Below are 72089 nucleotides of genomic sequence, written 5' to 3' on the forward strand. Positions count from 1 at the left end.
TGTGTGTGTGTGGGGGGGGGCGCCGAATAAACGTGCGGCGGGGGTCGCTAAATAGTTAATTACGCCCCTGCTTGCCCCTCCTACCTCCTGGCGGTGGGGAGCGGGGTCGCATGCCATACATCGCACGTGTAAGGACCGCATGTGATGTATCGCAGGCAATCCTGCTTTAGTAAATACCCCTGTGTTAGTATGGTCAAATGACAATCTAATTTTTAGGTTATGTTTGCACCTTCTTTGTGACGGGACCACCTTTCACAGTTTGGCATTGCATTGGATAAATGAGAATATTTTGGTACCCACTTTGTGCATCCTCATGGATATGTTTTTAATGATGCATAAGGCTTTCGTTTGATAATATATCAAATTAAATATATATTTTTTTATTAGAAGTTCATCATATATGGTAAAACAGGCAAAAAAGCATGAAAATTATATTATTTTCTGATTCTTATCATAAAAATGTAAGATAGAAGCGTTGTTGGTTGTCCATCGCAATTACAGTACACAATTATCTTTCCTTTCTTAAGCACGGAGTTATCTTTTGGTGTTTATTTTGCTCTAGCAAAACCAACCCGATTGCTGTCTCGGTCAAAGACTGTGTAGTATCGGCCAATGAAGACATCCCCAAGAATCCACAAAGGTCCGGCAGGCGGAGGGATATCCAAACCCATGAATCCGCTAATGCATAAAGTCTTCCCCATGTTGGATATCTGTAGGAAAGAAAATAATAGTTTCCTGCTTTTAAAGAAACATAATTGAACTATGCTCGGGTGACTCAGAAGAGATGAAAACCATAAATCAAGAGCATTTTACAGATTAATTTCTACTACAATCACCCATTAACTCCAACAGGGGGTGTGCTTTCCGAAAATCCCATTGAAATGTATACGCTATGGAAATTAAAAGGTACAGATAGATCCTTAACATTATTAGCGAACAGGTAATCACCCCAACCCCCCCCCCATTTTCAGTAACAAAGACAATACTGCACATGCTCTGGTCCCGCTACAGTGGTGAGGATCAGTGGCAGTGGCAGCAGGGATCTGCAGCAGCGCAGGTTATGGGGGCGGGGGTGGCCTTGCGGGCACCGACAGCCCCCTCCAACCAATGTTCCCTCTAATTTTATGAAGGCTGTGTGCGGCTAAAGATTTTGGCTGTGCAACTTTGGAAGGAAATTTAAATTTTTGTGCGTCACATATATATATATATATAAAACTGGAAAATGCCGTTCAGCATTTGTGTTAACTTAACTTCAAAATTATATTAAACTGTTAAACATTCAAAACACAGCACACAATGTAGTTAATGGGTGAAACACACATTAATTGAGTCCACAACTGCAAAAAGGGACCACTGCTGCTTTGTGCGCTCTGTTGTAATGTCTGTGCGCATGCTCGTCGAGTTGTGTGCGCGTGCACACGCGCACAGCTTAGAGGGAACACTGCCTCCAACACATGGAGGTAGGAGCCGCCACTGCTGAAACCCATCATCTGTTGACCTTTTGTACCTGTTGGTGCGTCAACCAATACATTGCTGATCTATCATCTGGAGACCACCCATCCACCCTGTGGAATCCGGATGGGGTACTTGTGTATTATAGCGGCGCCCATCGCATCGTATACCATAAGGCATACAATGGTATGCGATGCGATATTGCGCGATGTTGTACAATGTCATACAATTTTAAAATTGTTTGACATTGTATATGGCATACAATGCCATACAATGCGATGGGATGTGATTATAAATTGTATAAGCACCCTAATGGGTGCTTACAATGTTATATGCACCCCCACGCCACCCCCACACTATAAACGTGAACCCGAAGCGTGGCGAGCCCGCGAGGGGCGGCGGTACGCGTCCTACAACCTTTTCATACCCCCACTATCCACGTCGGCATGGAGTTGAGAATAGAAAGTGTGGCGAGCGCAGCGAGCCACCGAGCCGGAAGCGTGGCGAGCGCACGGGCATAACTTCACAGGTATACGCGTCCCCTCGTGGGGCTTGCTGCGCTAGCAACGCTTCGGGCTTGGTGGCTCGCTGCGCTCGCCACAATATATAAAATCAACTCCACGCCGAGGTGGATAGTGGGGGTATGAAAAGGTCGTAAGACGCGTACCGCCGCCCCTCACGTACCGCCGCCGCTCGCCACACTTCGGGTTCACGTTTATAGTGGGGGGTGGCGTGGGGGTGCATTTTACATTGTAAGCACCCATTAGGGTGCTTGTACAATTTTTAATCGAATACTGGTGTAAAATCGCGTTGCATCGCATGCCATCGGTTGTATGGCATGCGATGCGATAAAAACATTGCACGACCAACATCGGGGGAGCCGCTATAATACAGAAGTACCCCGGATGGTAAGTCATTAATGTCTAGGTCAACAGTCAGGAGGTCGACACCATGTAGTTGAAATGTCAAAAGGTTTAGATGAAGTCAAAACATTAAAAGGTCAACATGAGTTTTGGGGGATTTTTTTCAATTTCATACTTTACCACCCATGTACCGTACAATTGGAAATGGCAAAGTGTGCGGAGCACGGCGGTAGTAGAGCGAGGTACCAGGCCTGAAGCATGGCAAAGGTACACTTATTAGGCATCCACAAGCTCAAGTGTCGACATTGACACCAAAAAAATTCAAAAACTCATGCTGACCCTTTCATGTGTCAACTTTCCCCTGAGTTGACCTTTTGCTTGTGTCGATCTTTTGTCACTGTTGACCTTGAGTATGTCAACCTTTTTAGCGTTGACCTAGACGTTGTTGAACTAGACATTGTTGACCAAATATACTACACCCCCTACCCTGGTGCTGGTTTCCACTTCAATAGGATATCCCCATGCACATTCTGTAAGTGTAAACCAGCATTGTTATTATTATTTTATTTTTTCCCAGGTAGCGATGTTGCCCTTTAAATGTATTTGTTTAGTCTTTTTTTTTTCAGACTTTTCTTAGTTCTCTCAATGGCGTTTGCAGTGACATCTGGTGGTAGAAACAGGGTACTGCATACACAATCAAAAACTAACAGTCAACATTTTTGGAAACCACGGGCGAAATGTAATGGGAGGCGTTTTTTTCCGCAAAATATGCAGTTTTCGGGCATTTCCCAAAAATCGCATATTTTATAGGGTGCGATTCGCGGCAAAAAAATTGCATTTTTTGCCGCGAAATCGCACATATTGGAGTGGTGGTTTTTAGTCACACTTCAATTCGCATCCAGATGTTTTCCCATTGGAAAGCATGTAACTCGCACATGTAATAGGGTGCGATTTTTGGTAAAGGTTACCAAAAATCGCAAAAAAATTAGACCAGGTTCTGGCTGGCGAGTTTGACAGAACAATGCACAGATCATTGTGATTTGTGCATTGTTCTGTCCAAAAAAAAGGGTTAAAATTAAAAAATGGGAAAAAAAATGCGTGGGGTCCCCCCTCCTGAGCATAACCAGCCCCGGGCTGAAAGAGTCGGTCCTGGTTTCATAAAATCACAAAAACAAGCAAGTCGGGGTTCTGTGTATTTTATAAAACCAGCACCAGGCTCAAGGGCCGGTCCTGGTTCCCAAAATACGGGGGACAAAATGAGTAGGGGTCCCCCGTATTTCAAGAACCAGCACCGGGCCCAACCAGCCAGCAGGGTAATGCCACAGCCGGGGGGAGACTTTTTATACAAGTCCCCCCGCCCAAAGCATTCACCCCCTGACCGGTCAGCATGGGCAGGGGTCCTGGGGAAGTGGGGACCCCCCCAAAGAAGGGGTCCCCCCCCTCCAGAACTTACCTGCCCATGCTGAAGCCCAGGGCTGTCCTCGATGCCCCTGGGCGGTGGGCATCGAGCTGATACTGGTGTAAAAAAAATAGATGAAAAACTATTATCTTATACCGTGGAACTATGAGTCCCAGCAAGCCTCCCCCGCATGCTGGGACTTGGAGAAATCCGAAGAAATCCATGGGGGACCTGTGGAAGGAAATCCTACTCACCCAGGTCGTCCATGGAAGGTCTGAAGTCTTGATCCAACGTAGTCCTGGACTTCTGTCACCTTCTGTGATACGCCGGCATCTCCATCGGCTCCCCGCATCGGACTGTTAGAGGCGCAGAGATGTTTCATCTTCCCCGCCTCTGCATAGAATGATTCTATTGGCCACTAGGCGGCCAATCAGGAGTCAGCTCCTGATTGGCCGCCTAGCGGCCAATAGAATCATTCTCTAGAATCATCTCTGCGCCTCTGACAGTCCGATGCGGGGAGCCGATGGAGATGCCGGCGTGTCACAGAAGGTGACAGAAGTCCAGGACTACGTCGGATCAAGACTTCAGACCTTCCATGGACGACCTGGGTGAGTAGGATTTCCTTCCACAGGTCCCCCATGGATTTCTTCGGACCCCGACATGGACATCGACATGGAGAAGAATGCCGACATAGATCCGGACCAGGACAAGGCACCGGATCAAGACCCTGGGACCTACCTACGGGCTCAAAATAGGTAATTATCAGTATGTATGGGCTTTGTATGTATTAAAGTTTTATTTTAAATGGGTGTCAGTGTGTTTATTTAACTATTTATTTTACTGTGGAACTACAAGTGCCAGCGGGCCCTTGAATGCCCCGTGGTTCTCCAAGTCCCAGCATGCGGGGGAGGCTTGCTGGGACTCATAGTTCCACGGTATAAGATAATAGTTTTTCATCTATTTTTTACACCAGTATCAGCTCGATGCCCACCGCCCAGGGGCATCGAGGACAGCCCTGGGCTTTAGCATGGGCAGGTAAGTTCTGGAGGGGGGGGGGACCCCTTCTTTGGGGGGGTCCCCACTCCCACAGGACCCCTGCCCATGCTGACCGGTCAGGGGGTGAATGCTTTGGCCGGGGGGACTTGTATAAAAAGTCTCCCCCCGGCTGTGGCATTACCCTGCTGGCTGGTTGGGCCCGGTGCTGGTTCTTGAAATACGGGGGACCCCTACTCATTTTTTCTCCCGTATTTTGGGAACCAGGACCGGCCCTTGAGCCTGGTGCTGGTTTTATAAAATACAAAGAACCCCGACTTGCTTGTTTCTGTGATTTTATGAAACCAGGACCGTCTCTTTCAGCCCGGGGCTGGTTATGCTCAGGAGGGGGGACCCCACGCCGTTTTTTCCCGATTTTTTTCTAAACACAAAATCGCATGTTTTAAAGTGCGCACATTTTCATGAGTTAAAATCGCCGTAAATCGCACCCTATCGCACTTTTTAGCCGCAAATTCGCATCTCATTACATATGCGAATTAGCGGCAAAAAATGCGATTTTTTAATGTGCGATTTTTTTCTGACGGAAAAAAACGCACCCTATTACATTTCGCCCCACATGTTTAGAGATGCAATGTGTTTCCATAGTGCTTCCTAGTGCATTATGTGACAGTCAATGTGATGCACCTGTGTCCTTTTAACTCTTGTGTAAAGCAGAATTGTTTTTCACAGTAAGGTTTAATTTTTACCTTATTGTAAGTTTTCTATAATAATAATAATAATAATAATAATAATAATAATAATAATAATAATTATGCAATCCAATAACATTTGTAGTGACAGAGTGAAAGAGAGGGGCACTCCCCTAGTGGTGATGCTTGGTATGTTTTGCCCCTATTTACCCTATGGAAAAAAAGGACTGGGAAAATATCAAATGTAACAAATCATAATTCATTGTATATCCCCACCCCCAATGGTGTCTGGTAAAAAAGTCCCTTGTCAGGGGGAAATTTACTAAGATGGGAGTTCTTTTTCACATGGGAGGTTGCTATGGGTAACCAATCAGATACTATCTATTATCTCCCAGAAGCTGCTAAATAAATAAGAAGTACATTCTGATTGGATGCCCGTAGCAACATCCCATGTGTAATAGAACTGCCATCTTAGTAAATTTCCTCCAAAGGCGGAACTACCATTGGTGCAGCAGGTGCTTTACACTGGGGCCCCTAAGACTGACTGCTGGCAGCCACTGCGGGGGGCATATCGTGAACTTGGGTTGGAGTGGAGGCGGGGGGCTCAAATGATATTTTGTCACCTGGGCCAACCACTCACAGGTTCTGCCACTGGTGAGAGTTATTAAAGGTCTCATTCTGTTTAACCCTTTGAGTGCCAACATCTGTGTGAGAGATGCGCAAAATATCTGCTAAAAATGCCAGCGTCGCTCACACTTGTTATATAAATTCAAATGAAAAATGGTGTGTAAAAAACAGATTATATTTCCTATATATGGTAACATTACAGGCCTTTATGATAAACAATAATGTTTGCTTTCCACACCTATTTTGACAAATTCCCCTGGCACTCAAAGGGTTAAAGAATATCAAAAGTCACAATATATTCTGGTACTAATCTGGTGCCTTGTTGCTAATATTCTTACAATTTATACAGGGTACCAAACACATATAGTATTTCTATAATAGATGACTGCTGTGATATGCGCGGAGTTCTTACCTTCAGCACGTAGTCAGCTCCTGTTAGGTTGTAGTGTACACCACCCAGGCTGAAGGAGATGTTGGGCAGTGATTCAATTTTGTTGCAGCTGATGATATACTAAAGGAAACACAAAGGACAAATTATAATATGTCATATTCATTTACATGGAATTAGTAGTGTACCCAGTCTGAACATCTCATTTGCAATTAAAGCGGCAGGTGTAGCTTTGAAACAGCAAGTTCTTTGGGTGACGGCATATGTGTATCACATAGCTCAGTGGTTCCGGTACTGTGGGGCAGATGTATTAACTCTTTGGTATGCCCGGAAGTTTTCCAGGCTCAGCTGCGCTGTAGGTGCGCGCCAGTGGTGCCTCCAGCTGTGCACCACTGGCGCACCACCTCAGGCCCCCGTCCCCCGGAATCTCCACTCTGGCGAAGCTCCCCTGCCACTTCCCCAGCCACCATTCACAGCAGTGACGAAGACTGCAGGCTCAGAGATGTTCGGGGCCCCTCGGGGAGACTCGGGAGTGCTCAGGAGTTCAGGCGTCCGAGTCCTCCCGAGCCGCCGCAAACATCCTCGGGCCTGCCGCCTGTTCTCATTGCTGTTACTGGTTGTTGGGGCAGCGGCAGGGGAGCTCCGGCGTACAAACACCGGAGCGGAGGGGGGGAAGGGGGCTTCATTATGTGGTGGGTTTTGCTGGGGCAGGACAACCCTGCCCTGAAGTTTGTCCTGCCCCAGCCAAAACCACCACTCAAGGGGTTAATGGGGTGTATGTGTACACACGGGGCGATTTGACCAGGCGATTTTGAATAGATAGTCAAAATCGCCTAGAACAGTGTTTTTCAACCACTGTGCCGTGGCACAGTAGTGTGCCTTGAGCTGTACTCAAGCGTGCCCCCAGATCTAGAGATGCCCAAACCAGTTTACAGCCACCCCCAGTTCAACTGTTATTTACTTGTCTCTTCTTTTCATGTAAAGGGCCAGTGTATTTTATTTTTGTTACCTGTGTGGAGCAGGGAGATTGCTTTTTATATGGGGGCCAATAGGTTTGTTTTTTTGTTCCCTGTAGGGGCCGATGTGTTTTGCCCTGTGGGGATCTCATGGTGTGCCTTGGCATTTTCAAAATCTTATTTAGTGTGCCTCAAGGTAAAAAGGTTGAAAATCACTGGCCTAGAAGGTTTGACAGAATTGCCCCATGTGTACACTGCGGGTGATAGCAATGCACAGGCCATAGCGATGCACAGGCCATAGCAGCAGTATTGGCTGTACATGTGGGCTGAAGCCAAATCGCATTGTCAAAATCGCCTATCCTGAGCCCGTGTGTACTATCCTTAAGCCTTAACAAGAGATAAAGTAGAGGGTGATAAATAGCCAGATGAATTAAGCTTCCAAAAGTGATAAAGTGGAGAGTGATAAACCACCAGCCAATCAGCTCCTACCTGTAACATGGCAGTTAGGAGCTGATTGGCTGATTGACTGTTTATCAGTCTCCATTTATCACTTTTTGAAACTTGATACTTGATACATCTGGCCAAAAGAGAGATAATGGACCAGCCAATCAGCTGTGTATGAGAAAGGAGAGTTGGGAGCCGATTGGCTGGTCCTTTATCACTCTTTACGACAATCCACTTTATCCATTGTTAACCCCTTCCCGACATATGACGTACATTTACGTCATATGTCGGTTGAGGGGGAATCAAGCCAGCTCACGGAGTGAGCTGGCTGGAAAGAGAGCAGGTAATGGCTGTATATTACAGCCAGGTCCCTGTTCTCACGGCCACGAGCGGCGAGTTCGCCGATCGTGGCCGTTTAACCCTTTAAGCACCGCGGGCAAAACGACCGCAGTGCTTAAATAGCTGATCGGAGGGGGGGCGCCCCCCTCCGGCGCCGATCGGGGCCCCCCGCAGCGAGATCGGAGGGTGCCGATCGGTTGCCATGGTAGCCAGGGGTCTAATGTAGACCCCTGTGCTGGCCGTGTCTGCATACCTATCATATCCTGCCTGAGGCAGGATGTAATAGGAAGTGCATAAAATCACTACGTTCAGCCATAGAGCTCTATGGCTGAACCTAGTACAGGCGATCGCGCCCCCTAGTGGCCAAGTACACTAGGGGGCCTTGTAGTAAAAGTAAAAAAAATAAAAAAATAAAGTTTAAAAATAAAAAAAAATAAAAAATATTAAAAGTTCAAATCACCCCCCTTTCCCCATTTCCCAAATAAAAATAAATAAAAAATAAAAAAAATAAACATATTTGGTATCGCCGCGTTCCTAAAAGTCCGATCTATTAAAATATAACATTAGTTATCCCACACGGTTAAAGGCGTAAACGGAAAATAATCCCCAACGCCAAAACTACGTTTTTTGGTCGCATCGCGTACCCAAAAAAAAATAACTAAAAGAGATCAGAAAGTCGCCCATATCCCATAATGGTATTAATTAAAAAGTACACTTCAGCCCGCAAAAAATGAGCCCTCACCCAGGTCCGTAGGTGGAAAAATAAAAAAGTTATAAGCCGCAGAACATGGCGACGCAACGCAAATTAGAAAAACCGTAAAAGTTGCGATTTTTTTTTTTAGTGGTAAAACATAACGAAAACTATATAAGTTTGGTATCACCAGAATCGTAACGACCCATAGAATAAAGATAACCCATCATTTTAAACGAACTATGAACTCCAAAAAAACCGTAACCAGCGCAAAATTGTGCAATGGCGTTTTTTTTTTTTTTTTACCCCACACTGAATTATTTCCTGATTCCCCAGAATATTATACGGTATAGTAAATGGTACCATTACAAAGTACAACTTGTCCCGCAAAAAAAAAGCCCTCATGTGTCTATATAGCCGGAAAATTAAAAAAGTTACGCTTATTTGAACGCAAGGAGGAAAAAAAAAAAAAATTGCCATAAAAGGCAATGTCGGGAAGGGGTTAAAGCTTGGAACATTTGGCCCTGTAAGCTGCCGGGCTGCTACAGGTTGCTGGTGCAGACTTTTTTTTAAGGGCAATGTGCTGGCGGCTATGTAGGTAAACAGAAGTACAACCCTGTCCACCAACACATAAGTAAACCTAAGGAATTTCTCAACTCTCAATTTCTCAAGAAACTTTTGGGACAGGGGGACTATGAAGAACGGTGCTGATACGTTAGAGCACCATGGGGTTTATATTCTAAGATGGGCGTTCTATTGAAAATGGCATGTTGCTATGGGCAACCAATCAGATTCTGTCTATTATCTTCTAGAAGGTGCTAAATAAATAAGTAGATTCTGATTGGTTGCCCATCTAATACCCCAGAACTCCCATGATTCCAGAGGAGAAGTTGCCCATAGCCACAAATCAGCTTCTAGATATCATTTTCTAGCCATCTCTCTTGAAGGTTGGCTACAGCTTGGTTTGAGGAATATGGTTGATGCATCCAAATGGGCCTTTGACAATCGATGTTGATAGAAGGCCATTGGGTCTCTATACCAATATGGGTCATACGTCAAGACTTTCTGGCTCCCCTCTCAGGGAGAGGGCAGCCAGCTCGGTGATGCAGGGGGGCGGGGCCATTGCCAGGAGCAAAAAGGGGTGGTGCATGGGCGGAGCCAAAGGAGGGCTGACTTGTTTGGGGGCATAACGAGAGGGATTGCATCATTTTAGCCACGCCCCTGCCATGCAATGCCGGTATTTCAGGCATGGCACTGTGGGGGGGTGGGACTAAAATGACGAGATTCACGTCATTTGACCCACGGACCCCCGACAAGGGGTGGTTTGCGGAAGACAGACGGCTCTGTAGGAGGTTTGACACCCTTTCTGATTTCCAGGACCCTCCCGGCCTTTCTGGGAGGGTAGGCCACCCTGATATGGGTCATTATAAAATGACTTACAACTTTCATATATTACCTCGCCATTGAACAGTGGAAACGCCCCAATAGCTTTGTGGAGGGCGCTAATTTCTGCACTCGGCCCGGTAATCAGAGAAGTCCCGGTGTCCACAATTGCTTGGCAGCCCCCTTTGCAGAGAGATAGTTGGCTACCAACTGTGACTCTATGGAGACAAAAATGGAAAGGTTCTCTTCAGTAACGGAACGCTAAAGTCATTATTCCATATAGCTTACAGTCTGTAAGTCTCTTACACAGAGAACGGATGCAGATTCACTATACAGACATTACTTAATAGATTCTAATACATTTTGCAATCAGTTTTGCAATTAAACAGAGTTTTTTTTTGCCTAATCTTGACCCAGGTTATAGACTTACCAACCTCATCATCAGTGGCGTAACTAGCAATTTTTCTCCCCCCAGCCAAAATATATTCTGGCGCCCCCCTCCCCCCCCCCCCCCCCCCTCATTTTTTTTTTTAAATTCCAGCAGATCGAGCGGAGTAGGTAACGCCGAGTGGGGATCAGGGGATGCTGGACACTGACGTGTCACACATTCCCCGGCTAATAGCCACTAGCCAGCGCCCAGCGGAGGTGAGCACGATCTCTCTCCCCTCCTTACCGCGTCCTGCCAGGTCCTTACCGAGTTTTCCACCTGCCACGCTGTTCCTGGCCACTGTGATCAGACAGCCTATCTGATCGCTGTGGCCAGGAGCGGCGAGGCAGGAGGAAAAACTGTACAGCATTGTACAATCGCCGTATCGCTGCACACAGCAGCGCTGCGCGCAAGCTGGAAGGGCAGCGGGCATGGTGGAAGGGGGAGCGCTCTCTGGCGAGTCTGGCTGTCTGTGTGAGGACGCTCAGTGAACCTGTCACTGCATCCTCACACAGACAGCCAGAGAGCGCTCCCCCTTCCACCATGCCCGCTGCTCTTCCAGCTTGCGCGCAGCGCTGCTGTGTATTCCGGGATCCCAGGCAGCAAATGTACAAGCTAACCTGCGCCCCAGTGGAGCCTGCTCCCCCCCGCCATCGCTGGGGCTGCGGACCCCAAGTTACGCCACTGCTCATCATCAGGTAAGTCCTTATTATCCTAATGGTTCAAGTCTATGGTGTGGGACATCCCACAGTTATCCTACCCAAACCGCCCAAGACAGAAATAGTAAGTGAGTAGAGAGTGTTATAAAAATGAAAGCAACTACAGGTTGAGTATCCTGTACCCAAAATGCTCGGGACCAGGAGAATTTTGGATAACGGATTTTTCCGTATTTCGGAATATTTTAATATTTCAATGATGTATCTTGAGGTATCTTGCATTTATGTTGTACATATACATCAAACACATGAAATACACACAAATATATTTTATTTGTGCATAAAACGAGGTTTCAAAACAGAAAACAAAGTTTGTGTACAATCTCAGGCACTGAAGCAATCATTTTCTTGTACATATATAGTGCCAGTTACATATCATTCCCTCAGTAGTGCTGTTACAGATGTCCCCAGTAAGTTTTTAGCAAAAAAAAAAAAATTGTTCACTTTCTGGAATGTCTGGTTTTCAGAATAATTCGAATAACGGATATTCGGATACGGGATACTCAACCTGTACTACTGTGTCAGAAGTGTTACAGGGGTGAAAGAGGGTATGGGTCATTGGGTCAACAGTGTCAGTTGGTCGACACTGGGAAGGTTGACAGTCAAACGGTCAGATAGAGTTTTTCATTTTTTTTGTCCCAAATATCGACATGGGCACCGTCTAAGTGTTCCACGTCCCCTCGCCCTGCTTCAGGTACAATGTCCCTCTGCGCTCGGCACACTTTTATACTCTCCCTCCACGCCCTAGGGTAGGGTAGGGTATGAAATACCGTCTGTCGGCACATGTCAGCTCCAATTTTTTTTATAAACTCATGTTTAGCTTTTGACCGTTGACCTTCTCATTGACCTAATGCTTGTGTTGACCTGCCAACCCTGTCAACCTTCGCCATGTCAACCTATTTCAGGTGTCGTCCTAAGCCCTGTTGACCTTCAGTGGTCGACCCAATGCATGTCAACCTAAATTGGGTCGACCCAATGGCACTAAAAGTCTCAGCAGAGTAGCACCTATCGCTACATGTAGTTATAGTGCACAGCCTAGCGCGCCCCCCCAATGAGATCGGTAGACATAGCGGTTAATTCCTTCAGTCGTCATGGATATCTTACGGAGATACATGAAGGGCTTTATTTACTAAGATGGGCAGTGTATTGAAGATGGGATGTTGCCCATAGCAACCAATCAAATCTATCTATTATCTTCTAGAAGGCGCTACATAAATAAGAAGTTGAATCTGATTGGTTGCTATGCGCAACATACCAATCCCATCTTAGTAAATGTACCACAAAGTGAGCTAAGAACAAATAACAGCTGCAGTGGATGAACCTAAAGGGGTTATAGCACCGCAAGTCTCTAATCCCAATACACAGAGAACGGGGGAAAAGGGTGATGGGAAATGTATCATCGTCATCATCATCAAGTACTCACTCATCAGCCTTGATCTGCCAATATGCCATACGGGTCACGTTCAGGTAATGAAAGTCCCCTGTGTAGTATTTGGGGTCTGAGCCTCCCAGGAGCAGTTCTCCTCCAATCGGTGCAGTGGGGTCTCTTCATCAACGACACAAAAACATTCCGTCACACGTATTGTAATATTGGAACAATAATCATTTCAAATATACTAGTAAAATGAATACGAAATCTCTGACGTATTCATCTGGATATCATCTATTTTTCTATCTATCTATCTATCTATCTATCTATCTATCTCTATAAATATATATTAATAAAAAAAAAAATTTCCGAAAAATGGCGAAAAATGTAATACATTTGAAACAATGGTATTCAAATTGTTGTATTCGTTTGTTACTTGGAGCGCCACCCATACACACCGGATCTATTTACAGGAGCAGTGGACAAAAGAGAGAGAGTAAGAGAGAGAGACAGCTTGTAGAGACAAGAGGCGGCACTCGTCGGACTTGTGTTAAAAAAAACTATTGTATATAATGTACATCATTAATACAGCAACATGTGACGACGTTTCAAGACCAAGTGCAGTCTTTTCATCAGGTCTGTATATTATAAATTACATAGTGCAAAAAAACAAAAACAACCGTGTAATGTAATATACAGTAGGTCTATAACAGTGGTTCCCAACCTTTCTTCTCTCCCGTACCCCTTGATTGGGCTTTTTATTTATGAGTACCCCCTGCTCTTAATTTGAAATATCCACAGTGCTTACAAGTGGAGTGGAAGTGAGCGGTATGTGTGTCCTTATATTAAGGAGTAATGGAGTAGTGTGCGGTCAGGAATCGGGTCCCTCTGTGACTGGCCACTGGCTGTGTACTGTCTCCGGGGTTCCAGCTAACATGTGTGTAGGATTAATGCCGCTGCTTCCTCCACCCGGGTCAGTGTGGGGCATATGATCGCTGATGCCTGAAAAAATAGCTCCCAGTGGACTGCTGGTCAGGCAAAAGGAGGAGACGCTGATAATGCTGCAGACAGAACTGGAAGTGTTCATTGGAAGACTTCTTCTTCCGCCATTATCAATATTATATTCAGGTACCCCCCACTGGCCTGCAGAGTAACCCCAGGGGTACAAGTACCCCAGGTTGGGAACCACTGGTCTATAATATACAGACCTGATGAAAAGACTGCACTTGGTCTTGAAACGTCGTCACATGTTGCTGTACTAATAATGTACATTTTATACAATATAATAGTTTTTAGAACACAAGTCCTGCGAGTATATGTCTAGTGTCTGTGTGTCTCTGAAACACTGCCATCTGTTGGCAGCAAGTAAAACGACATCTCCTTCTCTCTCACATATGCACAAACAGAAGATAAGGTACTTATGTAATATCTGGGCGCCTGATTTTTTAATTGCATCGAATCGCATGGCATCGCATGCAATATAGTGGCATACAATTCATGCAATGCGATTTTTCATTGTAAAGACCCGATTTTTTATTGTATAGCCACCCATGGGTGATTTATTACCCCCACTATCCAACTACGCATGGAGTTGATTTTATATAGTGTGGCGAGCGCACCGAGCCCGAAGCGTGGCGAGCGCAGCGAGCCCTGCGAGGGGACGCCGAATACATGTAAAGTAATCCACATCCCCTCGCGAGGCTCGCTGAACTCGCCACGCTTGGGGCTCGGTGGCTCGCTGCGCTCGCCACACTATATAAAATCAACTCCATGCGTAGTTGGATAGTGGGGGTATGAAATCACCCATGGGTGACTATACAATTAAAAATCGGGTCTTTACAATGAAAAATCGCATTGCATGCCTTAAGTAGTGGCATGCAATGAAAAAATCGGGCACCCAGATAATACATAAGTACCGAAGATAACAGATAGTATCTGATTGGTTGCTATGAGTAACATCCCATCTTCAAAAGGAGCTCCCATCTTAGTAAATTCGCCCAGCCAAGACATTAGCAGTGGCCAATACCGTACCATACTGTATGTTAACTGGATGAGACTTAATGGGAAGGGCAACAACAATATGGCTACCTCACCATCGCTCATGTTACCTCGGATCTTCATAGGGGTGCACTGTAACATTTACCAATGTTGGGCTATGAAAGCAAAGCAATGTGCATGGCCACACATCATGGTAGTGGTATGACTTGTCGAAGGTCATCAGATCGACATGAGACTATGTACATGCTCAGCAGGCGACCGTGACCATGTCACCATTGAGCATCCCTGGTGGCTGGTGGTCTAGTGGACTTGTACCTGTTCCTGATGGTAACATCAGCAGCAGCTCTTATTCTAAGTACTGGTGGTTACATGAGGTTCAGCATTATATCTGTCCTATATCTAATCCCTAACACATCCTAGTGCCTAACCTTAACCTTCCACCCCACAGCCTAAAGGCCCCATACACTGACCCATTTTGGGCCGATTCAGATGAATTGGGCAGTCAAATCAGCCCAAATCGGGTCAGTTTGATGTCCACTCAAGTCCGATGCGCGGTCCCGTGCGCATCGGACCTGTGTCGGGTGGTCGGACCTGCTGACTGTCCAACCTCCCGACCTTGGACTTCCCTCATGGTGGTGAGACGGGCGGAGACGGATTGTGACAGATCGCAAGCAGCCCTGCCACCTGGGAAGGTCCCAGGTGGCTCGCAGTGTACCGGGTTTCTATACACTGCTGCGAGACAGCAGAAGCAGTGTATGGGCACCTTAATGCTAAACTCCCATCATAGCCTAACCCTAGCCCTGCTGGTGGCACCCTAACTGTATTCTCAGAATGTCGATATTTCACATGGTGACATTTCAGATGCTAGCATTGTGAACCTCTCGATAGTTTGAGGGCGTTGACCTGTTGCCTGTTGACAGTTTGAATCCTGAGGTGTCAGATTTATGAACGTCAACATGGTTACTGACAACCATTTAAGTAGATCCTACATCACATTCCAGTATTGCTGAAAAAGGAATTGTCCTTAAGATCAACAGATACAATAACAGCAAACAAGGTAGTCCAGAATTCCATTGCTTAACATTAGACATTTATAATGATAAAACTGTATTAATAAATACAAATATGGAGGAAAATATAATTAGCTTTATTTACTTTATACAATTAAATGAGTATTGGAAAAAATTCCCAGTATATGAAATCCTCTTGTTTAAGCAAATACGAATTGGGGATTGAATCTGCAAGATGATTGGTTGGTTTTGCCCAGTCCAATCAGCGATCGGGCCACAAATCTGTTGTGAAAGCTATTACACAAGTCTTAAAATCAGTCCTTTACCATTTGAGTGCCAACCTCTCTGTGAGAAATGTGCAAAACATCCGTTAAAAATGCCGGCGTCGCTCACAATTGTTATATAAATTCAAATTAAAAATGTGGAGTAAAAAAAGATGATATTTCCTATGTAAGGTAACATTACAGGTCATTATGAGGAATACAAATGTTTGCTTGGCAATTTTCACACCTAGTTTGACAAATTCTCTTGGCACTCAGAGGGTTAATATTGCATAAAAAAAAATCTGCTAAAGTGGAAATGAAATATATAAAAATATCTTACCTGTTTAAGTAAAATGAAAACACATTCTTTTCCACCAGTTTCTGTTGCATCATGTTGTCAAACAATGGAAGAACGCCATCGACGGATATACTAGGATATCCCATTCCAAGAATGCCATCAAATCGGGCAGCAACAAATACAAACCCAGGCTGCTTCACGGCCTCTGCAAATGTCTGGTTTGGGATCAGTAGCCCGCCAATCTGTGTAAGAGACCGTCATAATAACACGAACATGAGAACTGACGTGTACAGTACTGTAAGAGACCGTCATAATAACACGAACATGAGAACTGACGTGTACAGTACTGTAAGAGAACCTCGTAATAACACGAACATGAGAACTGACGTGTACAGTACTGTAAGAGACTGTCATAATAACACGAACATGAGAACAGCCTTGTACAGTACTGTTAGAGAACCTCGTAATAACACGAACATGAGAACTGACGTGTACAGTACTGTAAGAGACCATCATAATAACACGAACATGAGAACTGACGTGTACAGTACTGTAAGAGACCGTCATAATAACACGAACATGAGAACTGACGTGTACAGTACTGTAAGAGACTGTCATAATAACACGAACATGAGAACAGCCGTGTACAGTACTGTAAGAGACCGTCATAATAACACGAACATGAGAACTGACGTGTACAGTACTGTAAGAGACCGTCATAATAACAACACGAACATGAGAACTGACGTGTACAGTACTGTAAGAGACCGTCATAATAACACGAACATGAGAACAGCCTTGTACAGTACTGTAAGAGACCGTCATAATAACACGAACATGAGAACAGCCGTGTACAGTACTGTAAGAGACCGTCATAATAACAGGAACATGAGAACAGCCTTGTACAGTACTGTAAGAGACCGTCATAATAACACAAACATAAGAACTGCTGTGTACAGTACTGTAAGAGACCATCATAATAACAGGAACATGAGAACTGACGTGTACAGTACTGTAAGAGACCGTCATAATAACACAAACATAAGAACTGCCGTGTACAGTACTGTAAGAGACCGTCATGATAACACGAACATGAGAACTGCCGTGTACAGTACTGTAAGAGACCGTCATAATAACACGAACATGAGAACTGACGTGTACAGTACTGTAAGAGAACGTCGTAATAACACGAACATGAGAACTGACGTGTACAGTACTGTAAGAGACCATCATAATAACACGAACATAAGAACTGACGTGTACAGTACTGTAAGAGGAGAGCTGTAAATCACACTGGCAAAGTAAATCTGCAGTGCGGGCTGTAATGTATAGCTAAATTCCTAAGTAGTAAAACGGGATACGGTCATTGGGTCACCACCAAGTAGGTCGACAAGCATTAGGTCGACACCACTAGGTCGACATGCAGATAGGTCGACATAAGTTTAGGTTGACATGCAGTAAGGTCAACAAAACTTTAGGTAGACATGGGTTAGGTCGACGGGGTCATTAGGTCGACTGGGTCATTAGGTCAACATGGGTTAGGTCGACAGGGTCATTAGCTCGACATGGGCTTCTTTTAATGTTTTCACTTGACCTGTCAGGTGGTATTTCATGCCCTACCATCCACTAGGGCGTGGTGGGAGAATAAAATAGTGTGCCGAACGTAGCGAGGCACCGTGCCCGAAGCATGCGAGGGGACGTGATGGTACGTTTCGGTGTCCATGTCGACACAACATGTGCCGACAGGCGGTATTTCATGCTCTACCATCCACTAGGACATAAGGGTAAAAAATAAATAAATAATAATAATAATAATAAAAAAAAATGTCGACTTTTTCACTGTCGACCTTACCCATATCAACCTAATGACCATGTCGACTTTACCCATGTCGACCTAATGATGCTTTCGACCTTACCCATGTCGACCTATTGACCCTGTCGACCTTATGACCCTGTAGACCTAACACATGTCGACCTAGACTCATGTCGACCTTCCTGCATGTCGACCTAGACATATGTTGACCTAAATGCATGTCGACCTAATGGTGTCGACCTAATGACTGTCTAACAACTTGCTGGTGACCAACTGATCCACACCCGTAAAAACTATACTGTAGCTCACATTCTGCCGAGTTAAAATCCATTCTACAAACAAAAACCCTCAGAGCATGTAATACATAGGGCCTGATTCAGGCCTGAGCGCACGGCTGCGAATTCACAGGACAGCGTTCAGTTAAGCCACCGTCCGCTAGAGTGAAATCCCACCTTGTGAATCAATATGATCGCTGTGCGTACGGATATGTACAGATACACGTCCATTCGCAGCCGTGCAAATATGTCAAACCCATTGTAACAGGATCTCTCCGGAATGGTTTTTATACTGGTCACCAGTCATCGTAGAAAGTGCGCAGCCCTGGAATTACTCAGCGGTGCAATAGAAAAATTGATATGTGGTCTGGAGCTGACGTCGCGCACCCTCCCATGAAAAGCTCAGGCGCGCCTAGCGTTTTCCCAGACACCCCCAGTGGTTTCCTAGGCACGTCTGCATTCTTCTTTGCACTCCCGCTAAATGTCTGGTTTAGACGCCTATTTCCTGTCAATCACCTTGCGGGTGAAAAAGTTGCGGGACTTCATCGCAGAATGGCCTTGCGCGTGCGTACGGCGAACCATACGCATGCGCAGTGTATATATAATCATCCGCTGTCAAAATTTGCAGCTGTTCGTTCAGATCTGAATCAGGCCCATAGCCATGGGGTGTGGTTAGACAGTGTCCAGATCAGAGGTGGAACTAGCATTGGTGCAGCAGGTGCAGTGCACTGGGTCTCCTGAGGTATAAAACTAATCATACATTTTGACACTCACCGTGACTGTATCCTGGCTCAGGAACCCTTCCAGGCTCCCAGTTCCATAGCGAATGGTAAAGTCTGTATCATTCTTTTTGTAAGTGCTGGATGCTCCGGAATTATATCTTTTGTGAAACCCTGCAATATATCAGGAGAAAGAGTAGGTACAGGTACGTGCAGGGCCGGTGTAAGGCTTCTTAGCACCCTAGGCAAAACTTTAACCTACTACCCCCCTATACTGCCACCAATACCCACTTTCCAACCCTTTAAGGCAGGGGTTCCCAATCTTTTTTGAACCATGGCACCCTAGAGTATCATAATTTTTTCACAGCACCCCTAGGCCAAAAAATAAAAATAAAAAAAATAATGTTTCATTAGATTGGGTTTATGTGCGATACTTATTGTCAGTTAAGTGGTAAAGAGCATTCTGTTTGCTTCTGTTTGTACACATTTTATGATTGGCAGCCACTAGCTCTGATTTTGCCCATAAATAATTAACCATAAATTATTTGAATTGGGCCTGGACCACCAACCCAGGGCACCCCTGCATGTGTCCTGAGGCACCCCAGGGAGCCACGGCACACAGTTTGGGAACCACTGCTTTAAGGCATACTTGCCTAATATTCCAGATTGGCAGGGAGGCTCCCACAAATCGGGTGGTCCTCACAGCCCCCCTGAAGGTAGGCAAGTTTCCATCTTTCCCTGGAGGTCTCCCTTTGCCAGCCACAACAGAGTAGGGGGCAGCAAAGTAGAGAAGTATGCCTCAAGGGAAAGTACATGGAGTGTATGGAGGTGAGGTCTTAGAGGTTCCACAGCAGCCACCTGCATTAGGTACGACAAGGATTCTCATAGACATCCTTGAATTTTTGATAGGCAGACTTGGTGGTGTTTCCCCCCAGCTGTACCCATGCTGGCTGGTTGGGCACGGTGCTGGTTCTCAAAATATGAGGGACCCCTAGTCATTTTGTGCCCCGTATTTTGTGAACCAGGACCGGCCCTTGAGCCTGGTGCTGGTTTTACAAATCATGGGGAACCCCTACTTCAATTGTTCCCTGAAATTTTAAAACCAGGTCCGGCTGTTTAAGCCCGAGGCTGGTTATAGCCACACCGTTTTTCTTAAATTATTTATTTTTTACTTTTTTTTTTTTACACTGCAGCCTGCACAGATCTGACTGATCCGTGCAGGCTGCTGACTCATATTTGTATCTAGTAGCCATATATACGGCAACCAAATATGAATATACGGTTACCTACGCCATTGGGGAAATATGAATTCGTAAATAGGGTAGATTAGTAAATCTGTCCTATTTCCGAATCGTATTTTCCAATCTTAGTAAATTCCCCCCCCCCTTGGTGTTTTTGCACTATTTGAACTTTGAACTGTGTTGCAACCCTCCTCTGGAGCTGTCACTGGTCACCCATGGTTCGAGTTTTCACCCTTCAAACTATTGGAATGAAATTTTGTAATTTAGGTCCAAAAATTGTGGCGATCGATCTGTTGAAGTTTGCAATGTCTACAAAATGGTCTATTACAAGCTAAGCTGATGCCGTTGGCATATATATTGGTCTTACTCCAAGGAAATAGAAGGAGTAGGTCACATTTTCATGTATTTAGCCTTCCCTTGTTTGTAAAACATAACACTAGGGGCGAAATGTAATAGGGTGTGATTTTTTAGACATGTGCGATTTTTGGTCAAAAACGGCCGAAATCGCACATTTTCCGAAAATCGCACATTTAATAGGTTGAAAATCGCGGTAAAAAATCACACTTTTTACCGCGAAATCGCACTTTTAGAAGTGCGATTTTTAGTCACATTTCAATTCGCATCCAGATGTTTTCCCATTATAAAGTATACAACTCGCAAATGTAATAGGGTGCGATTTTTGGTCAATGTTACCAAAAATCGCCAAAAAAATAGACCAGGTTCTGACAGGCGAATTTGACAGAACCATGCACAGATCATTGAGATCTGTGCATGGTTCTGTTAATAAAAATGTGTAAAAGTGTTTTTATAAAAAAAAAAACGGCGTGGGGTCCCCCCTCCTAAGCATAACCAGCCCCGGGCTCATTGAGCCGGACCTGGTTCCAAAAATACGGGGGAACAAAAAGCATAGGGGTCCCCCGTATTTCTGAAACCAGCCCCGGACTCTTGGACCGGTCCTGGTTCCAAAAATACGGGGGACAAAAAATCTGGGGGTCCCCCGTATTTTGAAACCAGCACCGGGCTCCAACAGCCCGCGGTGTCATGCCACAGCCGGGGGACACTTTTTATACAAGGTCCCCCGGCCAAAACATGAGCACCGTGGCTGGTCAGCCTTGGACGGGGTACCTGGAGGAGTGGGGACCCCCCCAATAAAGGGGTCCCCCACCCCAGGCTTCACCCGTCCAGGGCTGAAGCCCGGGGCTGTCACCGGCGTCCGTGGCCAGTGGACGCCGGCCTGATAGGGTTAAATCCATCATACATATCATTACATTGCTTTTTACCGGCGAACTACAAGTGCCAGCAGACCTCCCCCGCATGCTGGGACTTGGAGAACCACAAGTCCCAGCATGCAGGGCATTAATGGGCCCGCTGGGACTTGTAGTCCACCTGTAAAAAGAATGTTTATAAAAAACACACACACAGAGAAGTACAAGTTTATTACACACACACACACACCTCAATTTTACACCAGCATACTTACCATTCCTGGATCCAGCGCTGGTCTGGCTGCTTTACAGCCGGCTCCCCCCGCACTGACAGGCAGCGGGGAGAACCGGCTTTCTCCGTTGCCTGTCACCGGCTTTCTCCGTAGCTTCTGTAGCGCTGTCCCAGTGCTACAGAGGCTGAGAGCGCGATTGGCTGAGCTACAGTATGCGTCTCCATGGAGACGCATAGCTCAGCCAATCAGGACTGAGCTATGCGTCTCCATGGAGACGCATACTGTAGCTCAGCCAATCACGCTCTCAGCCTCTGTAGCACTGGGACAGCGCTACAGAAGCTACGGAGAAAGCCGGTGACAGGCAACGGAGAAAGCCGGTTCTCCCCGCTGCCTGTCAGTGCGGGGGGAGCCGGCTGTGAAGCAGCCAGACCAGCGCTGGATCCAGGAATGGTAAGTATGCTGGTGTAAAATTGAGGTGTGTGTGTGTAATAAACTTGTACTTCTCTGTGTGTGTGTTTTTTATAAACATTCTTTTTACAGGTGGACTACAAGTCCCAGCGGGCCCATTAATGCCCTGCATGCTGGGACTTGTGGTTCTCCAAGTCCCAGCATGCGAGGGAGGTCTGCTGGCACTTGTAGTTCGCCGGTAAAAAGCAATGTAATGATATGTATGATGGATTTAACCCTATCAGGCCGGCGTCCACTGGCCACGGACGCCGGTGACAGCCCCGGGCTTCAGCCCTGGACGGGTGAAGCCTGGGGGGGGGGGACCCCTTTATTGGGGTGGTCCCCACTCCTCCAGGTACCCCGTCCAAGGCTGACCAGCCACGGTGCTCATGTTTTGGCCGGGGGACCTTGTATAAAAAGTGTCCCCCGGCTGTGGCATGACACCGCGGGCTGTTGGAGCCCGGTGCTGGTTTCAAAATACGGGGGACCCCCAGATTTTTTGTCCCCCGTATTTTTGGAACCAGGTCCGGCTCAATGAGCCCGGGGCTGGTTATGCTTAGGAGGGGGGACCCCACGCCGTTTTTTTTTTAACTTTTTTTTTTTTGCACAAAAGCGCATTTATAAAAATGCGCACATTTTCATGACTGAAAATGCGCACATTTTCATGACTAAAAATCGCGGCAAATCGCGGCAAATCGCATTTTTTTGCCGCTAATTCGCATCTCATTACATATGCGAATTCGCGGCAAAAAATGCGATTTTTAAAGGTGCGATTTGGTGCGATTTTTTTTTAGTCTAAAAATCGCACCCTATTACATTTCGCCCTAGGTTCCATGAATATTTGAGAGCATTAATTTTCCAGGCAGGACGGTTAGCAACGCCGGTCATTTTCTCCTAAAGGAATCAATTTCTTTACTGCCTCTTGACTGACTTTTTATCGTAGAGCTTACTAAGGTAGATTTAAACCAGAGTGCTAAACGCTCATAAAAGCTTTGATATCCTGTGTTTCCTTCAATATATATATTTTGTGCAGAGATTGCACCATTGAAATGGAATTTAAATGAACCTCCGGATAGCATCTGAGACATCTATCTAAACAGCCAGAGATCAGAAGAGTAAAGATGCAACGGCCAAATCCCTGTTTGAAGCCTGTATTCACTCTGTGAAGTGTTCCCTGTTGCACTGACTGATTATCTATTCCCCATGTAAGCCGGGAAAATAAAAAATTAATATTCCCTGTTCTCCGTGCGGCAACTAATTTGAAGGTAGACCAAGATCAGCCTTAATTGGCCCAAAGAGACAATAGACGTTTCTCATCACAATGGATGGCATTGGTGAAGCTCCGTAAATATATCAGTATTTAATTAATAAATAAAGCCCACAGAGTGGTTTCCTTTAGAGGGAATTAGGATATTTAACATGACTTGAAGGTGCGGGGGATAGCACTTGTGTTCGATTACTCACAGCACGCTATGTCGAAGAAGGAGCAGCGGATGGATGGCACCCAAAGGTTGGAGGAGCCGGTGTCGAAGATGACAGTAAATTTCTGTGGCGGCGTACCAATCGTTATCTCGCCGTAGTACTGGGCCTGCAGGGGGAAAAGGGTGAAGTGGTTAGAATCACTTATTTCATTTTTTGCTTGTCTTGGTTCACGTTTAATATAGAATTCCAGGGATAAACACTTGGGGGCACCTTTGAAATTGCCGTCGCGGGGCGCCTTGTGAGGCCAGGAAGCATGCATCCAGAGAAGCAAACCCTGGCCTTCTCACTCTCACCGGCCTTCCCAGCCAACGCACTGCCGCTGAATGCTTCTGCTCGTCAATCAGGCAGAGGCAGTAGGGGGACTAAGGAGTAGTTACTCAGGGCCTGTTCTGCACATGCAAAGGACGGGTCCTGTGCCAGCACAGATTCTCAATAATTGGGGATCTGTTGGGCATTTGAAGCAGCATCTACTACTGAATCAGACCCAAATATGTATTCCCTAGTCACCGTCCACTATTTGTCATCAATCATAGTGACAAATGGTCTGCAGCGTCCTTAAATACCCCATATTCCTCCCCCCGCTTCCAGATTTAAAGGCCAACCACACACCCTCCTTGAATTGAGCGATAAACTGCCAAACATAAGCTACTGTCATTTTACAAATCCAGCCAGTAAAATGGCAGTTAGCAGCTGATTGGTAGGTACTTTGGATATCTCCACTTGATCACACTCCAAGCCTTAGTACATCTCCGCCATTGCTTGGTCATGAATTACCAGGTTTATATTGTACATTTTTTAGGCAAGTGTTAACTTACGTCCAAGTAGTTGGTGAGTTTCTCAGGAACTTCCGCCAGGCGGGGAACCTCATTATCCTCAAACTTGCGCTTTAGTTCCTCAGTAGTCATGTGGTCACTCAGGGTATGTCTGATGGATCGGAACTTTGTCAAGGGGATACTGAAAGGCAGAGTCATTATATGCATTTAGCTATTTCATCCACTTATCCATTTGAGCTATTTCATCCATTTGTTCATATAGGATCATGTTAGAATTTAAACCCAGGAACAGTGTTTTCATATCTGCCATGGTTTCCATACAGGCCTTCACAGAACCCATTAACAGGGAGATGTATTAAGCTTCAAGAGAGATAAACTGCCTGATTCAGACCAGGCTGACGCGTCCAGCTACTGACGCGTTTCGCTGTCACACAGGGACAGCTTTTTCAAAGGTATCGTACCTTTGAAAAGGTACCTTTGAAAAAGCTGTCCCTGTGTGACAGCGAAACGCGTCAGGAGCTGCTCTATTCTCCTGCCCCCAACTGCCACTTTACGCACTTGCACTTTACTTGTTGGGATCCAACCAGCCGCCCCCACCAGTGGACCGGACTACCTTTTTACAGTGCTACATTTGGTCCTTCTTCAAGTTCCAGCATCAAGGGAAGACAAAGCAGACACGCTATCCATAAAAGGATTAAAGATCTCCCAAAGCTACGTATCATAAGGACTGCACTGGTAACTATACCTCATCTAAGTTATATTCTGGATAAGGGAAGCATAATATTCCCCGCTTTCACCAACTGGTCCCCTGTTCTTTCATCTGGCGGCACAATAGGAGCGGATCCCCATTTTTGGTTTTCTTTTCCCCTGGAAAACCCATTGACATTAGTGGCTCTATGGGCAGTGAACTTTTGATTTTGAATTTATTTTTAAGTTTCCAATTTTTAATGTGTTATAAGATGTGTACCAATAAATGATAACATTTTTATTGTAATCCTCATTGGTTCAAGCGCTACCTTTTTCTTTGTCTTTAGTGAACAGATAAGTATGTACCGTCCGCCGAACGATACATACCTCAAAGGTTTATGGCATTAATGTAAAAAAAGATAATCAATCAGTTACTAGAAACACAAAGAAATCTGTAATAAACTTGAGTAAAAGCAATAATATGACCAAGCAGACTTGGTCATACTCCCAGAACCCCCATTTTTTGGGGTTAGATCCCGCGGAACAGAGGCCACCCCTTCTGCTTCTGCAAAGTTCCTAGTGAAGTGGTCAAATCTGGGAGAATGCCATATAAAATCCACGGTCTGTGTGGAGGGGGCGGGGCCCAGTGTTCTACTTGGGCATAAAGGGCCCACTGAGAGAAATCAGTGGTGGGGGCCTAAATTTAGGGGTGTGGCCAGTCTCCAGTGGGGGTGTGACCAGCCACCAAATTGGTTGGCCTAACCGTTATCGCATGTGCTGGTTCCTTTAAAAAATATTTACGGTATATACTGTCTATGCATGATAATGTACAGGTGAATAACAGCAATGCCCTGTTGTTAATACACCATAGTCCTGTTGCCTGTGGTGGGAGGGGAAGCGGGACAAGGGATCTACACAAAAAGGTTGACAACCATTAGGTCGACACCATTAGGTCGACAAGCAAAAAGGTCAACATACAAAAAGGTCGACATGCAAAAAGGTTGACATTCAAAAGGGTCGGCACAAGCATTAGGTTGACAGTGTCTTGGTCGACATGGAGTTTTTCGCTGTTTTTTTTTACCCAAATGTCAACGCAGTCGACATGGACACAGTTTGAAGTGCACTTCATCCCCTCACATGGCTCACTTCGCTCGCAATGCTTCGGGCACGGTGCCCCGCTAATCTCGGCATACTATTTTATTCTCCCTAGTGAACGGTAGGGCATGAAATACCGCCTGTGTCAACCTATTTTGAATGTCGACCTTTTTGCATGTCGACCTTTTTGCATGTCGAATTTTTTACATGTCGACCTTTTGCTTGTCGACCTTCTTGTTTGTCAACCTAATGGTGTTGACCTAATGGTTGTCGACCTTTTTGCTGTAGACCCATTGTCCGGATCCCGGAGGAGGATAGGAGCAGTATAACCTTACAGTCCATATAGTGGCTAAAATAGCAGATAAAAGCAGGTGACAATATTAGCAGCAAGGCCCTGCATGTAGCTCATAGATATGTACTGTATAATGTCACTGACTAGTTATAAACTAGGAAGCAAGTTCTATTGTACGGACCTGTAATAAAGCAATGGTAGGAACATTGTGATAAGAGAGTACATGTAAACTCCAAAGTTACTGGGAGAGTACATGTAAACTCCATGGGGAAGTTGTACCTATAATATATGTGGTCTACAACTGGAGGTGGTTACACAATATGGGTTGGGATTGGCACTGGCAGGATAATGATAATGCTAGTAATAAGGTACTAAGATTTACTGTACCAACGTGATTACCACTTGCACTAGATTGGTCAGTGGTATCTGGTTGGCCGTGCTCCCAAAATTGTTCAGCATTAACAACTGAAAAGGAAAGTCACGAGGGTGACATAAAGAGAAGAACAGAAAAGGTTTTTTGGGGCACACTTTACAAATGATGCTTGAAGAATTTTAAGACGTAACTTTTATTAAGTAATTTAGCAAAAATGTTTATAAAATTTAATAAAATTTATTAATAGAGTAAATAACACTAAATATATAGACAGTATAACAATTCAAAGCTGTCACAGTTTAATGTTCAAGTGCGAAATAATCAAGAGAGATACATACTCCAGAAATCACATATAATGGTGGAGTATGAAGATAAATGATGCATGACACTATGTCCCCTGCTAGTTAAGAATTATATGATTCTCTAAAATCACGTGTATCATACAATGCAGTCCTTCTATTAGTTTAATATTAGTCCCGGTTCCAACATGGAGGGGAGTGGGGGAAGGAGGGAGAAAAGGGGGTATACAAGAGGATAGAGTGCTCCCGCAATCAGACAGAGGTGTATCTGCTGTCCAAGTCTATTACAGCTCCTGGTATTCCATGTTGGTCACCCAAACAGGTACTGTACTAACCAGACCAGTCACTGCTTATCTTCTGAGTGCGGGATGAAATTCAGGCGGACCAGTGATGTATGGCAGTAATGTTACTATCGGTGAGAGTACCATACTGTCCTTTGAAGGAGCCAAGGCGTGCTTCTGCTTTTTGACTCGCATGGCCTTCGTCTCCCTGTTGCTAAATCGCATTGCAGGGAGGGTCAGGAATGACAAGGCAAATGAGAGAGTCACAGAAAATTAGTATTAAGCACAGACAGGTGGGTGTCAGAGAGCCCCCCTTCTACTGTCCACCATCTACCATAGGTAACGAATGGTGGATGAGAGTAATAAGGGTCAATGAATTACCCAACAAGAAAAGAGATTTTGGGGATATTTAAAAAAATGTACCCAAGTCTCCGATGTGGAGTAGTATAGCTGGTGTCAGCACTGATGTTACTGAACACCAGTCCGTACTCAAGGGATAATTTGCTGAGGAATAATGCTTGGTATCTTAAAGAGGCACACACAATGATGTATAATGTCTGTGGATCCTCAATTCGGACCAGCAAACAATGGGTTAATCCAGCGGTTCATACCTGGCTCATGTCAAAGGGTAAGGCAACTACAAGATTTAAAGTAGGTACAATGCTAAACTAATGAGTGCAGCAGGTTGCTGGTGTGACCGTATCGATACTTAATTCAAATCAGCAAAGGACTGGTTAAATCAGCAGCAATCTCATGTAGATGAAGTTGCAAACAATTATCCCTAGTTGCACAAAACAGGTTAATATTGGCAATGGTAATAGTATTAAACATAGCATGTGATGCAAACAGATTACTGAAATATTGGTACTTGCACAGTGGAAAGTAGATGGAGTGGATCCCATGGAGACGCATAAGCCAAAGACGCTCTCAGCCTCTGTAGCGCTGGGACAGCGCTACATAGGCTGTTAGCGGCATCAGAGAGAGCCGGTTGTCCCCGCTGTCAGTGCGGGGGTAGCCGGCTCTGCAGCAGAAGGGAGACCAGCGCTGGATCCTGGATCGGTGAGTATGTGGGTGTAAAAGTGAGGTGTGTGTGTGTGTGTGTGTGTGTGTGTGTGTGTAATAAAGTTTTACTTCTCTGTGTGTGTGTTTTTTTTAACATTCTTTTTACAGGTGGACTACAAGTCCCAGCGGGCCCATTAATGCCCCGCATGCTGGGACTTGTGGTTCTCCAAGTCCCAGCATGCGGGGGAGGTCTGCTGGCACTTGTTGTTCTTCTGTATCAAGCAATGTTATGTATGGAAGATTTAACACTATCAGGCCGGCGTCCACTGGCCACGGACGCCGGTGACAGCCCCGGGCTTCAGCCCTGGACGGGTGAAGCCTGGGGGGGGGGGACCCCTTTATGGGGGGACCCCTTTATGGGGGGTCCCCACTCCTCCAGGTACCCCGTCCAAGGCTGACCAGCCACGGTGCACATGTTTCGGCCGGGGGACCTTATATAAAAAGTGTCCCCCGGCTGTGGCATGACACCGAGTGCTGTTGGAGCCCGGTGCTGGTTTCAAAATACGGGGGACCCCCAGATTTTTTGTCCCCCGTATTTTTGGAACCAGGACCGGTCCAAGAGTCCGGTGCTGGTTTCAGAAATACGGGGGACCCCTATGCTTTTTGTCCCCCGTATTTTTGGAACCAGCCCCAGCTCAATGAGCCCGGGTCTGGTTATGCTCAGGAGGGGGGACCCCACGCCAATTTTTTTTTTGATGAACAAAAAATCGCACATTTCCTTAAATTCGCACATTTTCATGCCTAAAATTCGCACATTTTCATGCCTAAAATTCGCACATTATCGCACCTAATCGCACTTTTCATTCCAGAATTCGCACCTCATTAAATATGCGAATTCACGGCAAAAATGCGATATTAAAAAAGTGCGATAATGGGCGATTTTGAAAGTGCGAAAAAATCTCATCCCATAGAATGTCACCCTTAGTGTTAAATTTTTTATTACGCGTACAAACATTTTAGCTAAATTACTTAATAAAAGTTACGTACAGATGGCGCCGGCCTTATTATTGCTGGCGGAGCGCCAGGACCGTGTCCCTGGCGATCCGCCAGCAATCTGGCGCTCTGGCTGAATGAGACGCTCGTGCGTTTCCCACGCACGAGCGTCTCAATAGCCGGGCGGCGAGGCGGCGCGGCGGGTGCAGTCCTGCCCGTCCCCAGCTTCAGTGAGACCGACAGGGCTGCGGGGGGCTGCGGGGGGGCGGTGTGGACCGGCGGGGACCCGGGGAAGCCGGCGGGGACCCGGGGAAAAGCACCGTCGGAACGGGACGCGCGTGCACCTCGTGCACGCGCGTCCCCTTCCGACATACAGATGGCGCGGGGCGGGGGATGGCGGGTGGCGAGTCCTCCGCCATCCCCAGCAAAGACAAGCCCGGCGCCATCTGTATTAAAATTCTTCAAGCATCATTTGTAAAGAGTGCCCCAAAAACCCTTTTCTGTTCTTCTCTTTATATCACCTTCGTGACTTTCCTTTTCTACAACTGGAGGTGGTCAGAAAGAATATGCAGAAATTACATGTGAGAGTATGTAAATATCTGCTGGTATTAGATGTCTTGTGCGATCTAGAATGTACGACAGACTGATCATCTGAAAGCTCTAATGGGGAAGTGCCCATAAGCAGTGGCGTAACTATAGCTCCGCAGACACCGCGTTGGCGGGGAGGTGCAGAGAAAGTGTGGGTGCCGGCCCCGGGGGTCTGCAGGGCTATAGATACCCGCTGCTGGTACCCGCGGTCACGGTCCCGTCCCTCCCGGCGCCGGATACTGCTGCTATAATGAAAACTGACACTTAGAAAATGGCTGCCCCCGTACTGCAGACAGAAAACTGTCTGCAGTATGGGGGCAGCCATTTTCTAAGAGTCACTTTTCATTATAGCAGCAGGAGCCGGTGCCAGGAGAGACGGGACGGGCAGGTATGGGCATGGGGGGGTGCGCGAGGGGAAGGGGAGGGGGCGCCATGAAAAATTTGTGGCGGGGGCGCAAATTAGGTAGTTACTTACGCCACTGCCCATAAGGTTAAAGGTTCAATAGTCAATGGGTAACTACAGGGGAGGATATATATATATATATATATATGTATATAAACAACGTGAATGAAGACAAACAGCTGCACTCTCCAAGTTTTTAAAATACATTTGAATGGTAAATGAAAATTGACGTTTTGGGCGCACACAAGCCCTCCGAAGTATACAACCGAAAATCTGGTCGTCCCCCAAGCCCCCCAGAAAGGTGGGCAACCCTCCTGGATTCCAGCGGCACCCCCGAATCTCCCTTGCCGGCATTTTGGAGGAGAGGGGGTGGGACTAAAGATGCAAATTGCATCATTTAGCCCCGTCCCCTCCTTGAAGACCTGCAAATTGAGGGATTTGTAGTACTGGGGGCGGGGCTTGATGACATCTACATCAAGCCCCACCCCCGAAGTGCTGCTGTCAGTCTCCTCTCTTAGCTTCTCCCGGAGAGGAGATTTTAAAAGTAGGCAACCCTGGATTAACAGCTTTACAAACGAACTCCAAATTCCCGTAGACTGTAAATTTAAGCACAGGGTGCTCTTACTTCTGTCTGTAATTACTCAGTTTTGTTTTATTACTGTTTTGTAAATGTTAACAAATACAGTAAATGAAATCTGCTTCCATATTTAATACTTTATTGATTAAATGAATATATAATTATCTCTCTTCCCCTCATTCTGTTTTTACCTGTGGTTTACTTTTGTACCTTAAATGACCGTTAGGAACAAGGGTTTAATAACCTGGAACTGTTTATCTGAAATTTGATGTGAAATAAGGTTTTGACTCAGTTGACCTACATAATAAATATGTGAATTATATAGACACCAATAAATGAAGGCTCCAAACAGTTTTATTACTTTGTACTTTTATAATGCGCTTAATCTGGCCAGAATTTTTTAATACCTTTATTACCATTTGCCAAACGGGCAAGAGAATCCGACAACCGAAGTACGAAGCATATATCTGAAATTTATTGCATTGTAAATAATGGAAACTGCATAGTTAATGCATCTGGTGAATGGAGAGTTATCAGTGTGCCCTCACAGCATACATCCCAATATCTAGAGCTGGAGGATTGGGATGAGAAATGGGCGTGGCCTATGGTGAATGGGGCATGTTCTACCAGGGATGCCGCAGGCCACAGCCCATTTTTTCCTTCACTATGGGGACATGGCAAACATTGTGTTAGCTGCTGGCCATGCCCCCAGTCCCTCTGCCTCTCTGTATAGATGCTGTGCGCATGCATGCTAGAGGGCACTTGCAAGCAGCAATTCAATTGCTCTGCTATTTAGGCATCAGGTCAAGGCGCACAAACATTTGGCTCGCGGCTTCCTGAGATGGGGAGCAGCAATGTACAAAGTGTCTCATTGATGCCCAAATGACACGGGCAGGATTCTAGTTGGGTTAAGCTGCTTTACACGTGGCATTCATAAAGTGGCACCCACTCAGAGAAAAAACTGAATTGCTCTGATGGGTGCCCATTACTTTTGGAAACCCCAAAAAGACAATTGAATTGCTCCCATTGTCTGATGTTCTGTAATTTTTATTTTTTACATTTTAACACTATGGGGGTGATTCTGGTTGGCTCGCTATGTAACGCTGCACGCCGGGCGAGCGAATGCCCGTCCACATCCAAACATTACCGCCGCTTTGCGGATAGATGTTTTGCATAAACATCCATTTGCAGAGAAGCGTACAGGGGGGCAAAATCATTTGATGGTCTCCGACCATCGAACGATTTTTCCCCTGTTCGCAAATATAAGTCAGTCTTGTCTGACCTATATTTGCACCTTCCGGGTCCGAGAAGGGTGCAGGCAATTGACGTCCTGTGACATCAGCCGCCCACGCCCGGCAGGCGGCTGTCCACCTGTGTTCACATGAGGATGCCCAGCATTTTCGTGGGTACACCCAGGAAATGCTGGGTGTCCCCATGCGAATGCCCCCTGCCTCCATCCCACCCCGCCCCGTGCTAACGCCTCGGCAAGTCGCCGAAGGCGTCCTCGCAGCAGCCCTGCACATGTGCGTATGTGAATATCAAACATCAGTCCCCGGTGCAAAAACACCAGGGAAGGATCAGATTAGAACCAGTCCCTATACATACCTGCATGACTCAGTCTTTAGTTGTGCAAAACAAGGGTCCCTTGCTGTTTAAAATGACTGTTAAACACCGCTCCTGCTGCTTTACTCAATTTGAATAAATTAGATATATTCGCCAGGCCATTTTTTTTATGATTTTGGATTTGGCTCCGGTTTATGGGTTGTGGTTTTGGATTTGGTTTTGCCAAAACTGCGCCATGTATATTTTAATTCAGTTCTGATGTGTACTTTTCCACAAATGTAAAAAAAAAAGCGAGTGGTACTGAATCAGGCCCTCAGTTCTCTGAGAACCCGCTCATTTCTAAAATAAATTGGTGTGTTTTGCACAGTTGCAGCCAGTTGGATGGAGTCGTCATTAGTACTGTACATTCGCAGTCAGCACGCACTTGCACTGTAGTCAGAGATGACTCAGCGTGGCGGCCATGTTTGTCTGAATTCAAAACTACATGCCCGGAACAAGCCCTTATTGTACTTTCACTGCACGACCACTGATGTCAAATTGATTCCCCCCCCCCTTTTTTTTTTTTGAGGCCATGTCCAATCCAGCCTCCTAGTTGCCATGAGATACCTAACAGACTTGCATGTGCAGTGCAAGAAATTGCTAACTGACATATGCAGCAATTTGTGTAAGAAAACAATTATAGTATATTAAGTATATTAATCTTTAATACATTTGCTTGTGAACCTATCTACTTGGAAGCTGAAGATTGCGCATGATATGTATCACAGTTCAGTTAGTTTAGTGCAATAGTACTCCAATTGCTCACCTTATTCAGAGTCAATCAAAAGTGCTATAAAATACTATTATCGTTCTCCAGGGGTGTTCGCGCAGTGGGATTTTGCCTGCGATTTGATCACGATTCGATTGGGATCGTATTGGGATCGAATCGAACAGCAAGCAAAACGCATTCGATGTACTATATAGTCTTGTGCTGTGTTCACAAGGTGCGATTCAGATTTTTGATTCGAAAATGACCCTTAATCGCACAGTGTTAGATTCAGTCCCAATGCTCGGCCCTGCGCCATTGGGATAGAAAGCAGAAATAGACTGGCAGGCCAGTCTATTTCGCCTTTGATCTGCCGGATCGAAAGCAGTTCCGACAGCCACCAGGTTGGCCCATGTGTACATCCCTTTGCCTGCGTAGTCTATTTTTCTATTCGATTTTGCTGACACGGGGCGGCACATCGTGAACGAATCGGCATCAAATGTGGCTGAAATCCGTTAAATAAGCAAAATCAAATAGAAATATAGACCAAATTGAACCGTGAATATGGGGCTTTTAATATATTGGCAGTACAGATGGTGTAATGGTTAGCATTAATGCCTCACAACACTGAGGTCATGGGTTCGATCCCCACCACGGCTCTAACTGTGTGGAGTTTGTATATTCTCCCCGTACTTGCGAGGGTTTACTCCGGGTGCTCCGGTTTCCTCCCGCAATCCAAAAATATACTGGTAGGTTAATTGGCTCCTAACAAAAATTAACCCTAGAATGTCTGTGTGTGCGTGTACATGTGGTAGGGAATATAGATTGTAAGCTCCACTGGGGCAGGGACTGATGTGTTTAACTATTCTCTGTAAAGCGCTGCGGAATATGTATATGCTATATAAGTAACTGTTAATAAATAAATAAATACATGTACAGTATGTAATAAACAAATCAATTTGACTAGCTTGTCCAATACTGCAGTACGGAAACACCAAGAAAAGGTCTAGAACATTGTGCGCCCATTGTTGAGTCTGCAGGGCTGTGGGCTGTGCAAGAAACAAGGCTTGTTTATGCTGTAAATCCAATGACACCATGTAACGCCCTCGTCTTTGAGAGTCTGCAGTCGTGCTGACCTCGGATTTCTGTTAGGGCAACCATCTTTGGAATCTGCTTCATATTGTGTATTTTAATGATGTTTGTCAAATACTTCATATTAGGCTGCTACAATTTCACAAGCATCTACAAAATAAAGTTTTTGCTGTATCAGAAAAAAAAAAATCCCAATATTTGTTTTGCTGATGTAATCGATGTTCAACACAGGCTACAATAGTCACCTGCCTCTCCCCCTATGTCCTATATTTAGGGTCCTGTCTATGGAGCAGAACCTTTTTTTTTACTACAATAATGTGAAAATGTTTTTTTCTCACACACTTTTCACATTCTTTTAGTATCACCTAAATGTATTTAGGGACTTTTGGAGCAGTTTTTTTTTTTAAACAAAACCCTTAAATTCACATTTATTTAGTACCAGATCACATTTCCTATACTCAGAATGCGAAATGTGATCTAGTAAAATTTTATTACAAATTTTTTAAAGAAAAAACGCAGTGAGCCACGTGATAATTATGCTAACCTGAGATATTGTAATCACTGTGATATGCCTGACATAAGGGACGGATTGGCCCACCGGGAAACCGGGCCATTTCCGGGTGGGCCGGTCCAGATTGCCACCTGGCTGGGCCGCCAACCCTGCTATCAGGGCCGGTGCTGGTGTCATCCTATGCGGCAATGCTGCGGCTGCATAGGATGACATCACCCGACTCCTGCATCAGCGGGGACCTGGAGCTGGCCAGGACAGCTCCTGTGGCAGGACCTGGCATCGGTGAGTAGCGCTCTCCTTCCCACCCTCTTGCAGTAGCGGTGGCGGCCCACCCTCCCACGGCCCTCCCCACCCTCTGGCAGTAGCAGCACCCCCTGGCCTGGGAACAATATGTAAGCAGCACCCCCCCCCCCTCCGGGCAGTAGCGGTAGCTCGAGCACCCCCCCCCCGGGCAGTAGTGATAGTTCCACAGTCAACAATGGTGTTTGATTCTATTTTTTACACAAAGATCAACCCGGTACCCACAGCCCAGGGGTAACGGGGACAGCACCAGGCTTCAGCCTGGCCAGATAAGTCCTGGAGTGGGGGACCACTTTATTGGGGGGGGGTACTTCCCCAGGACCCCTGGCCAGGCTGACTGGTCGGTAGGGATGAATGCTTTGGCCAGGGGGACTTGTATAAAAAGTCTCCCCCCAGCTGTGGCATTACCCTGCTGGCTGGTTGGGCCTGGGGCTTGTTCTTAAAATATGGGGGACCCCTAGTCATTTTGTCCACCGTATTTTGGGAACCAGCCCTGGCCCTGGAGCCTGGGGCTGGTTTTAAAAATTCAGCGAAGCCCTATCTGGTTGGTTTCCTGATTTTTTAGAACCAGCCCCGCCTCTTTCAGCCTGGTGCTGGTTACGGCCGTGGGAGGGACCCCACATCGTTTTTTTTTTATGTATTTATTTTTCTATTTTTTTTTACACTGAAGCCTGCAGGGATCTGACTGATCCGTGCAGACTGCCTACACTAATTCGTATTAGTGGCCACCAATACAAGTTAATACGACATCAGAGGGTTACAAAGCTGTCGTATTTGACTGCTTTGTAAATTACCCTCCGGAACACGAATTTGCATACGGCTAAAACAGCCGTATGCAGTCGTATTCATTCGTATTAAGAACACGAATACGAAAAATCGTATTGGTATTCTTAGTAAATTCCCCCCACTGAATTTTAGTTAAAAACTGCACCCAAAAAAAGAACAGTCGCTGTGAGCGGCGCTGGCATTTTTAACGGATATTTTGAGGATCTCTTTTACAGCAACGTTGGCACTGAAAGGGTTAAGAATTGTTGACATTTGGATAATAGGACCCACACACTTACAGTATGATGTATTCATTGTTTTTTATGTTTTTAAGGTGTCTTCCAGTATTTTAGCCAGCGCTAGAACATTCTCTATGCATTGACATTTCTATACCTGCACTGTGCAGCCTTATCACATTGGTTCTCTGTTATAATATTACCATGATTGTTGTGGTTTTTCCCTGAACACTGTTTTGGGAGTATGAAGTGTGTTGTTTGACAGGACAATGCACTATACCACACGAAAACTAAAAGCAGAGTGGATTACATTGAAGAAAATAGATGTCCTTGAATGGGCCGTCTAATTCCTGACCTTAATCCATGAGGAAGACTGTGGCAAGACCTCAATCATGCTGCTGATCACAGCTCCCTGGGTAACCTGCCTCAGCAGGAGCAATAGTGCAGGAAACATTGGACAAATTCACAGACTTCGCTCCAGTCAGGAGTTCAGCGTCAACACCAGGATTATTGTCTGTAAGAGCTGCCATAGGTTCATATTTACCGCATACCTCCCAATTGTCCCGTTTTCCATGGCACCGTCCCGTTTTTTTGGGATGGTCCCATCCCCCGCCTGGGGCTGGCAGTGTCCCAAAGTGGGAAGGGGGAGGGGGGCAGTTGGGAGTCCCCCCAGCCTAAAGGGAATGGAAGCTGTGCAAATGCGCACAGTGTCTATTCAGTGACAGAGGGCGAAAATGGGGCGTGGTCCTCATTTGCATATGCAATGACCTAATTTGCATATGCAATGCCCATTTTTTGGACTCTTCTGCAACTCTGCAAGTTGGGAGGTATGCTACTGTATCTTCAGCTGATAACGCTACATTACTGCCCCGATATGGCTGCAGGGTGTCAATAAGCCTGCAAGCAGCCAGCAAAGGCTAGCCTTCACTGGCCATCTTCATACAGACAGCTCGCGCATGTGTACTGTGGACACAATTGCGTCATTTTAGTCCCGCCCCCTCCACGGAGATCCCTGAATTCGCTGGTTTAACAGCATGGGGGCGGGGCTTAGTGATGTCACGCTTAAGCCCTGCCCCCTGAGCTGCTACTGAAACTCTCCTCTCCAGGCTTCTCCCGGAGAGGAGAATAAGAAAGTCGGCAACCCTGATTTAAATGGAAATGGCAGCGGCGGTATGCGGTGCGAAGGGCAGCGGCTGCGGGCCCCATGATCCTGTTGGGCCCCGGTGCACTGCTCCGGGTGCACCGGCGGTAGTTCCGCCTCTGCGTATGCATGCACAGCCGTCTGATAATCCCTCAGTCAGGCTGTGGATTCGCAGCCCAGTGAGTGGGTCTGAATCAGCCCTAGATGCTGCTGTATGGTGACACCCTTTGTGACTGCACATACAGTATTCTATCATGTCTTATCAGGAAATATTGCCACACTTCCCCACATTGGCCACGCCCCCTCACAGTCCTGGGACCCAGGCCATCACATCTATCTAAGGCCTGGCTAGTGTTACAGAAACCAAGTAGGGTGACATGTGAATCGATTACTACTTCCTGCATTATTATTACAGAATTAAAATGAAAATTAACAACCTAACTTACTAAAATAGTAAATAAGGGGCCTACACTCGGGAAGATGTGCCGAGCATTCTGAGCGCTGCTAGATCACACAGCAAAATCGCTCAGCACGCTGTGTGCTGAGCGATCTGTCAGGGCAAGTGTTCTCTGGTGATCATGCTGGACATTAGTCGCCTGGCTACAGCACCGTGTATCGCCATCGCCCCTACACACTGAATGATGTAAGGGCATTTTCTAAAGAGGGGTCCTCAAACTATTTTGCTCTGGGACTCCATCAGACAATAAAATTAATTACAGGACCCGAGCAGGTTACTGCAGAAGGTTATCACATCACATGTGTAGTCAGCAGGCAGCACATACATGGCAGCATTGTGGATGCACATAGTGATGGGAGGAGTCTGATATACCATAACCCATCACATCACATGTGTAGTCAGCAGGCAGCACATACATGGCAGCATTGTGGATGCACATAGTGATGGGAGGAGTCTGATATACCAGAACCCATCACATCACATGTGTAGTCAGCAGACAGCACATACATGGCAGCATTGTGGATGCACATAGTGATGGGAGGAGTCTGACATACCATAACCCATCACATCACATGTGTAGTCAGCAGGCAGCACATACATGGCAGCACTGTGGAGGTACAGACTGATGGGAGGAGTCTGATATACCATAACCCATCACATCACACGTGTAGTCAGCAGGCAGCACATACATGGCAGCATTGTGGAGGCACATAGTGATGGGAGGAGTCTGATATACCATAACCTATCACATCACATGTGTAGTCAGCAGACAGCACATACATGGCAGCATTGTGGAGGCACATAGTGATGGGAGGAGTCTGATATACCATAACCCATCACATCACATGTGTAGTCAGCAGACAGCACATACATGGCAGCATTGTGGAGGCACAGAGTGATGGGAGGAGTCTAAAATAACAGACAATTCAACAGACTTTCAGACTCCTTGAATCACTGACTGAGTGAGACTAGAAAAGTGATCAGCCTGATGGTCAGCAGCATGGAGTCGCGACCCCATGCTGAGAAGGCCGGGACCCACAGCTTGAGTAGCGCTGTTCTAAAAATGCCCACACACTAGAAAGATCTGCGATCATAAGATGTGCGCATAAATTAGCCTTCAAATCTTTTGCCTGTCCTGGACAAAAGACTTCATGCAAGCGCACATCTTTACCAAAGATTTTTCTTAAGATCCCGTGTGCGTTCCTATGGATCTTTTGTTAAATCTTCTGATCTTTCATGCAGCACGTAAGATCAGAAGATTTAGCAAAAGATCCACGGGAGCGAGCATCAGCCGATTTTCGACCGATTATCGGTAAACATCGGACGATATATCGCCCGATTTATCGGAAATCGGCCAATCGGCCAAAAAGAGATCGCATAGAAAACTCCCTGAAATCGCTATTTGTGTAAGCCCCAATATTTTTGCATCTACTTGTTATTATTCAAACATTGTTGGTTTCATTTGAGGGTTAACTAATGTTTTATTTGAGGTTTTGGAACAAATCATAGCGGCACTGTGTAATTGCAAGTGTCCCTGAGAAAGGCAATAAGCTCTGTTGTGTAACATTATTTTTTAATGGAATGCGGCCTCCAAACACATATTTATAATTTACTGGATATGCTGACCTTCGCATAAAGCATTCATTGTACAGAGAGAGAAGTATCTACTGCAGAATGAGCCTGAGTAAACTAATATTATGGATAGCAAAGAGTTGGGGGCTGATTCAGTGCTGCACGTCCAGGTCTGAATTCGGACGCTGGGCGATGATCTGGCCAATGCGCATGTGCATGTTCTGTAATGCGCATGTGCAAGTACCATCGGCAAACGTCTGTGTTTGCAAGGCGCTCACAGGCTGATTGACAGGCGGGGGTGTCAGAGGGTGGACCTCCGGCGTTTCATGTCCGTGCCCACAAAATCAGTGGGAGAACACTGGCCCGAGCAGATCCCTCGGCACACAGCGCAGTCACATCACTGTGTGCTGAGTGATCTTGCTGAAGCATTCGGAGAGATCTAGCACATGGTTGCCTACTTTTGCGCTGCCATCTCTGGGAGAGGGCAGCCAGTTGTTTTAGGCAGGGGACGGGGCTGCTGATGGGTGGTGGAAAGGGCGGACCAGGGCAGAGCTACAGCGATAGGACACAGTTTGGGGGCATGGCCAGTGCGAATGCATCCTCGTGGCCACGCCCCCCCCCCACCTTGCAGTGCCGGTATTGCAGGCTACAATGTCACGGACATATCATTTGGTCCCACCGACCCCCGCCGATGGGAGGGGTGTGGGAGACAGGTCAAAATCCAGAAGGCTTGCCTCCCTTTCTGGGGTGCCAGGAGGGGGTCCTGATTTCCGGGACCCTTCCGGCCATTCCGGGTAGGCAACCCTGATCTGGCATCGCTCAGAATGCTTCAGCATCTCCCCATGTGTAGGCACCTTTAGATTTCCCCCGGTTTATCTGAAATAGCATACCTCCCAACTTCTGTGTTGGGGAAATAGGGACACCAAAAAGGGGGCGGGCGTATGCAAATGAGAGCGTGGCTTATGCTAATTAGCCGCAACCTCATTTTCATACGAGAATAGACGCTGTGCGCATGCGCACAGCATCTACTCTATTAGATTGGGGGGTCTCCCAACTGCCACCCCCCGCAGCGGGACAATGCCTGCCGCGGGTGGGACAGCGGGATAGGACCCAAAAATCGGGACTGTCCCGCTGTAATTGTGACAGTTGGGAGGTATGAAATAGGGCGAGATGTTCTAAGCCTTGGAGAGTGATAAAGTGGATAAACTACCAACCAATCACCTCCTGTCTTTTTTCAAACACAGCCTATAACATGGCATTTAGGAGCTTCTTGGCTGGTATTTTACCTCTCTCCGTGTTATCACTCTCCAAGGCCTGAAGGTGCCCACACACGCACCGATCCCGGCGGTGCGATGCTATACGATGGGGTGCGCGCTCCCGCGGCACCCCATCGTACAGTACAAAAGTATGTGCTGCACATACTTTTTGTACTAGCTTTTTCTAGCATAGCATCGCATCGCATCGCATGCACATCGTATGCACAAGGCATACGATGCAATGCTATGTGTGCTAGTTAAGCCCACAACGCACGCCGGGATCGATGCGTCTGTGGGCACCTTTAGTACATCTACCCCATAGTGTGGTACAATCATCACACTGTAAATGTCTGATCTACAATGACTGTGTGTAATGCTCCTATTGTTAATCTCTACAAGATTAGTGGCAATTGTACAGCACATGCTGATATATCTCCATACAAAGCGATTACTTACCGGATCACAGCATTTGCGCTCCATGTGAGAAGGAAAAGGAAGGTGAACACTTGAATCTTCATGGTGTTTCTGGCCTCGCTGTGGCAGAATGTCTCAGGGTCAGGAGAGAAGTGTGAATGCTGCTTGGTGCAAGATGTGTGATCAGCTAACTTCCTCTAACAGGGTTGCCTGATGAACCTTTTCATTTTGTCAAGTGTTTGCTGTAGTTTTTTTATTTCACAATTCAGTGGGCAGGAAGCTTCTAATGCGATTTGGTGCGTGTGTGTCACAGATACGGCCCTGTCGCTTGTCAGTCTGTGGTCCAGGCATTTAGGAGACAATTGGTGAATACACGACACATGACTAATCATGAGATTAGTCTGCTGATGGACAGTTACAATAAGCTGAATAGGGGACAGGGAAGTGGGTCGTTTGTAATTAACTGTTACGAGTGAACTGAGAGGAGCGCCAAAAACTTTTTTTATGTAAACATTTATTTTGATATGCTCTTTTTTATTTTTTAATAGCACATTTCATTGAAAGGTTGGTCCATGACAACTGTAATTGGGTCTCATGTACAAAGACAACAATAATATACGTCCAGGGGTTAAAGTGAGGGGGAGCGGGGTGGAACTGAGTTCCACCATCTCTAATGCACAGTAATTCTCACAGAAAAGCAGGGGGATGCCAAAAACCCTACCACTGGCCCTGTCTCTGCCTAATGGGGGGAGGGGAGTGGGGGTAATTAGGTGGCATAGAGAAACGAGTTCCCCCACCTCTGCATGACCACTAAACATCCTAGCATCTGATGTGTGACCTTGTGCATGTATACAGTTTCACATTTCAACACTTCCTTATATAAACCTGAAATAATGACCCGGAGACTTGGGTTTGGCAGAAATTGTTAGCTGAATTTATTTAAAAGCACTTTAAGCTAATTGATTGTACTATGATTCCTTAATTAATGGTGGCCCAGAAAGAACGGCTAGTGATCTAAGCTCCACCCCACGACTGACGTATGTAATGGCGTATTCCCTAAACAACAAGTGGTATGGCTCCACCTACTTCATTAACTGCCCACCTGACCGGGTGGTGTCGCTGTCCCCGAGCGGGTGATCCAGCGCAGGCCTATAGTCAATGAAAGGTGAGCGCACCGAAAACAACCGGTGTGATGCATAAACATCGCTTAGTGAAGACCTAAATCAATTATACCGCTTTCAGACCGCACTCTAGACCCGGGTTATTGCCGTGTTCTTGCGGCCCCAACACGGGTCAAGGTGCGGTCTGAAAAGGCCACCACGGGTCGAGCAACACGGGTGTTCAACCCTAGTATTGACCAGGGTTGAACACGGCTGTGACCCGTGTCAAGTGCAGTGTGAACGGGTGCCTGGGTCGAGCGACCCGTGTCCTGTGCGGTCTGAAAAGGCCACCACGGGTCGAGCAACACAGGTGTTCAACCCTAGTATTGACCAGGGTTGAACACGGCTATGACCCGTGTCAAGTGCAGTGTGAACGGGTGCCTGGGTCGAGCGACCCGTGTCCCGTTCACAGTATGGAGGAGACAGCACTGTCAGCTCCAAGTACTGCCTCCTCCTGAGCCCTCGATGACGCGCCGCCGCCCAGCTCCGCCCCATGTGACGTCACCGACTCTGCAATATGCTGTGTCGGTGTCGGAACTTTCAGACCGCAATGCCGTGTTGCTCTGGGGATGGGACCCTTGTCCTAATCCCATGTGCGACACGGCATTTGCGGTCTGAAAGTAGTATTAATCTGCCGCTCTTTCCCGCCAAAGAGGGGGTCCTGGTCCCAGGAAACCCCCGCCCCGCCATCAACCTATAGCCCTGAAAACACTCCAAGGAACAGATCCTCCAAAGACATAAACAGTCCTTCTTTAACCAGATGGACGTCGTCAGGCCGGAAGAGACGGTGGCACTGATACCTAATTCGGTCGTGCTTGGCGACCGCCCCTCTGGTACCTATAAGCCACCGTGCCACCGTTGCGTCAAGCTTCTTCCTAGCCTCATCTATTGCTCTACCATCTCGTGCATCTCTCCAACACCCCCGGGGTATTATATCCGACCAAATTATGGTGCAGGTAGTGCGTTAATGGCCCCCAGATTTCTCAAGATCTGTGCCCGCAGCAGCAGTTGGGACATTTTCACCAAGTCGTTGCCGCCTAAGTGAATCACCAAGATATCGGGCAACCCATACAAACATACATTCACCATCAGGAACGCCTTAAGCTCACGCTATGACATGCCCAATACTTAACCACCTCACCTGGCGTGAGCCAGTGAATATGGGTCCGCCCCCTGACGCTACCAGCTTTGTGGCCCAATAGACAAAAAAGTGACCTATCATCCATACCCTGAGGCTATCGCTTGCCACACCTCTAGGGGAAGGAAATGTGTGAGAGGATATTAGTATTGGTTTGCAAAAGAATGCTTGTCTATGCCTACTTAGGAGAATCCGCCAAAGAAAAGAAAAAATTTTGATGCCCAATTTTGGTTGCATATAATTTGGAAAAGTACCAATAGAAAGCCCATTTCTGACAGAAAGGGGGAAGGGTTCTGGGGAATGGGGTTTACTCGGCCGGAGGACAAAAACGTCTGTACCTGCTGATGGACTATTGACTATAGAATTGAATCCAGTCCGTCAGTTCAGGTAAAAAAGCGTGAAAACTCTGGACGCTCTGCCCAACAACTGAGCGTAGTTAATCCCCGAGTAGGATGGGCACAAATTACATACAAACATTCACCCAAGTGCTAGCACAATCTGGCAGGCACACTGCCCTCATGGCAGTAGATGCGGGCGGATGTGCTTCTTGTAACTAGCGGAACGCCATCGGCCCAAGGCCCTAATTTCTTCAGCCGTGCGGCCTGCCCTTGCCGCGGTTGCAGCCGCCCCTATTCTGCAAGAGTGTGTGCCGAATTCCCTTGGGGAGAGCGAGGCCTAACCCTTCAAGGCCTCTACGCAACATCCAGCTGAATTGGTGGTGACTCCCGTAATGTGGTAGATAGGATCATCTCCCAACTGTTCTGACTGGTGCATACTGGTCTGCTAGCGCTGTTGGGCACACACTCCCAGGTGAGGAAGGGCCCAGAGGTATCCGCCTCCCCTTTCCTTCTTGGTCTGTTTTTGATCTCCTTATCCTTCACCATAGGGACCTTCTGGTTGTAAATGGCTTGGGCTGTGCTGCAGTACCCTCACCAAGCTATGGTCTTGTGAGCGTGCGCCCCAGCACTCCCTATCGGCCATTCTAGGGAAATGTTCCAGCCGCAGCATGTGCCTTTTTATCCCCACTTACTCCCTTTACTGCAGTTAAGTAAGTGGGATTGCAATACTGCGCCGCTGAAAGCTGCTGTAACAGTTATGAAGGTTGCCCTGTAGCAATGGCCGTGGCCCCCCTGATCTGTGCGCTTCCAAGTTAAGCCTTGTTCCATTTAGAAAGAAAGGGCCATGATGTCTAGCTGTAATTGGCTGGCATGCCTGCGGCTCTATTTCAAGCCTCGCGGATCCATGGTGTAGTCGTATTGGACTGCCCTTGGCCATGCCGCCCTCCTGCACTTGTTCCTGTGTCCTTGCTTGCTCGCCCGTCTACTGGCATACTTGGCTGGCTGTGCGCTTGGGAGCCCTGGCCGTGCTACTTACTCCCCGCCCCTTTCCTGTGAAGAGGCGTGAGACCCAGCATGGGCAGAAAAAGAAGAACCCCGAAAGGACCCCGTCTCACTGGAAGGCCTGTCACCTGCTTGCTCCGACTTGGCTGTCCACGCCTCCTCAACACCCTTGTTCGATTTGGATCCGCTTTCCACCTCCTTACACGTTTCCTCGAGCAATTTGTCATCTGTGGAGACATATGACTGGGCCCTGTCCTACTGCCCTTGCTGTGCGGCCGCTAGCATTAACCCGTCTGCCTGGTGTGCGCCTCCTGCACCACGCTTCCCTAATGCTGGAGTTATGTTAATGCATATAGTGAGACCAGGTCAATGAGCCTACGCCTCTCACTACTACTTACTAATCTAGCCTCTACTGCCTTCAATCTCCCCTAGAATAGAATCTAGCAGCTGTGGTGGCGACTCCAAGACATACAAGTAGCTTGGCATGTCGGCCTTTGTCTGTGTCGACCTACACCCCCAGTTTTTTGGAATAAATATATATCCCCTAGGTACTTTGCGACTCCTAAAGTGGGTATCAAAATTATACTATGACATTGCCACATATGGCCATATCCGACGGATCTTTCCGCTATGGCCATCGGATAACAGGCTAAAGGAAGCTATAATTCCGATGTATGTATTCCTGCAATTGCTACTATCTAATTGTTAGCGGTGATCTACATTGTACTCATGTTACGTAGCGGGAACCTTTTACCCATAGCTCACTGCCCTGGATCTTAAATTCTATATTTCCTTCCATGTGGACGCATATGGCCATTAAAAACTCATTTGTCAGCAACCAATGAATTTACAAGTATTAGTGTGAAATTTTATAATTGGGACTATTGATTATTAATGTAGTGCTAGCAGTTTTAACTTTACTTATGTTGCCCTGTGCTTCTACCGTCATATTATGTAATCTATTTATTGTGCCATTATAAGGCCCCAATTTCTAGACCAATGCACTGGATAATGGTGATCCCTGGGCCGAACACCTTTTATTAAGAACTGTATACCTAGGGATTGCGGCTGATCTTATTGAGACATAAAACACAAAGGGCAAAGTGTCAATTATGGAAAGAGATTGCTGTTAGTGGGCAATATGACAGAATATCTATAGATTGTAAGCTTGCAGCAGGGCCCTCCTACCTCCCAGTCTGTCTGTTGTTACCCAGTTTGTTTTTCCACTGTCTACGATTGTAAAGCGCAACGGAATCTGCTGCGCTATATAGGAAACTGCAAATCAATAAATCAATGTGCAAACGTGGCAATTCTAGAAGGTAGTTGCTGTTAGTGGGCAGAATGACGGCCAATGTGCAGTATGGTGGTGCAGTGGTTAGCATCCCTGCTACTAGCAGGGCCATTGTATAACTGCAATACCTTGTTCACCCGTTTATCGGCAAGTTTTTTTTATTTTTATAATTGTAACAGTATATAAGTCTAAGGCCGCCGACTTAGGTCGACAGGGTCATTAGTTCGACAGGGTCATTAGGTCGACTTTTATAAGGGCGACCGGGTCATTAGGTCGACATGGGGAGGGTCGATAGGCAAAAGGTCGACATGGGGTCATTTGGCTGTTGTATGAGTCGACATGTGCCGACAGGCGGTATTTCATGCCCTACCATCCACTAGGGCGTGGTGGGAGAATAAAATAGTGTGCCGAGCGTAAAAAAAACCATGTCGACTTTTTCACTGTCAACCTAATGACCATGTCGACCTTATACCTGTCGACCTAATGAACCTGTCGACCTAACACCTGTCGACCTAACACATGTCAACCTAATGACCCTGTCGACCTAACCCATGTCCACCTTCAGTCAGGTCACCTAATGGTGTAGACCTAATGCTTGTAGACCTAAATGCAGTCTGACGAATGATCCCATTCCGATGGGATGCACCTTAAGAAGAAGAATTGCACAATAAGAATTAACTTTTAATGTTAACTATTTAAAAACTTAGCGAAAAATATTTCAAAGAAACATACAGATATCAACAGACAAGTGAAACGGGTGTGATTTAATACCCCGACAGTCGGGATTCCGACAGTCAGTACTCCGACGTCGGAATCCCGACTGCACAGCGTGGGGAGCGCAATGAAGCCCCTTGCGGGCTTGCTGCACTTGCCACGCTGCGGGCACGGTGGCGAGCTGCGCTCGCAACCTATTTTATTCTCCCTCTATGGGGGTCGTGGACCCCCACGAGGGAGCAGTCGGGATTCCGACGTCAGAGTAGTGACTGTCATAATCCCGACTGTAGGTGAGTCGTCCGGCACCCAGTGAAACAATGTGCGTGTTAAAACAGCATGTGTGGGTATACCGTGTGTGTTTTAAACGTCTCTGTTATGTTTATAAATATCCAGCAACTGTTGCATGCTTACAGGGTATCTGTGACCAATAAGATGATCCTGTTTTATTTTTAATGTATTCTTTCCTACTCACATAGCGGGACAAAGATACAATGTTGCACTGATTATACACACTGTAACTATTTAGTATCCTGTAATAGGCACAAAGCAGACCGTTGCAGTACAAGTAATTTGTCAGGGAGTGTGTTTTTAACTGTCATAGGCAGTGGCGTAACTACAGAGGGTGCAGGGGATGCAACTGCTATGGGGCCCGCCGGACTGGCATCTTAGGTGGGGGGGGGTCTAGCAGGTCATCCCCTGCACCCTCTTAAATGTTCCAAAGGTTGAAGCAGTGCTGGAAGAGGGGAGGGGCATACTGACACCCCCCTCCCCGGCTGCGTCGCTCCGCACTTCAAACGGCCAGCAGCACTGGGACTCGGCTGCAATATTCAGCATCAGTGATAGCTCTGCCGGTGTGACAGCCAATGGAAGCTGCACAGTGGTGCCGCACTCAGAGGCCCCATCCGCCCAGTGGTTGTCTGGAGGAGATATCTGGATACAACGCCGGGACCCGCAGTGAGTGCAGTCAGTGAGTGACAGTAAGTAACTTCTATGTGTAACAGTGTGTGCATGCTGTTTGTGTGACAGTGTGTGGGTGATGTGTGTGTAACAGTGTGTGCGTGCTGTGTGTGTGACAGTGGGTGCATGCACATTGTGTAATGTAGTGTGTGTCTGTCCTGGCACTGGTCGGGGGCCCTTTCCATATTTTGCTATGGGGCCCATAAAGGACTAGTTACGCCCCTGGTCATAGGATGCAAAGCTGGTCTTTGGTTATTAGAACAGTTAGTGTATTTTCATTTATCACACCAAACAGGCAGTTAATAAACTTGCCTACAAATCTGGCTATTGCTGTAAATTATAATCCAAGGAATATAGGAATTGTAGTATTGCATTTACGTGGTGTGGCCGCAACCACTTCTCATATGTGTACAGCAATCATAGTATTAGCAGAGACAGGCCGAGCGGTGTTTGAGTCAAATGCCGATATGAGCTGAGATCTCAGCGTGAGTTATACACAGCGCTCTAGGTCTGAGCCTGCAAACATGCGTTTAAGCTAAGTACAGTGCTGTTTGATAACAATTATTAGGACACACACATGGGTAAGAACCACACGGCTGGTGCTGCCAGCACGCGCGTTTCGCTTCCCGCTTCCTCAGGGCAACCCGCTCTGGTGCCCCAGTTACATTTAAATACGTGTCTTTATTTTTCTTTGACCAATGGCCGTTTCCATCATTCTAAGTCCAGCCCCTACCTTATCGTTAAGCGCCTTTTTTGAATGGTGCGGCTAATTGTGACAACTTGTCACTATCAGTGTATCGTATGATTGGACCATGTGTACAGCGAGTACACATGTTCAACCAATATACATAGTTGACAAGATATATGCGTTAAGACTGTTTAAGGCGATTCTGCTGACATGTCTGAGAAGTGAGAGATGATGGCATGTCACGTTAGTGGTATTGAATTTATCAGAAAAATAGGGAAATATTATGTACACATTATCAGTGACAGTAATGCGTGCTGATGTATCACATTGATTACATTGTCATTTTATCAAAGAGATTCCGTACATATTATTAGTGACAGTGATGCGTGTTGATAAAAATAGGTGTTTTATTTGTTCTTAGTGACAATTATATGTGTGGGTAAAACAAATACTAGATAAATGAGAATTTATATACAGGAAATATATATAGCGGAATATACCAAAATGGGAGAAAGGTTTGATGTCGTTTTTAACGGTGCAAATCTAATAGCGCCTACTTGTGCCGTTGTGTTCATGGTGAAAGATAAATATTGTGCTGATATTATACATTGAGACAAGAATATTTATTTGATAGTGGGCACTTGTGTTCCTTATTCACTCAAAATTTGTTGTGCTTAAGTGAGAGTTACGTGAAGCTAATTAATGAAAAAATCGTGAAAAACCAAGGGAAAAGAGCAAGAAGGGGAGGGTGAGTGAATGTGGGTACAACAAAATTATTATGCAGAGGGAAATAGGTGCTGTGCCATGGAAATAATTTATAAACTTAGAGGGTGTCATGTCCATCAGATTGCCATATGGTAAATAATGAATATTATAAACATCATAAAAGGATGCCCTGGGGTGGTTTTGCTGGAATGGCTTGGGGTGCCCTGCGCCCCAGGCATGAACCCCATAGTGCTAGGGACCTGCTCTAATGAGGTGACCTTAACGTGGTGAGCAGGTAGATATATTTGGCCATGTATGCTAACATCCTCATAAATGAATTATAAAAGGAATACATGTTAGCAGTAATGAGTGCATAGTGCACCTGCAAACCCCCTCTGTCTTGCATATAGCTAAAAATCTCAGCAAGGTAGCACCTCTCATTACAGGGTGTGCAGTCTAGGGCCCCCCTCTTCCCATATAGTCTATATGGTGTATCCGTACACACCTGAAGCCTGAGATTGCTTCTTCCTAGATTAGCAGCTCTCCCCCATCACCCTCAAATGTTTTTAAGCAGGGACTAGCAATGACTGCACAACTGTGATGAAGGCATAATTCCAAGTAAGTCCTAATAATTTATAAATGTCAGTTTTCTTGGGTTATTTGTCTGGGTGTGGGGCCCCCTTGAGCTTGTCTGACACTCTCTCTCACTCACTGTCTCTTCCCCTTTCTCTCCCTGACAAACTCTCCCACTCCCTGTCCCTCCATGTCACTATCTCCCTGTCTCTCCCCCATCCTCTGCCTTACACCCTCTCCCACTCCCTGTCTCTTCCCTTTTCTCTCCCTGGGCCTTATTGTGCTTGGTACGGTGGGACCGTATACGGGCAGATCAGGTTTTCTTTTCATCTGGGCATGCGTATCTTTAGCAATGCGCAGGTGCGGCGACCTCACACTGATCACGGACGGGTCTCTCCGTGCGAAAAAACCTGTCCGCAAGAACACGGTCATTGTGGGTGGCATGTGGGCGTTTTTATGGGAGCGGCCGGAATAATGAGGAAAACTAGGCATAAACATAGGCGTACACGGGGGTGTGCACACAAAATGCACAGTGCCACAACCGCCTCGATCGGCGAACGCGCCGTGCATTTTGGCCCAAAAACAGGCGGACGCCAAAGATTGCTTCAGACCACCCCTAGAGATACCGTATGAGAGCGGACGCCTGGGTCTGCTAATTAACTCTGATTACTAGTAAAACACATACTGTACACCTGAATGTAATAAGCAATGCTGCAGGCTATTAAGTGAAAACCATTATTTCACTACCTGCAAGCCACACACAGCCCTCAAACACATTGGAAGCATATATTTCTACACTTCTCTACATGTAAAGGTTGGTTTAATTTTAGCTAATATTCATTCTATGACCTGGTTATATATGTCAAGGTAATTGGTACTTGTTTCCTAGCACGGCCACAACGATCATGATCGTGGGCATCGTGAGGAAAAATCGGGGGGATCGCGGCCATCGCAAGTACTAAAAAATCGGGTGCGATGGCCGCGACGCGATGCCCACGATTTCTCCATAGGGAACAATGTTAAATGCCTCAATTTAGCCGCGATGCCCCCGATTTCCCATAGGAAACAATGTTAAATGGGTCAATTTACCCAAATCATCATAGGGAACAATGTTAAATGGCCCATAAACCCCCCAAAACACCACTGAACAGTGAAATTTCCCCCCAAAAGTATTTTATGCCACCCCACGATCAACGCGAACCCGAAGCGTGGCGAGCGCAGCGAGCCCGCGAGGGGCGGCGGTACGCGTCCTCCGACCTTTTCATACCCCCACTATCAACGTCGGCGTGGAGTTGAGAATAGAATAGTGTGGCGAGCGCAGCAAGCCCCGCGAGGGGATGCGGATACCTATGAAGCCCGCGAAGGGACGCGTTTACCTGTGAAGGTATCCGCGTCCCCTCGCGGGGCTCGCTGCGCTCGCCACGCTTCGGGCTCGGTGGCTCGCTGCCCTCGCCACACTATTCTATTCTCAACTTCACGCCAACGTGGATAGTGGGGGTATGAAAAGGTCGGAGGACGCATACCACCGCCCCTCGCAGGCTCGCTGCGCTCGCCACACTTCGGGTTCGCGTTGATCGTGGGGTGGCGTAAAGTACTTTTGGGGGGACATTTCACTGTTCTGGGGTGTTTTTGGGGCTTTCTGGCCCATTTACCATTGTTCCCTATGATGATTTGGTGAAATTGAGGTATTTAACATTGTTCCCTATGGGGAAATCGTGGGCATCGCGTCTGGACCATTTAAGCCTTTTTTAGCCGCATACGACGCGACCGACGCGATTTTGACTTTTTTCAATGCATTTCAATGGGAAAATCGGGGGCATCGCGTTGGTCGCGTCGTATACCACTAAAAATGACACCCGATGCCCGCGATTGTGGCCGTGCTAGGAAACAAGTACCAGGTAATTATTTTATAACCATCTCCACCCATTCAGAAAGTGTTTTTGTATACTTTAAAAAGCAGGACACTCAATTCACAGGAGTCGACATGTGTCAACTTTTTCACTGTAACACAAACATACCAGTTTTTTATTATGAAAAAGACACATAAACCACGTCTAAGAGCAACAAGGATCTTTTTGGACTCAATTTCTACTTGCAATGGTGGAGCAATGTCCTAAGGATATGGCCACTATTTTGCACACAATCTGTATATCTTTTCCCAAGAACATACATTATGCACTTTCATATCTGCTATGAATTCTATGTAGCACCCTCTGTATGTAAGATGCCACCAAGCACATTATTGCAATCACATATCTCTAACAAAGGATCCCAACATCTGCCTATCACACTCTAAAGTCTTATTTTGCACAATATTAGAACATGTTTGCATGTGGCGTACGCTCAGATATACGGAAGGTGTAGCGGTGGGAAAACGGACGAGATCCGTCCGTGCACTGTGGCGTACGCTCTGATGTACGCCCGGTATCGGCGGCTAAGAGGGAGATCTGTCCGTACACGGTGGTGTACGCTCAAGTGTACGCCACTCACCATTGTCGGTGTTTGTGACCCGTGTGTGGCTGTTCTGTGGGCGGACTTATGCTCACCGTGAGCGTACGGGAAACGAACGTGTGACGGACCGTACATACGTTTCACCGTACCAACCAGAAAACCCCCCCTGACACACTTTCTCACTCCCTGTCTCTCCCCCTTTCTCTACCTGACACCCTCTCCTAATACCTGTCTCTCTCTGACACCATCTCCCTGTATGTCCCCCTTCCTCTCCCTTACACCTTCTCCTACTTCCTGTTTCTTCCCTTTTCCCTCCTTGACAACCTCTCTCACTCTCTGGGCGGTATTCAATGACCTGAATCGTTGGTCACAGTGATTCAGATTTTACATTCGCCAGCCATTCACCGTTTTTTTACGTCGATTCGCCAAGCGTAGGGAGTCGCCGGGACTAGCTGTGTCACCCTATTCAACGTGGCTGAGAATCGCCGCCCCCAACGGCGATTCTCAGCCAATCCGGCGTTTCCCTAAACAGCTTCAGTACTGTAAGAAATTGCAGTGAAATGCAAGAAAAATGCAAATTACCCTGAAAAAACGATTCCTATACAGCAGACTGCAAAAGCTGTGTAATCTCCGCAAACGCCAAACGAAGGAGTGAGGTGGGGAGGAGAATCATGGGTAAGTGAGGTGCACCATGGGTAAGAACATTGCTTTGTGGGAGAAAAAAAAAATACGAGAAAAAATTAAATATATATTTGTATAGCACTTCTACGACCATCACATCACACAAGGGCAGCAAATAATATTATATTACACTTGCAGAGTTAAATTGAACACTTAAAACCAATTATTTCACATGTTCCGATAAAAGTTCACCACAAAAAGATGACGAGGGACACTCGGTGAGGAACGGCGATATGAAACAAGAAATAAGAATCGCCAACTTCTCATTGAATACACTTTTGGCGATTCCCGTCGACTACCGGCGAATCCCCATGAAAATCCCTATACACAAAAAACGGCGATTTGTAGAGAATAACATTTGGCGATTGGTGCTTCATTCACCGGTCGTCATCGGCGAATAGAAGACGTTGAATAGGGTGATTCGCTTATACAGCTCAAAAAATCGCCGGCACACATGAAAAAAACACAGAATCGCCATAAAACTTGGCGATTCTGCCTCATTGAATACCGCCCTCTGTCTCTCCTCCTTTCTCTCCCTGACACTTCTCCTACTCCCTGTCTCTTCCCCTCCCTCTCCCTTACACCCTCTCCCTCTCTCATCCCCTTTCTCTCCCTGGCACCCTCTCCCACTCTGTCTCTTCCTGACACAAGTCTCCTGCCTCTCTACCTTCCTCTCCCTTACTGTTAGTAGCAGGCGACGGGGGAATCTAGGACCATGCAAAATGCTGAAAGATTCAATAACCAAGATATAAAAAAACTATAATAGTTACATTGTTCTGTTTTAAAGAAAAAAGCTATTAGTGGCAATTACAAGAATGGCTATCTGTGGGTGCTGCGACTTGCAGGTCAGTCTGTCTCATATTTTGATAACTTTCCATTTTCAGTCTGTTTTTGAAATGAATTGTTTAGTTCAGTCTTTTGTTCTTTCTATTCTCTTGATCAGACAGCCAATTACTAATGGTGCTGATTGTTTCAGCAGAAAAGCTAATGCAGTGATCGCATTGCAAAAGCAGCAATTCCAAATGGCTAAACTGCCTTTTTAGTATTATTACAATGTAAAGGACATGGGAGATGGCGATCGGACACAGATGCTGAGTGTCCTCGTCGCCTGCACCTAGTGGAAGCGGCCATTTTGTGTGCTGAGCCAATTCTTAGAAGATAGTTTATCAATTCAGTGGGAGCTGATGCAGGGCCACCACTAGGCAGCTTTAGGCATTTGCCTGGGGCGCCGGCCACTGAAGGGCGGTACATCATTCTAAAGAAAGCACTGGTGCCCGGCGCGTGAGGAGCAGGAAAAGGTAAGGTCTCCTTAGTAGGATTCTTCCTGAATTGGTGGCAACCCTCCAGGACGTTTTTTGCAGTCTCCCAGATTCTGGGATTCTCCCGGAATCCGGGTGATTTTGAAAGCCTCCACAGCCTCCCAACTGAGTGTGCACACTGACAGGGGCGTAGGGAGGGTGGTTTCGGTGGAGCGGGAGCTCCGGGTGCCAGAAAGGCCACAGGGCATGCACAGTGCATCTCCAGCACTTGCAAGTTGCTGCCCACCCCACAGCTCCCTCTACCTCCAGAAATATTTAAACTGGGCCGTGGGAGAGGAGAGGACTGAGGAACACTGTGCAGCCAACAGCTTAGGATGCTGCAGCAGCTCTTCCTCCCAAACTGATCCTCCGAGGAGAAATAAGCCGGCTGCTACAGTGTATCAGTCCCAGGGTAGAGGCGTCTGTGCTGTCAGCTGAGGAAATGGTTAGGCCAGTGTAGAGGGGGGATTTATGTGTGTGGACGGTCGGTGTTTGGGGCAGATATGCATGTTAGAGAAGTGAGGGGGTGGGGAAGGTTGCTGTGAAGTTGTTGTCACTGGTGTCAGAGTGAAGGGAGGATGTATGCGGTATCTCTGTGTAGGAGTTGTCAGTAGGGGAAATGTGTTTTTAAATGTAGCAATACGGACTTCAATACTTGTCTGTATTAGAGACCACGCCCACTTTTCCAAAGAGGCCACGTCCGTTTACAAAGCCACGCCCACTTTTCCTGGAGCACGCGCGCGCATTAAGGGGGGGGATCTCCAGGAATCGAAGATGCCTGAGGTGTCAACCCTACTCCTTAGTCCCGACCCTCACACTTCCAGCACCTACGGAGCAGCCACCCCCCCACTCCATGGATCAGGTCAGCGGCGACTGCACACCCTAAACCTCAACCACTGGTGGCGCCTGCTTCCTGCAAGTATTAATGACCCCCCACAGTTGAGGTCAGCGGCAGGAGCCGCCCCCCCCTTCCCCCTCCTGGAACATGATACCGGATACCCGGCAACCACCCCCCTCCCGGAGCTTGATAACGGCGGAAGACCCCCGCAAAACTATCTCCTGGGGCGCTAGCACCGGCCCTGAACTAATAACATCACTTCTCATGTCTTTCTAAAGTCACTAGTTCTCAGTGGCGCCGAGAGAGGAAGGGGAGCGGCCCCTTTTTTTACCCAGGCCCAGGTCTGATGGAGGGGACCGGGTCCTGCTCCCCCGCCGCAGCTAGCCAGGCAGTGTGAGTAGAAAGGAGAACAGCTTCTCTCCCTAGCCCAGTATACACTGCTCAGTGCCATGTGCTGATCGGGGGAGAGAGGCAGCTGCAGCCTGTCCTCTCCCTCTCTGAGCAGGTTTCCCACCCTCCGCCCGCACCCCTGCTAAGGTTTTTTTTAAACAAGGTCATGGCCATGTCCCCTCCAGTAGACCATACCCCCTTTTTATACCAGCCCAGCGGCACTGTATACTTTTGAAAACTAGAATCAGAGAGATTACAGCAGGATGTGTCATGTGATTGAGGGGGCGTGTCACACTCAGCCCAAAGGGCGTGTCTATATTTCTATATAACATTATTAACTATTATTATGGTAAGATTTGCAAGTATTGATAATTACATTGCGGTCTGCAATATGGCATACCTCCCAACTGTCCCAATTATACCGCCCTCAAAATGATGAAAATGGGGGGGTTAGGAACTAGACCATGCCCCTTCACCCAAAACCACACCCATCTCCCTCATAGCTACGCCCCCTTATCGGGACGACCACACCTTTGAAGCGGCAAGTACCAAATTCAACAAATCAAGTTGGGAGGTATGATATGGGGTTTATTGTTTGCGACTATATATTCGCTGTAATATGTATTTTCTTCTCACTCAGCACAATATACATGATAAAAGTAATGCCTATGTAATAAATTCCAAATCCAATTTGACCTTGTTTGATTTCATCCCTATGCATATAAGTATGCAGAGGTGTAACTCTGGGAGGCAATGGAGTGATTTGCCGCCGAGCTCCTGCTCCCAAGGGGGCTTCTGCGAGTTTGAATCCGTTAATCCATTAACTGTTGATATTTCTGTTGTGGCTGACTCCCCCTCCTAGCAGGAGCATTGACGTCACACTCTCTTTATTTTAAACATCATTTTTGCAAGGTTCACCCCATGTGTTAGAATCCATGACCTGTCTTACTGGAGACAGACAGTTTGATTGAGCTATTTGGGGGCACCAAACTTTATCATGGCTCAGGGCAACTGGGATGAACTTGTGGATCGAGGTGTGGAATGTCCACCAACAGTGCGCTCAGCAGCCAAACAAATCTATGTATACAGGGTGTTTCCCTTAGCCCTTAAAATGTAACAGTGTTTAAAAGAATTTATACATATCTCAGTATCAGGCGCTGAAAGGTTCAACAATAGATATCCATTCCCCTTCGTTTGGATATGGTGCATATGAAAAATAAATGGGTGAATATAGTGAAGTACAGTTATGTACATACAAACTTTAATTCACACCAGTTAACAGACAAATGATGCTTGGCAGGTCACAATCAGATCCTCCCAGCACATCCACAATGACAATACAGTGTTAAAAAGAATCCATGTAGAGCCTTTCTATCTGGCTCGGAAGGAGTAACAATTACCGAATGGTTAGAACTGAGTGCCAGTTCAAAATAGGCTCAAGCGAATAAGTCCCGGGGCAAACTCACGAGTCTCAGCTTCTCACCACTTCGGCGTGTCTCCTCCGGGTCAGGCAGGTGGTACTCAGGTAAATTGACCAACGCGTTTCAACTCCTTCTGGAGTCTTTTTCAAGGTCCCGATGGGTGCATAGTGTCCCGTAGCTTATGTCCGGTATAAATAGTGTCCCCACTCACATATCAGTGAGTACAGGTGCCGCTGACCGGAAGTGACGAGCGGCGGTCCCCGTCGCGTCACCTCCGCCTCTGACCCGCGTCGTCCCGTTGCCATGGCGTTGATGACGCGCAAATGCCTTGATCCGGAGGTGACGCGCGGCGGCCCCCGTCGCGTCACTGCCGTTACCGTCTGTGTATAGTCCTGTTGCCATGGCATCCTGTTGCGGAAGTGCCGGAAATTGGTCTCTTCTGTGTGACGCTACGTCACCCCCGGCTTTAGTTGTCATGGCATTTAGACAACACTGTCAATAAATGGAACTGTAGTTAGACGCAGTATTCTTATATGAGCATATCACCACAGTATATATATGCCCATATTTTTAGAAAGTGCACGTGCATGATAACTATTCACTCAGAAAGTGCCGGTGCATTACTGCTCTAAAAGTGACGGTGCATGGAGGGCAATTTTATCCCATGGTAATAAATAATTTATACAGTGAAAAAGGAAGTACACTATAAAACCATTATAAAAACATTATAAAAACCACTTGATTTCATAATCAGCATTCAAGCCTTTGGGTATTAAAGTGCCTAGTTCGTAAATTAATTTAATTTCAGCTTTGGCTAATTGGGTGGCGAGATCTCTTTGTCGCCAGTGGCCTTTTATCCATTTTAGGCCACAGAACCTCGTAATATGATCGACATTTTTTTGATGGCATTTACTAAAGTGAGTAGATAGTGCGTGGGTTTCAAGGCCCTTCTTTATGTTCCGAATATGCTCACTTAGTCTCACTTTGAGGGGCCTTGAGGTCCTCCCAATATACCACAGATTACAAGAGCATTGTATTCCATATACCAAATTTTTTGTATTACATGTCATAAAATAATTGATTTTAAAAACATCCGCATTAATATTTATTTCACTCAGTCTTTGCCCGGTTCCTTGTATGTGTCTACAGCCGATACACGTTCCACATCTAAAAAATCCTTTAGATGGTGATGGTTTTAGTAGGGGGTATTGCGCTATGAACCAATTTGGAACTTAAATTGGGTGCTCGACGGTATATACATTTTGGCTTGGAGGGTAGGAGTGCTCCTATGACTGGGTCTTTCTGAATGATGCTCCAATGTTTATTCAGTGTTTTTTCAATTGATTTGTATTGATTATTGAATGATGTAATAAAGGCAAAGTCTAGATTGTTATCATTGGTTTTCTTTTCTTTAGGTTTAAGAAGTATTTCTTGTGTGATATTGGTAACTTCTCTCTTCACTTTCTCTACCTGTACCTCGTTGTAGTTGGAGGCTACAAATTTGTTTTGCAGGCCCTCTGCTTGTTGGTTAAAGATTTCCTGCTCAGAACAGTTTCTTTTAATTCTCCGGAACTGCCCCCCCGGAATGGCTTGTAGCCAATTGGGGTGGTGGCAACTTGATGCCGGAATAAAAGCCCCTGAATCTGTCGGCTTGGTGAAATTTTTTGTGTGTATTGTATTATTAGCAATATACACTGTCAAATCTAAGAAGTTAACCTCTATATTACTACAGGAGAAAGTAAATTCAATATTCAAATGATTGTTGTTTAAAAAGGTATAAAATTCTTTTAAAATGGATTCCTCCCCCTTCCAAATAAAAAATACATCATCTATGTATCTACGCCATGACACCAGGTTCGCTCCAAATGGATTGTGGGTCCATATGTTGTCTTGCTCCCACTGACCCATAAAAATATTAGCGTAACTCGGAGCGAACCTGGTGCCCATGGCGGTGCTTTGTAGATAAAATTTACATGCTTGAATGCCGATTATGAAATCAAGTGGTTTTTATAATGTTTTTATAATGGTTTTATAGTGTACTTCCTTTTTCACTGTATAAATTATTTATTACCATGGGATAAAATTGCTCTCCATGCGCCGTCACTTTTAGAGCAGTAATGCACCGGCACTTTCTGAGTGAATAGTTATCATGCACGTGCACTTTCTAAAAATATGGGCATATATATACTGTGGTGATATGCTCATATAAGAATACTGCGTCTAACTACAATTCCATTTATTGACAGTGTTGTCTAAATGCCATGGCAACTAAAGCCGGGGGTGACGTAGCGTCACACAGAAGAGACCAATTTCCGGCACTTCCGCAACAGGATGCCATGGCAACAGGACTATACACAGACGGTAACGGCAGTGATGCGACGGGGGCCGCCGCGCGTCACCTACGGATCAAGGCACTTGCGCGTCATCAACGCCATGGCAATGGGACGACACGGGTCAGAGGCGGAGGTGACGCGACGGGGACCGCCGCTCGTCACTTCCGGTCAGCGGCACCTGTACTCACTGATATGTGAGTGGGGACACTATTTATACCGGACATAAGCTACGGGACACTATGCACCCATCGGGACCTTGAAAAAGACTCCAGAAGGAGTTGAAACGCGTTGGTCAATTTACCTGAGTACCACCTGCCTGACCCGGAGGAGACACGCCGAAGTGGTGAGAAGCTGAGACTCGTGAGTTTGCCCCGGGACTTATTCGCTTGAGCCTATTTTGAACTGGCACTCAGTTCTAACCATTCGGTAATTGTTACTCCTTCCGAGCCAGATAGAAAGGCTCTACATGGATTCTTTTTAACACTGTATTGTCATTGTGGATGTGCTGGGAGGATCTGATTGTGACCTGCCAAGCATCATTTGTCTGTTAACTGGTGTGAATTAAAGTTTGTATGTACATAACTGTACTTCACTATATTCAACCATTTATTTTTCATATGCACCATATCCAAACGAAGGGGAATGGATATCTATTGTTGAACCTTTCAGCGCCTGATACTGAGATATGTATAAATTCTTTTAAACACTGGGATGAACTTATGCCACTATAAGTATTTTTTTTTTTTTTTACTATATCGCCTGGTGTGTATGGGGCTTTAGGTTGTTTAAAATATGTCACTTTAGCTAAAAAGAAAAGATACAATGTTAATAATCAAAAAAATGGTTACATTCTGGAAATGTTGTACAGCTCTTTATGAGCATTTGAAAATCCTTATTTATTTATTACCAGATATTTATATAGCGCACACATATTCCGCAGCGCTTTACAGAGAATATTTCCCCATTCACATCAGTCCCTGCCCCAGTGGAGCTTACAATCTATATTCCCTACCACATGTACACGTGCACACAGACATTCTAGGGTTCATTTTGTTGGGAGCCAATTAGCCTACCTGTGTATTTTGGATTGTGGGAGGAAACGGGAGTATCCAGAGGAAGCCCACGCAAGCACAGGGAGAATATACAAACTCTGCACAGTTATCTCTTGTCACATTTGGTAAGCCCAGTTTGGTGAATGGAGGTGAAAGTGACCCTAAGCTGTCCCTATTTTACTTCCTCTCCAACGTTTGTGATACTGTGGGAAGGGATGGCTCCTGTCCAGTGGTAGTTACTACATGTGTAGCTATGGACCTGGCGCTCTGTTGCTTTGCCGATGGATACAATGAAATGACCTGTTTGCTGCATGCTAAAAATTCTCTTCTGTAGGCTTGCTGCAGCGCATGCCGATGTCAGGTAGCAAGATAGAACAGTGTATCAGTTGGTGTTGATACGCGTTCTGTACCATTGAATGTACTTTATGGAGAATTACTTCTTATCTGATGCATCAAAATTTGCCAATCACATTTTCATCCACATGCATTTATGATATGACTAAACCCTGACCTATTAAAGTTTGTAATATAGCAGCACAAAGCCACAGTAGTTAATGTTCAGTTCTAGGCGCCCATCTGAGTGGACTTTATATGGCCTCCCAACACTTAACCCTAGAGTGCCAACGTTGCTGTGAGAGATAATCAAAATATCCACAAAATATGCCAGCGCCACTTACAGCGACTGTTCTTTTAGTAAATAAATACAAATACGGCCAAGTCAATTCATTGAAGTTTAGTTGAATATTGCACCCAAAACAAAAAAAACTGTCGCTGTGAGCCAGCGGCGTAACTATAAAAAAAGCACCCCCCCGACAAATATCGGCAGTACCCCCTCCCCTTCCCCGCCGCCCATGCCGCCCATGCCCCCGTGCTTTATCCTCCGCTGTGCTTCAGTCCCGGCTCCCATCCTGGCTTCTGCCAGTATGCTCAATGCTGCTGGTTTGAAAACAGACCATCACAAAATGTCCGTCCCCATACAGCAGACAGTTTCAGAGAACTGTCTGCTGTATGGGGGCGGACATTTTATGATGGTCCATTTTCATTTCAGCAGAAGCCAGGGTAGGAGGGGAGCCGGGACTGCTGCGCAGACAGGTAAATCTGCAGGTCCCTGCCTTAGCACAGCGGCATTCCAATAGCACCGCAGACCCCCGGTGCCCACACTTACACATCGCCTCACCGCGAACGCGGGGTCTGCGGGGATATTGTTACGCCACTGGTGTGAGCGGCGCTGGCATTTTTAGCAGATATTTTGATGATCTCTCACAGCAATGTGGGCACTCAATAGTTCTTATGGTCATCGATGGCAGCACACCATGTTATGGATGACCATTGATGGTTTTACCTATCAATGGTCATCCACTTTCTTTTAATGACTAGCCGCTGGACCAATCAGAGCTTGGAGGCAAGACTTCTTTGGTGTTGGGACAAAGCTATGCTCCATGTCCTGGCACATTGTCCCGGTATTAAAACCCACCCTAAAATTGAGATGTTGCAGAGAAGATTAGAATGGTGCAAGAATGACAGGCAAATTCATTGAGACTCTTAGGGCAGTATTCAATGTAGAAAATTCTCTGTACATGGCGAGAGATTTTTTCTCTCGCCATGCACTCGCTGTGTTCCGGAGCCTCCTGCTCCCACTATTCAACGTATTTAAGACTCGCCGCCACTCGCGGCGAGTCTTAACCCCTGCAGCGGACGAGCGTCCGCGGCAGGGAGCTGACAGGGAGCCGTGGGACGGTGGCATCCAGGGAGATTAAAGTCTCCCTGGATGCCCCAGAACATATGAGGGGGGTAGGGGGCCCCCCCGGGACCCAGGCAGCACAGGCTGCCCCCCCCTATAGCCAGCGGGGGAACCAGTATTCACTGCACCCGAACGTGCATCGGGTGCAGTGAATATATGAATATCTAATGAGCGGCTCGAGCGCTCCGGCCCCCTGCTGGCTGCACTGTGTAAAAAAAAAAATAATAATAATAAATAAAAATATTTTTTTTTTATTAAATATATATTCATGTGCTATAAGCACATGAACAAAAATAACATGCCCCTTCACAGAAAAAAAAACCTGATTTTTTGACACCAAAATTAACCCCTTCCTGACAGAGACAGTTTTTGCGTTCCTGACAGAGCCCTTTTTTTCAAATCTGACATGTATCACTTAAGTGGGGATAACTTTTTTTTGCTTTTACTTATCCCAGTGATTTTGAGATTGTTTTTTCGTGACACGTTGTACTTCAAATTAGTGGTAAATTTGGGTCGATACAGTCTGTGTTTTTTTGTGAAAAATACCAAAATGTCGTAAAAAAATGGAAAATTTAGCAATTTGCAAAATGTTAAATTTTCTGCTTGTGAGACAAATAATCATACCACTCAAAATAGTTAATAACTAACATAGACCATATGTCTACTTTATGTTTCCATCATTATTTCAACTTCCTTTTAATTTTTTTGGACACTAGGAGGCTTACAATATGAATAGCAAATTCTCAAATTTTCAAGAAAATTTCAAACACTGATTTTTTTAGGGACCAGTTCAGTTCTGATGTGACTTTGAGGGACTTGTATGTGAGACACCCCCATAAATGATACCATTTCAAAAACTGCACCCCTCACAGTATTCAAAACAGCATTTTGGAAGTTTGTTAACCCTTTAGGTGTTTCACAGGAATTAAAACAAAGTGTAGGTGAAATTTCAAAATTTCATTTTTTTTGCAGATTTGCAATTTTAATACATTTTTCTAAGGAACACAGTACATTTTACTAGAGAAATGTGACTAAAAATTGATTCCCCCAATTCTTTTGTTTTCATAAATATCCTATATGTGGCCCTAGTGTGCACGTTGACCAAACCACAGGCTTCATAATAGAAGGAGCACCTACTTGATTTTGGAGCCTCCTTTTTATGAGATTATTTTTTAGGCACCATGTAGGTTTCTAGGCACCATAAGATGCTAAAATTTAGGAACCCCCCCACAAGTGACCCCATTTTGCAAACTACACCCCTCAGGGAATTCATCTAGGGGTATAGTGTACATTTCAAACCCCCAGGGGTTTCACCAATTGTGGTACAACTGGGCAGTGAAAATGAAAAATTTAATTTTTTACACAAAAATGCAGTTCTGGCTCAAAATTTTTCATTTTCAGAAGGTATGAAGGAGAAAAAGCACCCCAAAATCTGTGCCCCAATTTCTCCCGAGTACGGCAATGCCTCACATGTGACCAAAAAATACCATTTGGGTGCATGGCAGGACTCAGAAAGGAAGGAGTGATTTTTGGATTTTGCAGCTCAGATTCTGGTGGAATGTTGGTGGGTGCTATGTTGCATTAGCAAGACCCCCCAAGCACCAATACAGTGGAACCCCCCCACAAGTGACCCCATTTTGCAAACTACACCCCTCAGGGAATTCATCTAGGGGTATAGTGTACATTTCAAACCCCCAGGGGTTTCACCAATTTTGATACAACTGGGCAGTGAAAATGAAAAATTACATTTTTTTACACAAAAATGCAGTTCTGGCTCAAAATTTTTCATTTTCATAAGGTATGAAGGAGAAAAAGCACCCCAAAATCTGTGCCCCAATTTCTCCCGAGTATGGCAATGCCTCATATGTGACCAAAAAATACCAGTTGGGTGCATGGCAGGACTCAGAAGGGAAGGAGTGATTTTTGGTGGTGGAATGTTGGTGGGAGCTATGTCGCATTAGCAAGACCCCCAAAGCACCAATACAGTGGAACCCCCCCACAAGTGACCCCATTTTGCAAACTACACCCCTCAGGGAATTCATCTAGGGGTATAGTGTACATTTCAAACCCCCAGGGGTTTCACCAATTTTGATACAACTGGGCAGTGAAAATGAAAAATTACATTTTTTTACACAAAAATGCAGTTCTGGCTCAAAATTTTTCATTTTCAGAAGGTATGAAGGAGAAAAAGCACCCCAAAATCTGTGCCCCAATTTCTCCCGAGTACGTCAATGCCTCACATGTGACCAAAAAATACCAGTTGGGTGCATGGCAGGACTCAGAAGGGAAGGAGTGATTTTTGGTGGTGGAATGTTGGTGGGTGCTATGTCACATTAGCAAGATCCCCAAAGCACCAATACAGTGGAACCCCCCCACAAGTGACCCCATTTTGCAAACTACACCCCTCAGGGATTTCATCTAGGTGTATAGTGTACATTTCAAACCCCCATGGGTTTCACCAATTTTGATACAACTGGGCAGTGAAAATGAAAAATTACATTTTTTTACACAAAAATGCAGTTCTGGCTCAAAATTTTTCATTTTCAGAAGGTATGAAGGAGAAAAAGCACCCCAAAATCTGTGCCCCAATTTCTCCCGAGTACGGCAATGCCTCACATGTGACCAAAAAATACCATTTGGGTGCATGGCAGGACTCAGAAGGGAAGGAGTGATTTTTGGATTTTGCAGCTCAGATTCTGGTGGAATTTTGGTGGGTGCTATGTCGCATTAGCAAGACCCCCCAAGCACCAATACAGTGGAACCCCCCCACAAGTGACCCCATTTTGCAAACTACACCCCTCAGGGAATTCATCTAGGGGTATAGTGTACATTTCAAACCCCCAGGGGTTTCACCAATTTTGATACAACTGGGCTGTGCAAATGCAAAATTACATTTTTTACACAAAAATGCAGTTCTGGCTCAAAATTTTTCATTTTCACAAGGAATGAAGGAGACAAAGCACCCCAAAATCTGTGCCCCAATTTCTCCCGAGTACGGCAATGCCTCACATGTGACCAAAATATACCATTTGGGTGCATGGCAGGACTCAGAAAGGAAGGAGTGATTTTTGGATTTTGCAGCTCAGATTCTGGTGGAATGTTGGTGGGTGCTATGTTGCATTAGCAAGACCCCCCAAGCACCAATACAGTGGAACCCCCCCACAAGTGACCCCATTTTGCAAACTACACCCCTCAGGGAATTCATCTAGAGGTATAGTGTACATTTCAAACCCCCAGGGGTTTCACCAATTTTGATACAACTGGGCAGTGAAAATGAAAAATTACATTTTTTTACACAAAAATGCAGTTCTGGCTCAAAATTTTTCATTTTCAGAAGGTATGAAGGAGAAAAAGCACCCCAAAATCTGTGCCCCAATTTCTACCGAGTACGGCAATGCCTCATGTGTGACCAAAAAGTGGCAGGACTCAGAAGGGAAGGAGTGATATTTGGATTTTGCAGCACAAATTCTGGTGGAATGTTGGTGGGTGCTATGTCGCATTAGCAAGACCCCCAAAGCACCAATACAGTGGAACCACCCCACAAGTGACCCCATTTTGCAAACTACACCCCTCAGGGAATTCATCTAGGGGTATAGTGTACATTTCAAACCCCCAGGGGTTTCACCAATTTTGATACAACTGGGCAGTGAAAATGAAAAATTACATTTTTTTACACAAAAATGCAGTTCTGGCTCAAAATTTTTCATTTTCAGAAGGTATGAAGGAGAAAAAGCACCCCAAAATCTGTGCCCCAATTTCTCCCGAGTACGGCAATGCCTCATGTGTGACCAAAAAGTGGCAGGACTCAGAAGGGAAGGAGTGATATTTGGATTTTGCAGCACAAATTCTGGTGGAATGTTGGTGGGTGCTATGTCGCATTAGCAAGACCCCCAAAGCACCAATACAGTGGAACCACCCCACAAGTGACCCCATTTTGCAAACTACACCCCTCAGGGAATTCATCTAGGGGTATAGTGTACATTTCAAACCCCCAGGGGTTTCACCAATTTTTATACAACTGGGCAGTGAAAATGAAAAATTACATTTTTTTACACAAAAATGCAGTTCTGGCTCAAAATTTTTTATTTTCAGAAGGTATGAAGGAGAAAAAGCACCGCAAAATCTGTGCCCCAATTTCTCCCGAGTACGGCAATGCCTCACATGTGACCAAAAAATACCAGTTGGGTGCATGGCAGGACTCAGAAGGGAAGGAGTGATTTTTGGATTTTGCGGCTCAGATTCTGGTGGAATGAATGGTGGGTGCTATGTGGCATTAGCAAGACCCCCGAAGCACGGTGAAATTATGAACCTAATAATCCATAGATGTGTGGTATAATTTAAAACACTCCTTTATACATAGGCCGGGTTTGTCGGGGCAAGTGTCACACTGGAAAATAGTTTGCTTTCTTATTCCCTTTTTATAGCAAACTTTGCACCTTTTTTGTGTCCTGCCCTTTTTTCCAGTGGAGGGGATTTCATCAGGAAAATGCTGCCCTGGTACAATACGGGGGCCAGTACTAGAAGTACTGGGGCCCTCTGCCTGCTGGTTCCCAAATATTAGGCCCTTTATGACTTCCTCTTGAAAGTGCATAAATGTCCCCCTCTGGCCGGTAGAACGGAATAGCACGTAAGCGTTATACAGTGCCATCTGGATGATATACACGGCCAGCTTCTTGTACCAGATTTTTGTTTTCCGCAGGGCACTGTACGGCTTCAGTACCTGATCTGAAAGATCCACTCCGCCCATGTACCTATTGTAATCCAGGATACAATTAGGTTTTGAGGTGTGGGTACTGGTACCTCGTACAGGGACGGAGGTGGTACTGTCTCCGTGAATTGTTGTCAGTATAAGGACATCCCTCTTGTCCTTATATTTGACCAACAACATATTTTCGGTGCATATTCCCCTGCTTTCACCCCTTCTCATTACTTGGGCAATGTGCGTTTTTGGGAGGCCTCTTTGGTTCTTGCGCACAGTACCGCAAGCTGCTGTACCTCTTGAACCAAGGGCCTTAAACAGGGGGATGCTAGTGTAAAAGTTATCCACATAGAGGTGATAACCTTTATCCAGGAAGGGGTGCACTAAATCCCAGACAATTTTTCCACTAACACCTACGAGGGAGGGGGGGCATTCTGGCGGTTCAATTCTTGAATCCTTCCCTTCATATACCCTAAACCTGTGAGTGTACCCTGAGGTGCTTTCACACAGCTTATACATTTTTATGCCATACCTTGCCCTCTTACTGGGAAGGTACTGGCGGAATTTAACCCTTCCTTTAAAATGTATAAGGGACTCGTCTATGCAAATGAATTTATCTGGGATGTACATCTCTTCAAATTTGGCACTGAAATGATCAATGACCGGCCTGACTTTGAATAGCCGGTCAAAGGTGGGATCATCTCTGGGTGGGCACTGTGCATTATCGTTGTAATGCAAAAATTTAAGGATCGTCTCAAATCGAGCCCGGGGCATGGCCATACGGTAAAATGGGGTGCTGTACAGAACATCTGTACTCCAATATTGCCTAATTTCTGGCTTTTTTACTATGCCCATATGAAACACCAGACCCCAAAACGTCATCATCTCTACTGCATCTACAGGGGTCCACCTAGCAAATGATGACGTGGGGTTTTGAGCAATAAACTGCTGGGCATATAAATTAGTTTGGTCCACCATTAAATTTATAAAATCATCAGAGAAAAATAATTTGAAAAAGTCAATTTCTCTGAGACCTGTGGAATCAAATTGGATTCCTGGCATGGCCAAAAACTCAGGAACCTGGGGCTCAAAATTGTCTGGTGGTGGGGTCCATACGAGATCAATTATTGGGGGGGGGGTCTCAGCTGCTCTACGGGGGCGTCTTTGAGGGGGTCCCTCATCACCAGAGGAGGAAGAGGAGCTTAAGACGAATCCTTCAAATTCCCCGCTTGCATCACTGGCTGTGTCAGAGTCAGAGGCAAGCATGGCATATGCCTCCTCCGCTGAATACATTCTTCTGGATGACTGGGATGACATTTGGGATGACATTTGGGATGACATTTGGGATGCCATTTTTATTTTTGTGTTACTGGTAGTGAAATGTTTCAACACGTGTATAGTGTAGGGGGGGGTACAAACTTTATTTCAACCCGGGGGGTATGTAGTGTGTAGTGTGTATGTAGTGCAGAAAAAAAAAATACTTTATAAAAAAAAAAAAATTGAAGGGGTTAAAAAAAAAAAAAATGAAGGGGTTAAAAAAAAAAAAAAAGGTCCTGCGCCAAAAATTGAGCACAGATGTTGGTCAGTAACGTCCGTCACTGAACAGCGCTCAAAGGCAACAGGAATTTGATAAAATAAATAAATAAAATAGATCAACCCTGTGCCGAAAAAGCTGATCAGTGATGTACGTCACTGATCAGCGCACAGTGGCCACAGGACACCCACAAAATCACAGTGTGTGTAAAAAAAAAATTAAAAAAAGACCCCACAGCACCCACAAAAAAAAAAAAGGTGATCAGTGATGCGACACTGATTACCAGTGAGGGGCAGCAGGTGCACAACCTTTGGTGCAACTGACAGTGCAACTGGCAGCAACTGACAGATATATATTTAAAAAAAAACCTCTGCACCCCCAAAAAGTAGCTGATCACCTCAGATATAGTGATCAGCACAAAAGGCGGGGGCAGCAGACACAAAATTTAGCACTCTCTATCACTCTCTGTCACTATCTCTCTCTATCTCTCTATCTCTCACTATCTATCACTCTATGACACTGCAGCAGCAGCACTGACAGTTATATATATGAAAAATAACCCCTGCACCCCCAAAAAGTTGCTGGGGGTGCACAAAAGGGGGGCAGCAGACACAAAATATAGCAGTCTCTATCACTCTCTGTCACTATCTCTCTCTATCTCTCTATCTCTCTATCTCTCACTATCTATCACTCTATGACACTGCAGCAGCAGCACTGACAGGTATATATATATATAAAAAAAAACCTGCGCCCCCAAAAAGTTGCTGATCAGTTAATTTATACTGATCAGCACAAAAGGGGGGGCAGCAGTCAGTTATATAAAAAAATATATAGCACAATCTGTCACTATCTCTCTATCTCTCTCTCTCTATCTCTCTATCTATAACTATATCACACTGCAGCAGCACAAAATATAGCACTCTCTGACACTATCTCTCTCTATCTCTCTATCTCTCTCTATCTATCTCTCTCTATCTAACGCTATTACACTGCAGCAGCACAAGTTCACAACACAGGAAGTCACAAGTAGTAACAGGATCCAGGAAGCATCCAGCACACTACAAGCAGTGATGAAGCAGTGATCAGGTAAGTATTTTGCTCGGTTCAGGTCAGTATACTGCGGCAGCTAGGCACGGTGACCGCACTGCACGCAATTCCAGACCGGAATGGCGTCTGCAGTGCAGTCACCGTTAGTTTAAATCCCCCTCCTTGGCTGTGATTGGTCCGTCGGTCCGACGAACCAATCACGGCCTTTGGGGGCGGGCGGGGTGAGGTGGGGTGACACCAGTGTCACCCTTACACCCCGCGGTGATTGGTGCTGTACTTTACAGCACCAATCACTTCCGATCGCGTGTCACCGGCGAACGTTATTCGCCGGTGACACAGAAAACGCTGTGAATGGCTGTTCACACTGAACAGCCAATCACAGCGATCGCCGACGGGGGGGCGGCATCGCAGCCCCCCCTGGGCATGCAGGGACATGTCTGCTGTCAGGGACAGCAGACATGTTGAAACTGTCACCGCGTCTATAGACGCGGTGACAGTTACAAGCCATGACGTACATTTACGCCATGTGTCGGGAAGTACTTCCCGACCATGACGTAAATGTACGTCAAATGTCGGGAAGGGGTTAAAAAAAAAAACCTTTTAGATTAAAAGTTCACATTCCAGCTCTCCATCAAAAGATGGAGAATTTCTACACGGAGAGAGACGGCGAAAATCACTTAGAAAGACGGCGAATATTTCACATTGAATAGGGTGGTTCACTTTTGGAGAGCAAAAGGCTCCGTCCTGGGCGAAAAAAGCAAAAATTCTCCATAAAACACGGAGAATTTTTCTCATTGAATACTGCCCTTAGGGTTATTTCACACGCTCCGGCTCCTGCCGGGCGGCGAAACCCCGCATGGCCAAGAAACCGTGCTTCACACAGAAGTTTAGAATGATGGGGATGGCCACAGCCTGGCAGCCGTCCTTTCCAGTGGTGGGATCTGGCTGCAACCGGGCAGCCGGGCCGTGACCGCCCCTTGTGAATGGACACAATCATGGCCGTTTTGGCCGTGTGGGGATTAGCCGCCCGGCAGGAGCCGGAGCGTGTGAAATAGCCCTTACGGGCTTTCCTCTCCTCAAGTCTCTTTGTGTTGTCTTCTTCTGGGAAAAGCTGAATAATCTGTTTCCCAAGGGAAAGCTTTGGGGAACATGGACAGCTCTTAACCTTGTGACAGAAGGTTTAGGAGAACTAAAAATGGTATTTTCCGATGCTAGCTTTTTTCTGCATGAGCAGGGGCTCGAGTGCAGACTGGGATCTGAAATGCTGGACCCAGTACCCTTAAGCTGCAGCCTGTCAATCAATTGTTTGGGGTCCATGGAGGCAACGGAAAGCAATCTCAAAAATGGGTTTTTGAGGTGTGCCACGGCATTGTCCGACACAGCTTCTCTTGTCCTGGAAGCGTGAAACTCATGACGATCCTAAGGGTTAACTAGATAACCGATGTTCACGCAGATGATCCGATGGTGAGTTGCCTATCAGAGAAGCATTTGGAGTTTATTTTCTAATACAGGAGCTTCTGTTTAAACTACGTCCATCTCCGAATCTGACCCTTTATTCTACAGTGGGTCAGCAATGGACGTGGATGATATCTATATACAGTATATATGTCTAGTGTCCATGAGTCTCTGAAACACTGCCATCTGCTGGCAAAGAGTGAAACCACATCTCTTTCTCACACATGCACAATCACAGAAGGTTACTAGTTCTCTATACAGTGCTGCATGGTAAAGTGGTACTATTATAAATACATATACATTATGCATTCAGATATACCCTAAATAGTAAGGCTTGATATCTTTTGCTCATATCTGGCATTGCAATTTAGTGTTTTACATTTTTTCCTCATAAGTTAGTGATATTTTTATAGCTGGGTCAGGGCAACTGGTAGCTGCTCTACTCCATAATTAATCAAGTGGCTTAATAAGGGTCCCACCTCTAATGTAGATTGTTATTTTTAAACAGAAAGCTATGTAGACCAAGCATCGTTACAGTTACAGAATCTTATCAGTGCAGTAATACAAAATATGATACTCATTAAAATAAGAAAATGTTTTTGCAGACATACTTGCCTAGAATTAGGACTATTTCAGGAGGATGTGTTGTGGTACCATGCCTATGCAGTAAATTGCAAATGCAATTTGACCTTGTGTGACGTCATCCCTAAGCATATAAGTATGATTTTGATGTACTGTATTAAATGTTATTTTATTGTGAACACTGTCTGCAACTTGTAGGCACTACTTATTTGTATTGGATGTGCTGTTTTACATACCATTATAGCATTAGCCAAATCATTATGGACACCAGGGGTGAAATGTAATAGGATGAGAGAATCAGAAAGTGAGAGATTTGGTAAGAAATCTCCAGGTTTATTTTATTACACTAAGTCACTCACTACTAGCAGCAGCACACTATGGGTGAGTGCACACCAGCATAGATAAGAAGACCCTGTGGGATCATGCGCTTCGGCCTCTCCCCCTTGTCAGGGGTTTCCATAAAGAGGATAATGAGAGTCAAGAGCAGGGGCTCCTGAGCAGTTACACCAAATTGTATTTATTTATTTACAGTTTCTTATGTAGCGCAGCATATTCCGTTGCACTTTACATTTGGAAACAACAGTAACTGAACAGACTGAGTAGAAACAAACCGACATAGAGGTAGGAGGGCCCTGCTCCACGCTTACAATCTATAGGATCACAGTGGTTACAGCAAATCACCGTCCTTGCAAAGAACTCCTTAGTGGCAGCATTGGCAGAATCTAGAAAATCTGGGAGATTGGAAGTACAATGCAGGCAGTGGCATAACTACTTATTTTGCACCCCCGCCGCAAAAAAATTCGCCCCCCCACTCCCCCTCCCCTCGGCGCCCCCCCCCCCATGCCCATATCTTCCCACCTGCTGCT

General features: G+C 46.0%; 2 protein-coding genes across 2 annotated transcripts in view; one reads left to right on the forward strand and one right to left on the reverse strand.

Moving 5' to 3' along the window:
* Positions 1-359: 359 nt before the first annotated feature.
* Positions 360-41469, reverse strand: LOC146042404 (cathepsin D-like). The gene is made up of 9 exons (XM_083162386.1): positions 41178-41469; positions 24536-24674; positions 23703-23826; positions 19168-19286; positions 16348-16547; positions 12791-12913; positions 10298-10442; positions 6436-6534; positions 360-710 (listed from the first exon to the last, which is right to left on the reverse strand). The coding sequence occupies exons 1-9, from the start codon at positions 41237-41239 to the stop codon at positions 549-551; spliced, it is 1173 nt and encodes a 390-aa protein (XP_083018512.1). The 5' UTR covers positions 41240-41469; the 3' UTR covers positions 360-548.
* Positions 41470-47347: 5878 nt separating this feature from the next.
* The window catches only part of FUZ (fuzzy planar cell polarity protein), a 129226-nt gene continuing 104484 nt past the window's right edge, over positions 47348-72089 (forward strand). The window contains exon 1 of the mRNA XM_083162389.1: positions 47348-47755. The gene's annotated coding sequence lies outside the window, so the exon portion shown is untranslated. The remainder of the gene's footprint in view (positions 47756-72089) is intronic.

The sequence above is a fragment of the Crinia signifera genome, chromosome 19 (assembly GCF_055691185.1).
Source record: "Crinia signifera chromosome 19, ASM5569118v1, whole genome shotgun sequence".
Taxonomy (NCBI): domain Eukaryota; kingdom Metazoa; phylum Chordata; class Amphibia; order Anura; family Myobatrachidae; genus Crinia; species Crinia signifera.

Coding starts and splice junctions, on each gene's coding strand:
- LOC146042404 (XM_083162386.1), bottom strand. CDS start 41,239: ATGAAGATTCAAGTGTTCACCTTCCTTTTCCTTCTCACATGGAGCGCA. Junction 16,548..19,167: donor TGAGCCAGGATACAGTCACG/GTGAGTGTCAAA, acceptor TCTCTTACACAG/ATTGGCGGGCTACTGATCCC. Junction 711..6,435: donor GAGCTGACTACGTGCTGAAG/GTAAGAACTCCG, acceptor TCTTTCCTACAG/ATATCCAACATGGGGAAGAC.